The 72,089-nt window shown below is 43.5% G+C and overlaps 2 protein-coding genes across 2 annotated transcripts in view; both read left to right on the plus strand.

Moving 5' to 3' along the window:
* The first annotated feature begins 16,464 nt into the window (after positions 1 to 16,464).
* Positions 16,465 to 57,451, plus strand: xpnpep2 (X-prolyl aminopeptidase (aminopeptidase P) 2, membrane-bound). Its single transcript, XM_064974064.1, has 21 exons — positions 16,465 to 16,668; positions 17,200 to 17,261; positions 17,831 to 17,941; positions 18,086 to 18,149; positions 21,745 to 21,849; positions 37,137 to 37,223; positions 37,440 to 37,583; positions 40,121 to 40,222; positions 40,323 to 40,404; positions 40,504 to 40,708; positions 40,905 to 40,994; positions 42,654 to 42,763; positions 42,890 to 42,967; positions 43,072 to 43,143; positions 43,323 to 43,383; positions 43,705 to 43,774; positions 44,268 to 44,372; positions 44,608 to 44,667; positions 44,828 to 44,904; positions 50,795 to 50,884; positions 56,885 to 57,451. Exons 1-21 carry the CDS (start codon positions 16,560 to 16,562, stop codon positions 57,083 to 57,085), a joined length of 2,085 nt encoding a protein of 694 aa, XP_064830136.1. The 5' UTR covers positions 16,465 to 16,559; the 3' UTR covers positions 57,086 to 57,451.
* Positions 57,452 to 61,900: 4,449 nt separating this feature from the next.
* The window catches only part of sash3 (SAM and SH3 domain containing 3), a 14,808-nt gene continuing 4,619 nt past the window's right edge, over positions 61,901 to 72,089 (plus strand). The window contains exons 1-5 of the mRNA XM_064974065.1: positions 61,901 to 62,091; positions 65,680 to 65,769; positions 69,114 to 69,251; positions 70,787 to 70,925; positions 71,016 to 71,173. Of these exons, the coding sequence (XP_064830137.1) occupies positions 62,023 to 62,091; positions 65,680 to 65,769; positions 69,114 to 69,251; positions 70,787 to 70,925; positions 71,016 to 71,173 (594 nt within the window). The 5' untranslated portion in view covers positions 61,901 to 62,022. The remainder of the gene's footprint in view (positions 62,092 to 65,679; positions 65,770 to 69,113; positions 69,252 to 70,786; positions 70,926 to 71,015; positions 71,174 to 72,089) is intronic.

The following is a 72,089-nucleotide window of genomic DNA, read 5'->3' on the forward strand; positions in this document are numbered from 1 at the left end:
AATGTGTAAACCATGTATCTGACGCTGTCTGGACAGTGAAACAGCTCCTCTCTGTCTCAGAATGTGTAGACCATGTATCTGATGCTGTCTGGACAGTGAACAAGCTCCTCTCTGTCTCAGAATGTGTAGACCATGTATCTGATGCTGACAGTTTTTCCTCTTCCTGCCCTGATTCTATTTCTGGCCAGACAGCATCAAATACATGGGCTACATATAGAGGGCCACTTTTGGCTTGCTGGGATGCTTACTCCGGTGCTTTACAGTAAGCTTCAGCAGAGAGGAAGTGGCAAAGACATGAGCATTTCTTCATTATATACAGATCTCTGGTTTCAGCCTCTTGCGAATTGGAAAGGAAGGTCGCCGGCGCACACTGCACTGTTAGGATGCTGGATTGCCCTAAAATAAATTGACGTTAAGCCAAAATGATATAATTACTTCTGTCTAAATAAAATGATTCTAAATACTTCACGAGGGAGCATGACTTGTGGTTTGTTTCAAATAAAGGTGTGGTCTAGCTGATTTAGGTGCAGCTGTCAGTGAAAATATTTGTGAAGTATTTGTGAAGATATTTGTGAAGATAATGTGTCTTGAGTATAATTGAAAATGTTGCATCAAGAAGAAGGGGAGGCGTGTGTTTGCGAAGATATGGTGCACATCCAGAATGCATGCATATGTAGGAAAGTGCGCATTTGGCAGTGTTTTATTTCTGATTGCCTTAACTCACCACTCGAATGATAGTTCCTCAATATTTAAAAAAGCTTTCCAACACTCCCGGCCTAAATAATCCCCAAGCCTCGGTGTGAAAGAGCAGAATATCACGATCTGATGATCCCATATATCCAGTGGAAACGTCATAAAAACTGCTTTCTGTCCCGAGCTCACTGGCGTAGGAAACTTTGAGGGCCCGCAATAGGCTAGTTGAGTTTGTTAGTGAAAGCTTCGGACTGGACCCTGTAATGATTTTGTAACAATGTTGAACTTCACTTGCAATAGCTCAAGTCAAGACAGATAGAAAGGAAGGTAGGACAGGCGGAGAAGAGAGATTAATGTGACTGAAAGAACCGGAATTGTCATCAGGATATTTTCTACTTTTAGTTGAGGCCTACTATGCTATCATTTCTTTCGCCGCCAATGAATCACAGTGTCTCAACGTGGCCATATGGCAGAGGCGAGTGCTCTTGCCATGGTTGAATTTTACATTTTGGATTTCATAATTTTACTTCAGATTTTTATGATTAACCACTTGACAATGATTATGAGAAACAAAAACGTTATTATTGAAATTAAAAAATGTGCATATATAAATATTCATAACTGGCATGCCGATCGGTGGCAGTGGTAGAATAAATTGTAAGCTTCTCCAAACTTGAAACTCACGAGTTAACTGTGGTCTATACTATTACACCGATTAAAAAAATATATGCACACATAGGAGGTCCTGTGAAAATGCCCGTCCAACTGATTCGTTCTGGCGTCAGATCTGTCTAAATATGCCCGCGAATTCTGAAATATTTTCGAAGGCAGGCTACTAAAAACAAATGCAACTACAGTATACAGTAGCATGCATAGGCCTAATTCAATGTAAAAGATCAACCATTCAAATGTTACATTTGACTGTACATTTTTAAACCACGATGCCTATGGGATTGCAACACTTGAAATACATATAGCCTATCTATTTGCTAGGCTACTAACTAGGCTACTCTGTCCAATTTAAATGACAGATGTACATGATCATTTCTTATATGGCTACTTCAGGAACATGAACCCATCACAGACAGAAAAGGTGAGGAATTGATTCTGCAAATAAATAGGAAAAATTCCTGTCTAATTATTTTAGGTTCTGCAATATTTTTGGGAAATTTGCGAAATGCAAACTGACAGCTGCACAAAACTAGTGACATATAATCCATAGATTATAGATTATAGATTAGCAGATTCCATTCATGTCAAGATTGGCAGCTATTGATCGTGTACTCAAGAGTTTAACAGTCAAAATGCCAGGATTAGAGGTTCCAAAACCCATCTATGGATCATACACTGTGTTTACTGTGGACTGACCAGGTGAATCCAGGTCAAAGCAACAATCCCTTAATGATGTCACTTGTTAAATCCACTTCAATCATTGTAGATGAAGTGGAGAAGGCAGGTTAAAGAAGGATTTTTAAGCCTTGAGACAATTGAGACATGGATTGTGTATGTGAGCCATTCAGTGGGTGAATGGGCAAGACAAAAGATGTAAGTGCCTTTGAATGGGGTATGCTAGTAGGTGCCAGGCGCACCGGTTTGTGTCCGGCAAGAACTGCAAGGCAGTTTTCCATGTGTATCAAGACTGGTCCACCACCCAAAGGACATCCAGCCAATTTGATACAACTGTGGGAAGCATTGGTCCAGCATCCCTGTGGAACGCTTTCAACACCTTGTAGAGTCCATGCCCCAACGAATTGAGGCTGTTCTGAGGGCAAAAGGGGGTGCAACTCAATTTTAGGAAGGTGTTCCTAATGTTTTATACACTCAGTGTATGTCTATGGCCACAACACAACAAGCTGTTCCACAGATAGAAGAAGGAGCAATATAAGGGAAAACAGTGCTTGTTCATTGATAAGCACACCGAAGACAGCATTTATGATAAGTAATAAAATCAAGACGACACTTCTAAAACCTATTTCACACCACAGCCTGAAGAGTTCAGCGTACGACTAGCCACGTGCGATATGCACACACAGTGACAAGCCTGCCAGAGTTAATGGCAGGCGGACGAGCAATATCCTCCCTCATAGTACGGATTAAGCCTGACCTGGAATATGAAGCTCATTGAAGGTGGCTAGCTTTATAAACTTCTGAGTAGCTTGCTTCGCAGTATACAACTCAGATCTCAACCCATTTGTACACTTATGGGATATTCTGGAGCGGGGCCCCTGATAGCATTTTCCACCACCATCAACAAAACACCAACTGATGGAATTTCTCGTGGAATAATGGTGTCACATGCCTACAATAGTTCCAGACACTTGTATAATCTATGTCAAGGTGAAGGCTTGGGCGGTATTAAGTTCGTCATACCGACATTGTGCCATCCCAGGATATTTGGTAATACCGGCACTGAACAAAAGGGATGCTATTTTCAATCCGAAGGTTAGCAATACTAACAAGTACATGTAAAATCACATAGAGAATGCTAGTTAAATGCTAACGAGCGCATGCAAACATTTTATACATTATTTTTGTATTTGTATTTTGTATTAAGGATCCCCATTTGCTACAAATAAAATTATTCCCGGGGTCCAAATGAGATTAAGGATATTACATCACAAAATAATAAAAAATAAAACAGAACATCATACAACAAATTATTACACCCCTTCTCTACCACTACAATACAATACAAAATGTATAATACCACAATGCAAAAAATATAACAACCTTACAATGTACATGTGTGTAGAGTGCGATTGTTAGCGTTTGTGTGCATATGGGTGTGCCTTTGTGTCTCTTCACAGTCTGTTGTTTTATCTGTTTTTTAAATCTGATTTCACTGCTTGCTTGACTTACTTGATGTGGAATAGAGTTCAATGTAGTCATGGCTCTAATGTAGTACTGTGGGTTTCCGAAGGTCTATTCTGGACTTGGGGACTGAAGAGACCCCTTGTGGGGTATGCATGAGTGTCTGAGCTGTGTGCTAGTTGTTTAAAACAGAGAGCTCAGTGCTTTCAAAATGCCAATACTTCTCACAAAGACCAGTAATGATGCAGTCAATCTCTACTTTTAACCAGGAGAGATTGACCATCATTTTATTGATGATAGCTCTCCATATACATTTAAGGGTCAGGCGTGCTGCTCTGTTCTGAGCCAACTGTCATTTGCCTATGTCCCTTTTTGTGGCACTTGACCATATAACTGGGCAGCAGCCCAGGTGTGATTAAACTAGGTTCTGTAGGACTTGTTTTGCTACCAAATGGGATAGGCTCATCAGTCATTTTATCTGGGCTGGCAAGTCACCTACACTCAAAAATATTGGGTTTCAACAAAGGTTCTTCTGAGATCCTCAAAGTTAAGCCTATTGGCACTGAAAATTGCCCCCAAAAGTTTCTTCCAAGAACCCCATAGGAGACTGTCTTTCACTCTTCATAGAAGCCACTCCTCCTTTCAGTCGCATGTCGCACCCTACTCTACACGTCAGTCCAATGCATGTGCATAGCTTGCCAGCTGAATAGCAAGCTGCTCTAGCCATTGGTGAAGTAACTAAACAACTTCAGTGGTTTTAAAAGTAACAGAATGGAACAATGTAAACTGTTACTTTTTGGGGGGTTTGAACCGGCTCAGAACTTTATATAGCTGGTTGGTAACAGTGGAACGGAACCAAAAACATTTATGGTACTGTTCAGAATGAAACAATTGGAGAGAAAAAAATGGCTTCCAACCACTGGTTTGGACCATGACAGTTTATAATCCAGGATCTCCTCATCTCTCTCAATTTCCACATTATTCATTAAAATATTTAGTTAAGGTTTAGGGTTTAGTGAATGATTTGTCCCAAATACAATGCTTTTCATTTTTGAAATATTTAGGACTGGCTTATAACTTGCCACCCATTCTAAAACTGACTGCAGCTCATTGTTAAGTGTTGCAGTGATTTCGTATTCTGTGGTAGCTGGTGTATAATGTAGAGTCACGAGCATACATGGACACACAGGCTTAACTCAGTGCCAGTGGCAGGTCATTAGTAAAAAATAAAAATAAAAGTAAAGGGCCTAGACAGCTGTCCTGGGGTATGCCCGACTACCTGGATTATGTTGGAGAAGACACCCTCTGTGTAAAGAATAGGCTCTGTGTTCTGTTAGACATGCAACTCTCAATCCAAGATATTGCAGAGGATGTAAAGCCATAACACAGACTATGGTCTGCTGCTTTTTGTCTCTAACATCAATTATTTGCAGAGCAGACATCCATGCTCATAAAGTTATAGAAGTAACTCACAAATAATACTCACTGTTTGCTGCACACCCCAAAAAATTATTTTTTCAGCTGTTACCAAAATGAGCTCAATTGTAAGAAATTCACCACACAAACCAAATGCATAAAGAAAATGTAACACCTTTAGGACAGTTAACTTAATAGTTTAAGATATCTAGCTGGCAAACATTTAGTTGAGAATTCCATACTATAACCTCATCACCTGGGGGCCAATTAAAATCATATATGAAAAGCTCACCCTTGAATAGACTACTAGCTATTAGTATGAATGTTAGACAAAATGTTCACATTTTCGCATATAATCTCAGCAAAAAAAGAAATGTCCTCTCACTGTCAACTGTGTTTATTGTCAGCAAACTTAACATGTGTAAATATTTGTATGAACATAACAAGATTCAACAACTGAGACATAAACTGATCAAGTTCCACAGACATGCTACTAACAGAAATTGAATAATGTGTACCTGAACAAAGGGAGGTCAAAATCAAAGGAACAGTCAGTATCTGGTATGGCCACCAGCTGCATTAAGTACTGCAGTCCATCTCCTCCTCATGGACTGCACCAGATTTGCCAGTTCTTGCTGTGAGATATTACCCCACTCTTCCACCAAGGCACCTTCAATATGCTCTAGTCGGCTGGCCCGCTACATATTCGTCGCAAGACCCACTGGCTCCAGGTCATCTACAAGGCCATGCTAGGTAAAGCTCCGCCTTATCTCAGTTCACTGGTCACGATGGCAACACCCATCCGTAGCACGCACCCCAGCAGGTGTATCTCACTGATCATCCCTAAAGCCAACACCTCATTCGGCCGCCTTTCGTTCCAGTACTCTGCTGCCTGTGACTGGAACGAATTGCAAAATCGCTGAAGTTGGAGACCTTTATCTCCTCACCAACTTCAAACATCAGCTATCTGAGCAGCTAACCGATCACTGCAGCTGTACATAATCTATTGGTAAATAGCCCACCCATTTTCACCTACCTCATCCCCACAGTTTTTATTTATTTACTTTTCTGCTCTTTTGCACACCAATATCTCTACCTGTACATGATCATCTGATCATTTATCACTCCAGTGTTAATCTGCAATATTGTAATTATTCGCCTACCTCCTCATGCCTTTTGCACACATTGTATATAGACTCCCCCTTTTTTTTCTACTGTGTTATTGACTTGTTAATTGTTTACTCCATGTCTAACTCTGTGTTGTCTGTTCACACTGCTATGCTTTATCTTGGCCAGGTCGCAGTTGTAAATGAGAACTTGTTCTCAACTAGCCTACCTGGTTAAATAAAGGTGAAATAAAATAAAATAAATAAAATATGAGAGTGGTCCGCCCTCAATAGACCGCATTCTCTCCAACAAGGGTGTAGTGAGCCAGTCTGTTTTGATTTCAGTTTAGGTGTTTTGAAGAAACGTATAACATTCTTCCAACAGAATTCTCTCCATGACCTTGAGTTGGTGGAGCTTTGTTGAGTCTCTAATATGTTCAACCATGTTTCATCAGTTATTTCAATGTTAAGTTCCTCCTCACATTTCTTTTTAATGTAGTTTGTAGAATGTTTCTTTGAAGATTGAATACCCAAGTAGAGATTATGAAATTGTTTTTTTGTTACTCCCCAAGTTGTATGCGTTAGTGAATAATTGGATTCATTTTGGAAGTGCTCGAGGGTCAGTCACTTTTATCTCTCTTAAAAAATAGTGACGTACTTGTAGGTATCTGTAAATATCTTGTTTATCCAAGCCATGTTTTTTACTTAGGTCCTGGAAGTTATCTAGGTTCCCATTTCTTATAATTGTACTGAATGATGTGGTGCCTTTCTGTGTCCATTGTTTAAATCTGCTGTCCTGAGATGCAGGGATGAAGAGTGTCACTATTTCTATATTTTTTAATCTTTAATTCTGCATTGTTGGAAAAGGATCCCTAATTAAGCATTTCACTGTTAGTCAACACCTGCTTTTTACGAAGCATGTGATAAATACAATTTCATTTGAAACGGATAGGCAAAGATATAGTTTTTTGTCTTAAACTCGTCCCTTTTCCAAGACCCTGTCTTTCAAAGATAATTCGTATAAATCAAAATAACTTCAAAGATCTTCATTGTAAAGGGTTTAAACACTGTTTCTCATGCTTGTTCAATGAACCATAAACAATCAATGAACATTCACCTGTGGAACGGTCGTTAAGACACTAACAGCATACAGACGGTAGGCAATTAAGGTCACAGTTATGAAAACTTAGGACCCTAAAGGAGGCATGAGGACTGCAGTGCCAGGGCAATAAATTGCACTGTCCGTACTGTGAAAAGCGTAAGACAGCGCTACAGGGAGACAGGACGGACAGCTGATCGTCCTTGCAGTGGCAGTCCACGTGTAACAACACCTGCGTAGGATCAGTGCATTCGAACATCACACCTGTGGGACAGGTACAGGATGGCAACAACAACTGCCTGAGTTACATCGGGAATGCACAATTCCTCCATCAGTGCTCAGACTGGCCGAATAGGCTGAGAGGGCTGGACTGAGGACTTGTAGGTCTGCTGTAAGGCAGGTCCTCACCAGACATCACCGGCAACAACGTCGCCTATGGGCACAAACCCACCGTCGCTGGATCAAACAGGACTGGCAAAAAGAGCTCTTCACTGACGAGTCACAGTTTTGTCTCACCAGGAGTGATGGTAGGATTCACGTTTATCGTCGAAGGAATGAGCGTTACCCTGAGGCCTGTTGTGGGATTGATTTGGAGGTGGAGGGTCCGTCATGGTCTGGTGCGGTGTGTCACAGCATCATCGGACTGAGGTGGTGGCAGCATCATGGTTTGGGCCTGCTTTTCTTCAGCAGGGACAGGGAAGATGGTTGAAACTGAAAACTGCTGTTCACAAATGCTCTCCATCCAACCTCACTGAGCTCGAGCTGTTTTGCAAGGAGGAATGGGAAAAAATTTCAGTCTCTCGATGTGCAAAACTGATAGAGACATACCCCAAGCGACTTACAGCTGTAATCGCAGCAAAAGTGGCGCTACAAAGTAAATAACTTAAGGGGGCTGAATAATTTTGCACGCCCAATTTTTCAGTTTTTGATTTGTTAAAAAAGTTTGAAATATCCAAAAAATGTCGTTCCACTTCATGATTGTGTCCCACTTGTCGTTGACTCTTCACAAAAAAATACAGTTTTATATCTTTATGCTTGAAGCCTGAAATGTGGCAAAAGGTCGCAAAGTTCAAGGGGGCCGAATACTTTCGCAAGGCACTGTACGTGTAGTGACTGGGAGTATGCTCAACTATTATTACAGATACTTGTATGTGTGGGGGTACAGAGATGAGGTAGTCATTCAAAAATCATGTTCAACACTATTATAGTACAGTTTTTAATGCACACAGTATTATGTGACTTGTTTAACAAATGTTTACTCAAACTTATTTTAGGCTTGCCATAACAAAGAGGTTGAATACAATTTGTAAGTCGCTCTGGATAAGAGCGTCTGCTAAATGACTTAAATGTAAATGTAATACTTATTTCAGCTTACATTTTTAAAATTAGTTTGTATACATTTCTAAAAACATAATTCCACTTCAAAATTATGGGGCGTTGTGTTTAGGCCAACGACACAAAATCTCAATTAAATCCATTTTAAATTCAGGCTGTAACACCACAAAATGTGTAAAAAGTCAAGGGGTGTGAATACTTAAGTATTATTTGCAGTTGTCACTATGACAATGTACACACCCTGAAAGCACTGATTGATCTTGTGCTTACACCTTATTCAAATGTCTACAATGTGCAGTAGTATTCCGTCGATCAGTTGACTGACAGGTGTACGCTCTTATGGAAAAGTGTTTGTTCAAGTCCATCTATGTCAACATTTGTAATTATTTGATGAAGAATGATTTCCAGGATATAATCACTGCCACCTGTTGAGGTTAGCATAGGGCTAACATGTGCCATGGTACCTGATGGGACGAGCTACAATTTAGTGTTTTGTCACCTGCAAGTAAATTGATGATTTTAACTGGGTGATACACATTTTGAGCCAGAGGAAATGGGTCCAGTGTGGCTCAGTTGGTAGAGCATGGCGCTTGCAACACCAGCGATGTGGGTTTTATTCCCACGAGCGATTGGTATGAAAGTGTATTCATTCACTACTGAAAGTCACTTTGAATAAGAGCGTCTGGTAACTGTTTACAGTTAAAAGTTTGCAAGTATGGCCCCCTGGTGTGTTCTGTAGTGAGTTACTCACAAGGCACCGGTCTCTCATGTTTCATAATGTGACAGGTGAAATAAAGAATGCAATCTGCAGGTATTTCCTTAAAAAGTAGCTACAAGCATTCACATTTCTAAAAAACGTCATATAAATAGTTCCAAAGGTATTAACGGTAATGAAAACCATCCTGTGGCTATTTTCAAATATCCCCGGTATACAGTATACATGGTATGCCTACCAAGCTGTTCTTGCTCGTGGTGGTCCAACTTCCTATTAAGGCGCTTCATGTTGACGTTTCCTTTATTTTTTGGCATTACTTGGCAGTATTTTACTGTAGTTGCCAACTTGCAATACAATATTTCAACAGCTAGCAGATGTGGTATGCATGTTCTGCAGGGAGGTGAACACATTCTCATGTCTACTTCATGTCTAGAAATGCCAACTTTTGATTGAAAACTGGCACGCACATTTTGGGGTATATTTTGTAGGTTCGCACAGTTTATAAATCAGGCCCCTGCACACTGACTATGGTAAATTTGGTTTGACTTTTGATTTCCCTATGGGGCTAGTTAGGGACCATCAGTAAATCACGCAAAGTACATGGGACAATATAAAACAAATGAATTAGCTTCAAATTTAAATAAAATTAAAACCTCAAACCAACTATAAATTGCAGAAATTCATATAGCTAGCCTAGGCTATTTCCAGATACAAGATCTGGTTAGACTGTTTCAAGTGATCTAGAAGGGTGAGTGGCTGTAACTGCGTAATGTTTTGGCAGAGTGAATGTACAAATGCTTCCCACGTACAAACACACACAAAAAAGAGACACCCACATCAAAGCACGCTTCCAAGACCTGAATCTCATTCTCAGTTGCACTTCCTAATGAGTTTGATTGAAACCCAGGCTAAATCAGTAAGTCCAGCCCCCCTTTAAGACAATACATATATCGTAAGACCTTACTTTGAAGGCCAAGTTTTCACATTACACTAGCTTGCAAATATGTTTAAACCCTATAGGAATCCAGCAAGTGGGATATCTGTTAGAACTTTTATTCACCCACAGCCTGAATTCAGAATGACTGCTAGGGCAAGAAAGATTACTAAATGAGACTACCACCGTCTAAACTGGAACAACAATTTCAGCAATGGGTGCAATAAATCCAACTAACAGATTAGATTAGTTTAGAAAAAATGTATGTTATTTATCTTTGTGTAGCCTAAGATTCATTAATTAATCAAAGCACAAAATAATGAAACCAACAGTTCAAAAAAATCAAACTGCAAAGGGCATGCTGGGAAAGATGATAATGATTGGTGTGGTTTTTGCCAGCTAGACCATGCTGGTCAGACCAGCTTGACCAGCTAGAAAAGCATGGACCAGATTGGTCACCAGCATACCAGCTTCACCAACATACCAGCATGAGCTGGTCACCAGCACCACAATCTTGACCAGCTAGTCGGCCAACATAAACAGGTAGATGATGCTGGTCAGACCAGCTTGACCAGCTAGAACATAATAGTTGGACAACAATACAATAACAGTCAAAAGTTTGGGCACACCAACTCATGCAAGAGTATTTCTTTATTTTTACTATTTTCTACATTGTAGAATAATAGTGAAAACATAAACTATGAAATAACACATATGGAATCATGTAGTAACCAAAAAGTGTTAAACAAATATATTTTAGATTTTAGATTCTTCAAAGTAGCTACCATTTGTCTTGACAGATTTGCACACTTTTGACATTCTCTCAACCAGCTTCATGACGAATGATTTCCTAACAGTCTTGAAGGAGTTCCCACATATGCTGAGCACTTGTTAGCTGCTTATCCTTCACTCTGTGGTCCAACTCATCCCAAACCATCTCAATTGGGTTGAGGTTGGTTGATTGAGGAGCCCAGGTCATCTGATGCAGCACCATGACTCTCCTTCTTGGTCAAATAGCTCTTACACAGCCTGGATGTGTGTTTTGGGTTTTGGGTTGAAAAACAAATGATAATCCCACTAAGCACTAACCAGATGGGATGGTGTATCGCTGCTGAATGCTGTGGTAGCCATGCTGGTTAAGTGTGCCTTGAATTCTAAATAAATCACAGACAGTGTCACCAGCAAAGTAACCCCAAACCTCCTCCTCCATGCTTCACGGTGGGAACCACACATACGAAGATCATCCATTCACCTCCTCTGCGTCTCACAAAGACACGGCGGATGGAACCACAAATCTCAAATTTGGACTCACCAGACCAAAGGACAGATTTCCACTGGTCTAATGTCCATTGCTCATGTTTCTTGGCCCAAGCACATCTCTTCTTCTTATTGGTGGTCTTTAGTAGTGCTTTACTTGCAGGAATTTGACCATGAAGGCCTGATTCATGCAGTCTCCTCTGAACAGTTGATGTTGAGATGTTTCTGTTACTTAAACTCTGTGAAGCATTTATTTGGGCTGCAATCTGAGGAGCAGTGAACTCTAATGAACTTATCCTCTGCAGCAGAGGTAATTCTGGTTCTTCCTTTCCTGTGGCGGTACTGTATGCGATACAGTAGCTCAGAAGAGGAGTTTTATTGCCTCTATATCTCTGTATTCTCTCTCTCTCTCTCTCTCTCTCTCTCTCTCTCTCTCTCTCTCTCTGTATTTCTCTCTCTGTATCTACTGTCTTTCTCTTACTGACGCACACAAACACACACACACACACCACTCTTTCCCTCTACCCATGTTAAATACTATATTTCAGAGATTTACAATGGTCGTTGATTCCTGTAGGTCAGTAAGAGAAGCAGAGGCGCTCCATGGCGTCTACCGTCTGTGGCTCTGTCTCGGATATATATTAACACATGGTCATATTTGAAATATCAATCCCGCAGAGATAGAGGATTTTTCTTTTTCTACCACAACAACAATTACGTCCCAACATCTCTATACCAAGACAGTGGGTATTGGTTAGGACACCCAGGGTGGAGGACTGTGGAGAGACTAAGGTCCAGGGTTAAACAACTCAATTTCTGTCCCTTCAGCCTTCCTGCATCCCCTTATGACCCTCCATGCCTCCTACATCTAGACTCTAGGCCTGTCTCCTCGTTTATAGCTAGTGTTGACAGCTACAAGCAGCGATATGATCGCAGCATGGTTGACGATTACAGATTTTACTGTCCCGTTTGGTTTTCAGTGACAGTTTCCTTTAGGCTGAGCTGGTTTCAGTGGCGTTAGAATGAAATTGGGTCCCTGGCATTGCTGGCAAGTGACCATGCTGGGTCTTACAGTGCACTAGGTTCCTGTGCCTCTCAGTCCCTTGCCCTCCCCTGTGCCTACACTAGCTAGCTATTCCAGCTCACACACTTAACACGGGGAGACGTTGCCAGGGCTACCATTTATTAATAGCAGGTAGGTAGGTTGATAGGTGGGTTGATAGGTAGCACCCCCTTCTGTTTTGATAGGTAGAGGCAGGTAAGTAGGCAGGTTAATAGGTAGCACTCCCTACTTTTTTTTGGGTAGAGGCTGGTCATTTCAACCTGTATCATAGTTTACATGAGTCAAACAGCTGAGGCAGAGCTGACCGGTTGATGTTTGTGGAAATGCATTTTGCCCTCATTACCATTACACTTTTTACTCCCTTTGCGTTAAATACAAATTCAATACAGCAAATGTAATAATGCAAGTAGGATGAAACCTGTTATGCTTGCTGTGTTTCTTTCCATGTGTGAAATAAGTATGGTGCAAATGTGCCCCCCTCTGGTCAGGTAATGGAATGGCTATAGGCATAACACAAATACTGCCATACATGTCTTATTCAATTGCTTATGGCTGATTATCACTGCAGGTAATAAGTTGGGAGAAGGTTTGTCTACATTACCATGTCTTTGTATGTTTGACCTTTTTGGCTTGTAGTAGGCCCTAAAAATGCTAAATCAAATGGCTACCCAGGCTATTTGTATTGACCCCCCCCCCCCGACACCGGTGCCCGCGCACATTGACTCTGTTCCGGTACCCACTGTATATAGCCCAGCTATTGTTATTTACTGCTGTTCTTTAATTATTTGTTATTCTTATCTCTTTCTTTTTCTTAAAACGTTTTTTTTTCTTCTTAAAACTGCATTATTGGTCAAAGGCATGTAAGTGAGCATTTCACTGTATACCTGTTGTATTCGGCACATGTGACAAATAAAATGTAATTTGATTTGAACACCTCAAAACAAGACATGGTATCAATAACAAAACACAACAAGAGCCACATACGATTGGAAGGAGCCACATACGATTCTCCACTTGCCAGCTTCTTGTCATACAGAATCATGTCATGCACACTTTCCGGCCATATCGATGCATGCACATTTGTTGTTTCGAACAGCAATGATGGTGACAAACACACACATACACACACACACTCACACAGGCCCTGAGTGTAGTCTGCTCTATTCAGATGGAAATACAAGGCTCCATATTCTCTCTTTATTGACGAAGAGCCATTCTCTGAGTTGTGCTCTTATTAAGCCATAAAGTCTTACAACAGGTGGCTCCAATAGCCCTGTCTGAGAGCAATCAGATGTGTTATCAGTTCATGGAAACTGCTGGACACGTCACAGCACACATTATATAGCCATATTGGCTATTCACTGTAATACACTGCAAATAAAGACAGCCCAGGCGCCAATTATAGAAAAGCATGCCGACATAACATTAAATAGGCTATAAAGTTGCATTTGTCATAACTTCACGAAGTAACAAGAAAAAAACGTTACGTGATTTAGGTCTGCATGATACACTTACAGAGCAAATGTGCCCCCTTCTGGTAACCTCCTGGATGACTTGTGTGTTGATACACTTGTCATTAGCAAATATGTATATATATATATACTGTATACACACACACACACACACACACACACACACACACACACACACACACACACACACACACACACACACACACACACACACACACACACACACACACACACAGGCATTTATATATATTTATATACACTGGAATTGTAGATTTGCAGTAGGTGAATGTGCAAAGTAGAAATACTGGGGTGCAAGGGAGCAAAATAAATAAATAAATACAGTAGGGGATGAGGTAATTGTTTGGGCTATTTATAGATGGGCTATGTACAGGTCCAGTGATCTGTGAGCTGTTCTGACAGCTAGTTCTTAAAGCTGGTGAGGGAGATAAGTGTTTCCAGTTTCAGAGATTTTTGTACTTTGTTCCAGTCATTGGCAACAGAGAACTGGAAGGAAAGGCTGCCAAAGGAGGAATTGGCCCTGGGGGTGACCAGTGAAATACACCTGCTGGAGCGCGTACTACGGGTGGGTGCTGCTATGGTGACCAGCGAGCTGAGATAAGGCAGGACTTTACCTAGCAGGGTCTTGTAGATGACCTGGAGGCAGTGGGTTTGGCGACGAGTATGAAGCTAGGGCCAGCCAACGAGAGTGTACAGGTCGCAGTGGTGGGTAGTATATGGAGCTTTGGTGACAAAACGGATGGCACTGTGATAGACTGCATCCAATTTGTTGAGTACAGACCGTATACCACAGGTATGACAAAGCATTTATTTGTACTGCTCTAATTACGTTGGTAACCAGTATATAAAATAGCAATAAGGCACCTCTGGGGTTTGTGGTGTATAGGCAATATACCACTGCTAAAGACTGTATCCAGGCACTCCACGTTGCGTCGTGCTTAAGAACAGACCCTTGGGCCTTATTGCTTAGATATATCACATTGTTTTCATCACAAATTGCATGATGCTATTGTGGGCAGGTTGATGTCTGCCTATGTTATTGTGTGTTTAACAGTTGAGCAATGGTAAAACTTCTGTGTTCTCTGTGTGTTTGTATTGGCCAGTAAGGATCTTGGCTCCTGAGTGGCACAGTGGTCTAAGACACTGCAACTCAGTGCAAGAGGTGTCACTGCAGTACCTGTTTTGAATCCAGGGTGCATCACATCCGGCCGGGATTGAGAGTCCAATAGGCAGGCTCACAATTGGCCAAGCATTGTCCGGTTTTGGCCGGGGTAGGCTGTCATTGTAAATAAGAATTTGTTCTTAACTGATTTGTCTAGTTAAGTAAAGGTTAAATAAATAAAACATATTAAAATCTTCCAGAGTACACAACAGATGTTGGCCATTGGCCAAACATTAACAGCTGCGTTTCATATCTCCGCCTCCCTGCTCTGATAGAGGCTATTTTGATCAAAGGCTAAAGTGCAGCTGATCTTCACAAGTTCTTTTTAACCTAACGGTGTTCCATTAGCTACCTCACCCACAGTGTAGACCTAGTCACTCAAAGTGGACCGTAGATTCGTGGTTCTCCAGGGTTATGTTCACCAGGCACCAAATGGAAGCAAGCGGCTGCATCAAGGCATACTATCTTAACGTGCCCAATAACAAGAAACTCTCGTTGATGTTGTGCTACTGTTTGCTATGGTGTGTACTAATGAATACACCCCTGATTTCCATAACATCAACAGCAGATCTTCCTTGTCGGCTTTCGAGGTGCCACTGTTGCTAAGCAGTAATTGGCCGGGGAGCTGAGGAGTCTCCTGAATGGTTCTGTTCAGGCGATGGAATGGAACACAGTGTAATAGAGACTCCTCTACTCTTTCCTATGCCCTCTGCTCACATCATAGTAGACACAAAGAGGTTGTATAAATCGAACACTGACTAGTAGTCTTTGTTTTCCACTGAGACCTAGGAGGAATTACCTGAAGTGGTCTTGTATCTGTCAATCTGCACCCATACTGCAGAGAGACGGACACACACATACACACTCATTATATTCTATGCACCTTAGACCATGTTTTTCATTGCATGTGTTGGCCGTGTACTGGAGGCTGGAGTGAAAACAAGATAAAAATGTCTGGGTGTGTGAGAGGCATACATCCAGGAGCTCTGTGCAGGATGACCACAGTGCTGCACTATTATATGCAGCAAGGCTTGGGTATCTCGTGCAGAACAGACCTCTATTACAAAATAGATTTTTATTTCAAAAAAACCACCTGTATTACATAGAACCTGTGTTATCAGGTTCTTGGATTAATGATGTTATTTCTAACCAGGAAATACAAATAAAAGGGCATCCTGAAGGGAATATTGTTTTATATGCCTCGGACTGCTAAGAGAGAAGGGCAACAAGCAGTGGAGCTGAGCGGCAACGGCAAAATGACACACTGGTTTTTATGGCATGGAGCAAAGAGAATTTATGGAATGGAGAAAAGAGATCCATACCTCAGCCAAAGTTCCACCCTTTAAGCTGTTGTGGTTGATCTCTGTCAGAAGAGGGGATAGTGCATGGTGTATCGTACAGACAGAGGGAGGAGAGAGACGTGGCAACACACTCACTGACACACCCACACACGCACCTGTCTCACATACAGTACATTCATGCAGGCATTGCCGTCACTCTCTCTGTGGAATCGCTGGTGGCAGACAGTTTGTGCCAAGATGCCCTTTTCTGACTGGCTCCTGGTTGGCACTCTTCTGGCACTTGGAGGTAAAAGTTTAGTTCTAACTTCCTGTGATGATTGATGTAGGATTTCTGTGCGAAATGCAAGAGACTCTTGGTTGATATAGGGTACATTATAATTTGCCATCTGCTGTTGGTTTCATGCCTGTTGGATAATTCATTGGAATATCTTTGAATGTAATTTGCCTGAGAATGAATCTAATGAGAATGACACTCTTATCAATGATTATGCACTCTGGCATGTTGTTGAGAAGTCAATCTTTTGATTGCTTCTATTTTCTTGATTGAGAGAGCTATTGTGTTGCACTGGGATTTTATGAAAGGTATTATTATACACAATTTGTCTGACTGCTCTCTTCTTTCTCTACTTGCAAGAGATTCTATAATTTGTCATTTTCTTACCATTGCATTTAGTCCTCATTTGCCCCTGGCTGCCCAGACTGTAATGTCTGATTAAAATCAGTAACTGAACAACAACATTGATCTAGAAACGCGCTTACACAGCACTTTAATTGTCACTTTCCAAGGTCTCTTCCTCATTAGTTTTTCCCATTTCAGGAACCTGGAATGTCATTCGAGCAGACGGTGGGTCTGAGAGGAACTGCTCAGCAATCCCTCCGGTATGATTATCTAGCCCAGATTTAGTGCTGTTATACCATGTGTCCTTGTATACCACGTCCCTTCTGGGGACTCAAATAAATGTGTAGTGAATGAGTGTCAGATCAGTCAATATGTAATCAGGTCAGACACATAGTATGCAGCCCTGTTTTTACAAATCTAAGTTTCACTCATTGGCATAATTAGCCTCCACCCATATTTAAAAAGAGACTCAGAGCAGGCGTTCTGGTTAGAATCAGGTCCTCCCTGATTTGATGAATTCTTATTTATTATTAAAAAAAATGAAAAACTGATACTAGATCAGCACATCTATTCTGAAACGCTTTATGAATATGGGCCAAGGAATATACACTAAATATTACTCAATTCCACTGTTGTTTTACTTCACTCATTCAGTCTGGACAAATATTGGGGAACTTGAGTTTTGGATTCCAGGAAACTCTCTATTTTGAGAAATCCACCCATCGTGACTCTGACTATCACGTGAATCATGCATTCATGTCAGTAGGCGATTCACACAGATTTGAAGGTTGGAATTCAGCCCTCTGACTCTCTCTACTGTTTGTTCCAGTACCTGCCCTCCACCGTGGTCAACACTACCCTACGGCTGCAGGCCTTGAGGGAGGCTATGAGTTCTGTCAATGTCTCTGCCTATATCATCCCAGGGACAGACGCTCACCTGGTAGGAGTGTGTGTATGTACGCATATGTGTGCGCATGGTGACTTTTTTTTGTGTGTGTGTGTGTGCGTGCGTGCGTGCGTGCGTGTGCGTGTGTGTGTGTGTATGTGTTGTGTGTGGTGCTGACAACATGTGTATCTCCTACAGAGTGAGTACATCGCCCCACGTGATGCACGGATGGCTTTTATGACGGGTTTCACAGGCTCTGCAGGTAGATCTCCTAGATGTCCTTTCCTCCCTTCCTTTTCAACCCTTCCGCTCCTAATTCTCCTCCCCTCAGTTCTAAACTACCACACTCCCTTCCTCTCCTCCTGTCTCAATTTCAGTCCTTCCCATTCATCTCACCGTTCTACTTCTCAGTTCATTTCTCACCCCCCTTCTCCTCTTCCCTCCTCCTCCTTATCCTCTCCTACCTCCTAGTCCCACAATCATTTCACTCCCACCCTCCTCTCCTGATACCCTCTGTTCCACTCCTCCATCTTCACTGCTTCTCCTTCCCACATCCATCAGCTCCCTGCCCCCTCCCCCACCCTCTCAGAGCCATCGATGAGTGACAAATGAGCTGTGAATCAGGGAGCTTCCAAAGACCGATCAGCCTGGTCTCATAGACTAGACGTAACATAGTAAACTCAAACACTGAAATTAGTTTGAGATGTTACATTTGGTATGGTTACATAAGACAGGAGGTTACGTAAGGCAAAAAATTAAAGGAGGGTGGTATAACGTGAACATCTAGAAACCCAAAGGTTGTCTGTTCAAATCTCATCAAGAACAACTTGAACAATTGCATATTAGCTAACCCTTTCCCTGACCTCAACCCATTAACCTAACTCCTAACCTTAACCCCTAGCCTAGCCAACATTAGCAACCTAGCTAATGTTAGCTTTAGCCATCAAGCAAACATCAGCAACGACAACTTGGAATTCGTAACATATCATATGTATTGCAAATTCGTAACATATTGTACAAATTGCAATTCATAACATATCATACAAATTATAACTTGTAAAATATCAAATGAAATGGATGATGGAAATCCACAAATGAATACATACCATACTAAATGGAGGGAGACAGATTTAGGTACGCTACGTTAAGTCTACCCTTGAGTCCAGGTTGGACAGATTGATGGGGAGATCTATTCCTGGACTATTGCACCGACATAAACGGATGATCAATGCCATTTCTGTACTAGAGCTCAGGCAGATGAATAGATCATTCCAAGCACAGTTAAAATTTCTCCCCTGTGAATGAGAAAAGGTATTTTATAGTATTTTCTATTTTATATCCGACAGATGTTCTGATTAGTCTGAGTCTGGCAGATTGCGATATACAGTGGGGCAAAAAAGTATTTAGTCAGCCACCAATTGTGCAAGTTCTCCCACTTAAAAAGATGAGAGAGGCCTGTAATTTTCATCATGGGTACACTTCAACTATCACAGACAAAATGAGGGAAAAAAATCCAGAAAATCACATTGTAGGATTTTTTTTTAAATATTTTTTTTAAATGAATTTATTTGCAAATTATGGCTGACTAAATACTTTTTTGCCCCACTGTATAAACAGAGGTCAACACCAGTATTACAAAGCTGTTATGATTGTGTTATGAAAATGCTTTGAATAATTTGGTACATTTTGTGATCATTTGTACTGTTGTACGTCCCTCTGGTATGTACTTGTCATATACAGTGCCTTCGGAAAGTATTTAGACCCCTTGACTTTTTCCACATTTCGGTACGTTACAGCCTTATTCTAGAACTGATTCAATCGTTTTTTTCCCCTCATCAAATTACAAACAACACCCCATAATGACAAAGCTAAAACAGTAAAAAAAAAGCTTTAAAAAAACTGAAATATTAGATTTACATAAGTAATCAGACCCTTTACTCAGTACTTTGTTGAAGCACCTTTGATAGTTGATTGCAGCATTGAGTCTTCTTAGGTATGCCACTACAAGCTTGGCACACCTATATTTGGGTAGTTTATCACATTCTTCTCTGCAGATCCTCTCTAGCTCTGTCAGGTTGGATGGGGGAGTGTAGCTGCACAGCTATTTTCAGTTCTCTCCAAAGATATTCGATCAGGGTTCAAGTACGGGCCCTGGCTGGGCCACTCAAGGACATTCAGAAACTTGTCCCGAAACCACTCCTGCGTTGTCTTGGCTGTGTGCTTAGGGTCGTGGTCCTGTTGGAAGGGGAAGCTTCGCCCCAGTCTGATGTCCTGAGTGCTCTGGTGCAGGTTTTCATCAAGGATCTCTCTGTACTTTGCTCCGTTCATCTTGGCCTCGAACCTGACTAGTGTCCCAGTCCCTGCCACTGCAAAAAATTCCCACAGCATAATGCTGCCACCACCATAATTCACCGTAGGGATGGTGCCAGGTTTCCTCCAGACGTGACGCTTGGCATTCATGGAAAATAGTTCAATCTTGGTTTCATCAGACCAGAGAATCTTGTTTCTCATGGTCTGAGAGTCTTTGGGTGCCTTTTGCCAAACTCCAAGCCTGCTGTCATGTGCCTTTCACTGAGGAGTGTCTTCCGTCTGGCCACTCTACCATAAAGGCCTGATTGGTGGAGTGCTGCAGAGATTATTGTCCTTCTGGAAGGTTCTCCTGTCTCCACAGAGGAACTCTGGAGCTCTGTCAGACTGACCATCGGGTTCTTGGTCACCTCCCAAGGCCCTTCTCCCCCGATTGCTCAATTTGTCCGGGCGGCTAGCTCTAGGAGGAGAGTGGTAGAGTGGTGGTTTCAAACTTCTTCCATTTAAGAATGATGGAGGCCACTGTGTTCTTGGGGACCTTCAATGCTGCAGAAATGTTTTAGTATCCTTCCCCAGATTTGTGCCTTGACATAATCCTGTCTCGGAGCTCTACAGACAATTCCTTCGACCTCGTGGCTTGGTTTTTGCTCTGACATGCACTGTCAACTGTGGGACCTTATATAGACAGGTGTGTGCCTTTCCAAATCATATCCAATCAACTGAATCACCAGTCAAGTTGTAGAAACATCTCAAGGATGACAAATGGAAACAGGATGCACCTGAGCTCAATTTCGAGGTTCATAGCAAAGGGTCTGAATACTTATGTAAATACTGTAAGCTATTCTGTTTTTGAGGATTTAATCAATTTGAAAACTTTTCTAAAATAGGGAGTGTTGATAGGGACTTGGAGATTAGTCAAGATTCAGGGAAAGTTGAACGTATCAAAGTACAGAGAGATCCTTGATCCAGAGCATTCAGGACCTCAGACTGGTGCAAAGGTTCACTTTCCAACAGGACAATGACAATAAGCACATAGCCAAGACAATGCAGAAGTGGCTTCGGGACAGGTCTCTGAATGTCCTTGAGTGGCCCAGCCAGGGGACAGAGCTTGAGAGGATCTGCAGAGAAGAATGGGAGAAACTCCCCAAATACAGGTGTGCCAAGCTTGTAGCGTCAAATCCAATAAGACTCGAGGCTGTAATCGCTGCCAAAGGTGCTTCAACAAGGTACTGAGTAAAGGGTCTGAATACTTATGTAAATGTGATATTTCAGTTTGTTTTTTTATACATTTGCAAACATTTCTGAAAACCTGTTTTCGCTTTGTCATTATGGGGTATTGTGTAGATGGTTAAGAAAAAAATTATATTTCATCCATTTTAGAACAAGGCTGTAACTTAACAAAATGTTGAAAAAGTCAAGGGGTCTCAATACTTTGCGAATGCACTGTAAGTTGCCTAAGCATAAAAGAGTACCATAACTCTGACATGGCCACACATCATTGAAACTGAACACAACCCTCCATGATGTGTAATGTAACCCACCTTCCCCAGGCACAGCAGTGGTGACACTGAACAAGGCGGTCCTCTGGACAGACAGTCGCTACTGGGTCCAGGCTGAACGCCAAATGGACTGCAATTGGGAGCTGGAGAGAGATGGTAAGATGATTTGATGTGATTCATTAACCGATGCCAATGGAGACAGCTCGTCTTACTGGGGTCCGACACATAACCAAACAATACATTACAGACAAACGTCTTTACAATTTACATACGTTTAAAAACATGAACATGTCCATTGTGTGTGTCGTTTGTGTGCATGAGACTGCAAAAAGAAGAGACTAGAGCTGCAGACTCTGTTGACTAGACTAGAGCTGCAGACTGTGTTGACTAGACTAGAGCTGCAGACTGTGTTGACTAGACTAGAGCTGCGGACTGTGTTGACTAGACTAGAGCTGCAGACTGTGTTGACTAGACTAGAGCTGCAGAATCTCTTGACTAGACTAGAGCTGCAGAATCTGTTGACTAGACTAGAGCTGCAGACTGTGTTGACTAGACTAGAGCTGCAGACTGTGTTGACTAGACTAGAGCTGAGGACTGTGTTGACTAGACTAGAGCTGCAGACTGTGTTGACTAGACTAGAGCTGCAGAATCTCTTGACTAGACTAGAGCTGCAGAATCTGTTGACTAGACTAGAGCTGCAGACTGTGTTGACTAGACTAGAGCTGCAGACTGTGTTGACTAGACTAGAGCTGAGGACTGTGTTGACTAGACTAGAGCTGCAGACTGTGTTGACTAGACTAGAGCTGCAGAATCTGTTGACTAGACTAGAGCTGCGGACTGTGTTGACTAGACTAGAGCTGCAGACTGTGTTGACTAGACTAGAGCTACAGACTGTGTTGACTAGACGAGAGCTGCGGACTGTGTTGACTAGACTAGAGCTGCGGACTGTGTTGACTAGACTCGAGCTGCAGAATCTGTTGACTAGACTAGAGATGTGGACTGTGTTGACTAGACTAGAGCTGCAGACTGTGTTGACGAGACTAGAGCTGCAGACTGTGTTGACTAGACGGGAGCTGCGGACTGTGTTGACTAGACTAGAGCTACAGACTGTGTTGACTAGACGAGAGCTGTGGACTGTGTTGACTAGACTAGAGCTGCAGACTGTGTTGACGAGACTAGAGCTGCAGACTGTGTTGACTAGAAGGGAGCTGCGGACTGTGTTGACTAGACTAGAGCTGCGGACTGTGTTGACTAGACTAGAGCTGCAGACTCTGTTGACTAGATAGAGCTGCAGACTGTGTTGACTAGACTAGAGCTGCAGAATCTGTTGACTAGACTAGAGCTGCAGACTGTGTTGACTAGACCAGAGCTGCGGGCTGTGTTGACTAGACTAGAGCTGCAGACTCTGATGACTAGACTAGAGCTGCAGACTGTGTTGACTAGACTAGAGCTGCAGAATCAGTTGACTAGACTAGAGCTCCAGACTGTGTTGACTAGACCAGAGCTGCAGACTGTGTTGACTAGACTAGAGCTGCAGACTGTGTTGACTAGACTAGAGCTGCAGACTGTGTTGACTAGACTAGAGCTGCGGACTGTGTTGACTAGACTAGACTGCTGACTAGACTGTGTTGACTAGACTAGAGCTGCACTGACTAGACTAGAGCTGCGGACTGACTAGACTAGAGCTGCAGACTGTGTTGACTAGACTAGAGCTGCAGACTGTGTTGACTAGACTAGAGCTGCAGACTGTGTTGACTAGACTAGAGCTGCAGACTCTGTTGACTAGACTAGAGCTGCAGACTGTGTTGACTGCGGACTGTGTTGACTAGACTAGAGCTGACTGTGTTGACTGAGCTGCAGACTCTGTTGACTAGACTAGACTAGAGACTAGAGCTGCAGACTGTGTTGACTAGACTAGAGCTGCGGACTGTGTTGACTAGTCTAGAGCTGCGGACTGTGTTGACTAGACTAGAGCTGCAGACTCTGTTGACTAGACTAGAGCTGCAGACTGTGTTGACTAGACTAGAGCTGCAGACTGTGTTGACTAGACTAGAGCTGCAGACTGTGTTGACTAGACTAGAGCTGCAGACTGTGTTGACTAGACTAGAGCTGCAGACTGTGTTGACTAGACTAGAGCTGCAGCTGCGGACTGTGTTGACTGTGTTGACTAGACTAGAGCTGCAGACTGTGTTGACTAGACTAGAGCTGCAGACTGTGTTGACTAGACTAGAGCTGCAGACTGTGTTGACTAGACTAGAGCTGCGGACTGTGTTGACTAGACTAGAGCTGCTGACTGTGTTGACTAGACTAGAGCTGAGGACTGTGTTGACTAGACTAGAGCTGCAGACTGTGACTTGACTAGACTAGACTGTGTTGACTAGACTAGAGCTGCAGAGACTAGACTGTGTTGACTAGACTAGAGCTGCAGACTGTGTTGACTAGACTAGAGCTGCACTGACTGTGTTGACTAGACTAGAGCTGCAGACTGTGTTGACTAGACTAGAGCTGCAGACTGTGTTGACTAGACTAGAGCTGCAGACTGTGTTGACTAGACTAGAGCTGCAGACTGTGTTGACTAGACTAGAGCTGCAGACTGTGTTGACTAGACTAGAGCTGCAGACTGCAGACTGTTGACTAGACTAGAGCTGCAGACTGTGTTGACTAGACTAGAGCTGCAGACTGTGTTGACTAGACTAGAGCTGCAGACTGTGTTGACTAGACTAGAGAGCTGCAGACTCTGTTGAATAGACTAGAGCTGCAGAATCTGTTGACTAGACTAGAGCTGCAGAATCTGTTGACTAGACTAGAGCTGCAGACTGTGTTGACTAGACCAGAGCTGCGGGCTGTGTTGACTAGACTAGAGCTGCAGACTCTGATGACTAGACTAGAGCTGCAGACTGTGTTGACTAGACTAGAGCTGCAGAATCAGTTGACTAGACTAGAGCTCCAGACTGTGTTGACTAGACCAGAGCTGCAGACTGTGTTGACTAGACTAGAGCTGCAGACTGTGTTGGCTAGACTAGAGCTGCAGACTGTGACTAGAGCTGACTAGACTAGAGCTGCAGACTGTGTTGACTAGACTAGAGCTGCAGACTGTGTTGACTAGACTAGAGCTGCAGACTGTGTTGACTAGACTAGAGCTGCAGACTGTGTTGACTAGACTAGAGCTGCGGACTGTGTTGACTAGACTAGAGCTGCAGACTGTGTTGACTAGACTAGAGCTGCGGACTGTGTTGACTAGACTAGAGCTGCAGACTGTGTTGGCTAGACTAGAGCTGCACACTTAATTGGCTAGACTAGAGCTGCAGACTGTGTTGGCTAGACTAGAGCTGCGGACTGTGTTGACTAGACTAGAGCTGCAGACTGTGTTGACTAGACTAGAGCTGCGGACTGTGTTGACTAGACTAGAGCTGCAGACTCTGTTGACTAGACTAGAGCTGCAGACTGTGTTGACTAGACTAGAGCTGCGGACTGTGTTGACTAGACTAGAGCTGCGGACTGTGTTGACTAGACTAGAGCTGCGGACTGTGTTGACTAGACTAGAGCTGCAGACTGTGTTGACTAGACTAGAGCTGCAGACTGTGTTGGCTAGACTAGAGCTGCACACTTAATTGGCTAGACTAGAGCTGCAGACTGTGTTGACTAGACTAGAGCTGCAGACTGTGTTGACTAGACTAGAGCTGCGGACTGTGTTGACAAGAGTAGAGCTGCAGACTCGGTTGACTAGACTAGAGCTGCAGACTGTGTTGACTAGACTAGAGCTGCAGACTGTGTTGGCTAGACTAGAGCTGCACACTTAATTTGGCTAGACTAGAGCTGCGGACTGTGTTGACTAGACTAGAGCTGCGGACTGTGTTGACTAGACTAGAGCTGCGGACTGTGTTGACTAGACTAGAGCTGCAGACTCTGTTGACTAGACTAGAGCTGCAGACTGTGTTGACTAGACTAGAGCTGCAGACTGTGTTGACTAGACTAGAGCTGCGGACTGTGTTGACTAGACTAGAGCTGCGGACTGTGTTGACTAGACTAGAGCTGCAGACTGTGTTGACTAGACTAGAGCTGCAGACTGTGTTGACTAGACTAGAGCTGCAGAATCTGTTGACTAGACTAGAGCTGCAGACTGTGTTGACTAGACTAGAGCTGCAGACTGTGTTGACTAGACTAGAGCTGAGGACTGTGTTGACTAGACTAGAGCTGCGGACTGTGTTGACTAGACTAGAGCTGCAGACTGTGTTGACTAGACTAGAGCTGCAGACTGTGTTGACTAGACTAGAGCTGCAGACTGTGTTGACTAGACTAGAGCTGCAGACTGTGTTGACTAGACTAGACTAGAGCTAGAGCTGCAGAATCTGTTGACTAGACTAGAGCTGACTGTGTTGAGACTGTGTGTGACTAGACTAGAGCTGCAGACTGTGTTGACTAGACTAGAGCTGCAGACTGTGTTGACTAGACTAGAGCTAGAGAGCTGCAGACTGTGTTGACTAGACTAGAGCTGCACTGTGTTGACTAGACTAGAGCTGCAGACTGTGTTGACTAGACTAGAGCTGCAGACTGTGTTGACTAGACTAGAGCTGCAGACTGTGTTGACTAGACTAGAGCTGACTAGAGCTGCACTGTGTTGACTAGACTAGAGCTGCAGACTGTGTTGACTAGACTAGAGCTGCAGACTGTGTTGACTAGACTAGAGCTGCAGACTGTGTTGACTAGACTAGAGCTGCAGACTGTGTTGACTAGACTAGAGCTGCAGACTGTGTTGACTAGACTAGAGCTGCAGACTGTGTTGACTAGACTAGAGCTGCAGACTGTGTTGACTAGACTAGAGCTGCAGACTGTGTTGACTAGACTGAGCTGCAGACTGTGTTGACTAGACTAGAGCTGCAGACTGTGTTGACTAGACTAGAGCTGCAGACTGTGAGCTGCAGACTGTGTTGACTAGACTAGAGCTGCAGACTGTGTTGAGAGCTGCAGACTAGAGCTGCAGACTGTGTTGACTAGACTAGAGCTGCAGACTGTGTTGACTAGACTAGAGCTGCAGACTGTGTTGACTAGACTGCAGACTGTGTTGACTAGACTAGAGCTGCAGACTGTGTTGACTAGACTAGAGCTGCAGACTGTGTTGACTAGACTAGAGCTGCAGACTGTGTTGACTAGACTAGAGCTAGACTAGAGCTGTGTGTGACTAGACTAGAGCTGCGGACTGTGTTGACTAGAGAGCTGCAGACTGTGTTGACTAGACTAGAGCTGCAGACTGTGTTGACTAGACTAGAGCTGCAGACTGTGTTGACTAGACTAGAGCTGCGGACTGTGTTGACTAGACTAGAGCTGCAGACTCTGTTGACTAGACTAGAGCTGCAGACTGTGTTGACTAGAGCTAGACTGCTTGACTAGACTAGAGCTGCAGACTGTGTTGACTAGACTAGAGCTGCAGACTGTGTTGACTAGACTAGAGCTGCAGACTGTGTTGAGAGAGCTGCAGACTGTGTTGACTAGACTAGAGCTGCAGACTGTGTTGACTAGACTAGAGCTGCGGACTGTGTTGACTAGACTAGAGCTGCAGACTGTGTTGACTAGACTAGAGCTGCGGACTGTGTTGACTAGACTAGAGCTGCAGACTGTGTTGACTAGACAAGAGCTGCAGAATCTGTTGACTAGACTAGAGCTCCAGACTCTGTTGACTAGACTAGAGCTGCAGACTAGACTAGAGACTAGCAGAGCTGCAGACTGTTGACTAGACTAGAGCTGCAGACTGTGTTGACTAGACTAGAGCTGCAGACTGTGTTGACTAGACTAGAGCTGCAGACTGTGTTGACTAGACTAGAGCTAGACTAGACTAGAGCTGCAGACTGTGTTGACTAGACTAGAGCTGCAGACTGTGTTGACTAGACTAGAGCTGCTAGACTGTGTTGACTAGACTAGAGCTGCAGACTGTGTTGACTAGACTAGAGCTGCAGACTGTGTTGAGAGCTAGACTGTGTTGACTAGACTAGAGCTGCGGACTGTGTTGACTAGACTAGAGCTGCGGACTGTGTTGACTAGACTAGACTGTGTTGACTAGACTAGAGCTGCAGACTGTGTTGACTAGACTAGAGCTGCAGGACTGTGTTGACTAGACTAGAGCTGCAGACTGTGTTGACTAGACTAGAGCTGCAGACTGTGTTGACTAGACTAGAGCTGCAGACTGTGTTGACTAGACTAGAGCTGCAGACTGTGTTGACTAGACTAGAGCTGCAGACTGTGTTGACTAGACTAGAGCTGCAGACTGCTGACTAGAGCTGCAGACTAGACTAGAGCTGCAGACTGTGTTGACTAGACTAGAGCTGCAGACTGTGTTGACTAGACTAGAGCTGCAGACTGTGTTGACTAGACTAGAGCTGCGGACTGTGTTGACTAGACTAGAGCTGCAGACTGTGTTGACTAGACTAGAGCTGCAGACTGACTAGAGCTGCAGACTTGACTAGACTAGAGCTGCAGACTGTGTTGACTAGACTAGAGCTGCAGACTGTGTTGACTAGACTAGAGCTGCTAGACTGTGAGCTGCGGACTGTGTGTGACTAGAGCTTGACTAGACTAGAGCTGCAGACTGTGTTGACTAGACTAGAGCTAGACAGACTGTGTGTTGACTAGACTAGAGCTGCAGACTGTGTTGACTAGACTGAGCTGCAGACTGTGTTGACTACTAGACTGCAGACTGTGTTGACTAGACTGTGTGTGACTAGACTAGAGCTGCAGACTGTGTTGACTAGACTAGAGCTGCAGACTGTGTTGACTAGACTAGAGCTGCAGACTGCTAGACTAGAGCTGCGGACTGTGTTGACTAGACTAGACTGCGGAGAGCTGCAGACTGTGTTGACTAGAGCTGCAGAGCTGACTAGACTGCAGACTGTTTGACTAGACTAGAGCTGCAGACTGTGTTGACTAGACTAGAGCTGCAGACTGTGTTGACTAGACTAGAGCTGCGGACTGTGTTGACTAGACTAGAGCTGCAGACTGTGTTGACTAGACTAGAGCTGCAGACTGTGTTGACTAGAGCTGCAGAGCTGACTAGACTAGAGCTGCAGACTGTGTTGACTAGACTAGAGCTGCAGACTGTGTTGACTAGACTAGAGCTGCAGACTGTGTTGACTAGACTAGAGCTGCAGGACTGTGTTGACTGACTAGAGCTGCAGACTGTGTTGACTAGACTAGAGCTGCAGACTGTGTTGACTAGACTAGAGCTGCAGACTGTGTTGACTAGACTAGAGCTGCAGACTGTGTTGACTAGACTAGAGCTGCAGACTGTGTTGACTAGACTAGAGCTGACTGTGTTGACTAGACTAGAGCTGCAGACTGTGTTGACTAGACTAGAGCTGCAGACTGTGTTGACTAGACTAGAGCTGCAGACTGTGTTGACTAGACTAGAGCTGCAGACTGTGTTGACTAGACTAGAGCTGCAGACTGTGTTGACTAGACTAGAGCTGCAGACTGTGTTGACTAGACTAGAGCTGCAGACTGTGTTGACTAGACTAGAGCTGCAGACTGTGTTGACTAGACTAGAGCTGCAGAATAGAGCTGTTGACTAGACTAGAGCTGCAGACTGTGTTGACTAGACTGCAGAGCTAGCTGCGGACTGACTGAGCTGCAGACTGTGTTGACTAGACTAGAGCTGCACTGACTAGACTGAGCTTGACTAGACTAGAGCTGCAGACTGTGTTGACTGCAGACTAGAGCTGCAGACTGTGTTGACTAGACTAGAGCTGCAGACTAGACTAGAGCTTGTTGACTAGACTAGAGCTGCAGACTGTGTTGACTAGACTAGAGCTGCAGACTGTGTTGACTAGACTAGAGCTGCAGACTGTGTTGACTAGACTAGAGCTGCAGACTGTGTTGACTAGACTAGAGCTGCAGGACTGTGTTGACTAGACTAGAGCTGCAGACTGTGTTGACTAGACTAGAGCTGCAGACTGTGTTGACTAGACTAGAGCTGCAGACTGTGTTGACTAGACTAGAGCTGCAGAATCTCTTGACTAGACTAGAGACTAGAGCTGCAGACTGTGTTGACTAGACTAGAGCTGCAGACTGTGTTGACTAGACTAGAGCTGCAGACTGTGTTGACTAGACTAGAGCTGCAGACTGTGTTGACTAGACTAGAGCTGCAGACTGTGTTGACTAGACTAGAGCTGCAGACTGTGTTGACTAGACTAGAGCTGCGGACTGTGTTGACTAGACTAGAGCTGCGGACTGTGTTGACTAGACTAGAGCTGCAGACTAGACTAGAGCTGCAGACTGTTGACTAGACTAGAGCTGCAGACTGTGTTGACTAGACTAGAGCTGCAGACTGTGTTGGCTAGACTAGAGCTGCACACTGTAATTGGCTAGACTAGAGCTGCAGACTGTGTTGACTAGACTAGAGCTGCGGACTGTGTTGACTAGACTAGAGCTGCGGACTGTGTTGACTAGACTAGAGCTGCAGACTGGTTGACTAGACTAGAGCTGCAGACTGTGTTGACTAGACTAGAGCTGCAGACTGTGTTGACTAGACTAGAGCTGCAGACTGTGTTGACTAGACTAGAGCTGCAGACTGGACTAGACTAGAGCTGCGGACTGTGCTGCAGACTGACTAGAGCTGCAGACTGTGTTGACTAGACTAGAGCTGCGGACTGTGTTGACTAGACTAGAGCTGCAGGACTGTGTTGACTAGACTAGAGCTGCAGACTGTGTTGACTAGACTAGAGCTGCAGACTGTGTTGACTAGACTAGAGCTGCAGACTGTGTTGACTAGACTAGAGCTGCAGACTGTGTTGACTAGACTAGAGCTGCAGACTGTGTTGACTGTGTTGACTAGACTAGAGCTGCAGACTGTGTTGACTAGACTAGAGCTGCAGACTGTGTTGACTATACTAGAGCTGCAGACTGTGTTGACTAGACTAGAGCTGCAGACTGTGTGTGACTAGACTAGAGCTGCGGACTAGACTAGAGCTGCAGACTCTGTTGACTAGACTAGAGCTGCAGACTGTGTTGACTAGACTAGAGCTGCAGACTGTGTTGACTAGACTAGAGCTGCAGACTGTGTTGACTAGACTAGAGCTGCAGAATCTCTTGACTAGACTAGAGCTGCAGAATCTGTTGACTAGACTAGAGCTGCAGACTGTGTTGACTAGACTAGAGCTGCAGACTGTGTTGACTAGACTAGAGCTGAGGACTGTGTTGACTAGACTAGAGCTGCAGACTGTGTTGACTAGACTAGAGCTGCAGAATCTGTTGACTAGACTAGAGCTGCGGACTGTGTTGACTAGACTAGAGCTGCAGACTGTGTTGACTAGACTAGAGCTGCGGACTGTGTTGACTAGACTAGAGCTGCAGACTGTGTTGACTAGACTGCAGAGTTGACTGACAGAGCTGACTGTTGACTAGACTAGAGCTGCAGACTAGACTAGAGCTGCAGACTGTGACTAGACTAGAGCTGCAGACTGTGTTGACTAGACTAGAGCTGCAGACTGTGTTGACTAGACTAGAGCTGCAGACTGTGTTGACTAGACTAGAGCTGCAGACTGTGTTGACTAGACTAGACTGTGTTGACTAGACTAGAGCTGCGGACTGTGTTGACTAGACTAGAGCTGCGGACTGTGTTGACTAGACTAGAGCTGCGGACTGTGTTGACTAGACTAGAGCTGCAGACTCTGTTGACTAGACTAGTGCTGCAGACTCTGTTGACCAGACTAGAGCTGTGGACTGTGTTGACTAGACTAGAGCTGCAGACTGTGTTGACTAGACAAGAGCTGCAGACTGTGTTGACTCGACTAGAGCTGCGGACTGTTGACTAGACTAGAGCTGCGGACTGTGTTGACTAGACTAGAGCTGCAGACTGTGTTGGCTAGACTAGAGCTGCACACTTAATTGCAGACTCTGCAGACTGTGACTAGACTAGAGCTGCAGACTGTGTTGACTAGACTAGAGCTGCTGTGTTGACAAGAATGCAGACTGTTGACTAGACTAGAGCTGCAGACTGTGTTGACTAGACTAGAGCTGCAGACTGTGTTGAGACTAGAGCTGCACACTTAATTGGCTAGACTAGAGCTGAGACTAGAGCTGCGGACTGTGTTGACTAGACTAGAGCTGCGGACTGTGTTGACTAGACTAGAGCTGCAGACTCTGTTGACTAGACTAGAGCTGCAGACTGTGTTGACTAGACTAGAGCTGCAGACTGTGTTGACTAGACTAGAGAATCTGCTAGACTAGAGCTGTGTGACTAGAGCTGCAGACTGTGTTGACTAGACGGAGCTGAGGACCGTGTTGACTAGACTAGAGCTGCAGACTGTGTTGACTAGACTAGAGCTGCAGACTGTGTTGACTAGACTAGAGCTGCAGACTGTGTTGACTAGACTAGAGCTGCAGACTGCTAGACTAGAGCTGCAGAATCTGACTAGACTAGAGCTGCAGAATCTGTTGACTAGACTAGAGCTGCAGACTGTGTTGACTAGACTAGAGCTGCAGACTGTGTTGACTAGACTAGAGCTGAGGACTGTGTTGACTAGACTAGAGCTGCAGACTGTGTTGACTAGACTAGAGCTGCAGAATCTGTTGACTAGACTAGAGCTGCAGACTCTGTTGACTAGACTAGAGCTGCAGACTGTGTTGACTGACTAGACTAGAGCTGCAGACTGTGTTGAGACTGTGTTGACTAGACTAGAGCTGCAGACTGTGTTGACTAGACTAGAGCTGCGGACTGTGTTGACTAGACTAGAGCTGCTGACTAGACTAGAGCTGACTGTGTTGACTAGACTAGAGCTGCAGACTGTGTTGACTAGACTAGAGCTGCAGACTGTGTTGACTAGACTAGAGCTGCAGACTGTGTTGACTGACTACCAGACTAGAGCTGCGGACTGTGTTGACTAGACTAGAGCTGCAGACTGTGTTGACTAGACTAGAGCTGCAGACTGTGTTGACTAGACTAGAGCTGCAGACTGTGTTGACTAGACTAGAGCTGCAGACTGACTGTTGACTAGACTAGAGCTGCAGACTCTGATGACTAGACTAGAGCTGCAGACTGTGTTGACTAGACTAGAGCTGCAGACTGTGTTGACTAGACTAGAGCTGCAGACTGTGTTGACTAGACTAGAGACTGTGTTGACAGACTGAGCTGTTGACTAGACTAGAGCTGCAGACTGTGACTAGACTGACTAGACTAGAGCTGCAGAATCTGTTGACTAGACTGTTGACTAGACTAGAGCTGCAGACTCTGATGACTAGACTAGAGCTGCAGACTGTGTTGACTAGACTAGAGCTGCAGAATCTGTTGACTAGACTAGAGCTCCAGACTCTGTTGACTAGACCAGAGCTGCGGACTGTGTTGACTAGACTAGAGCTGCAGACTCTGTGACTAGACTGAGCTGCAGACTGACTAGACTAGAGCTGCAGACTGTGTTGACTAGACTAGAGCTGCAGACTCTGTTGACTAGACTAGAGCTGCTGGACTGACTAGACTAGAGCTGACTGTGTTGACTAGACTAGAGCTGCAGACTGTGTGACTAGACTAGAGCTGACTAGAGCTGCACTGTGTTGACTAGACTAGAGCTGCAGACTGTGTTGACTAGACTAGAGCTGCAGACTGTGTTGACTAGACTAGAGCTGCAGACTGTGTTGACTAGACTAGAGCTGCAGACTGTGACTGTGTTGACTAGACTAGAGCTGCAGACTGTGTTGACTAGACTAGAGCTGCAGACTGTGTTGACTAGACTAGAGCTGCAGACTCTGACTGACTAGACTAGAGCTAGACTAGAGCTGCAGACTGTGTTGACTAGACTAGAGCTGCAGACTCTGTTGACTAGACTAGAGCTGCAGACTGTGTTGACTAGACTAGAGCTGCAGACTGTGTTGACTAGACTAGAGCTGACAGACTGTGTTGACTAGACTAGAGCTGCAGACTGTGTTGACTAGACTAGAGCTGCAGAATGTGTTGACTAGACTAGAGCTGCAGACTGTGTTGACTAGACTAGAGCTGCAGACTGTGTTGACTAGACTAGAGCTGCAGACTGTGTTGACTAGACTAGAGCTGCAGACTGTGTTGACTAGACTAGAGCTGCAGACTGTGTTGACTAGACTAGAGCTGCTGCAGAGAGCTGCAGACTGTTGACTAGACTAGAGCTGCAGACTGTGACTACTAGAGCTGCAGAGCTGACTGCAGGACTGTGTTGACTAGACTAGAGCTGCGGACTGTGTTGACTGTTGACTAGAGCTGCAGACTGTGTTGACTAGACTAGAGCTGCAGACTGTTTGACTAGACTAGAGCTGCAGACTGTGTTGACTAGACTGTGTTGACTAGAGCTGCAGACTGTGTTGACTAGACTAGAGCTGCAGACTGTGTTGACTAGACTAGAGCTGCAGACGGTGTTGACTAGACTAGAGCTGCAGACTCTGATGACTAGACTAGAGCTGCAGACTGTTTTGACTAGACTAGAGCTGCAGAATCTGTTGACTAGACTAGAGCTCCAGACTCTGTTGACTAGACCAGAGCTGCGGACTGTGTTGACTAGACTAGAGCTGCAGACTCTGATGACTAGACTAGAGCTGCAGACTGTGTTGACTAGACTAGAGCTGCAGAATCTGTTGACTAGACTAGAGCTCCAGACTCTGTTGACTAGACCAGAGCTGCGGACTGTGTTGACTAGACTAGAGCAGCAGACTGTGTTGGCTAGACTAGAGCTGCAGACTGTGTTGACTAGACTAGAGCTGCGGACTGTGTTGACTAGACTAGAGCTGCGGACTGTGTTGACTAGACTAGAGCTGCGGACTGTGTTGACTAGACTAGAGCTGCAGACTCTGTTGACTAGACTAGAGCTGCAGACTCTGTTGACTAGACTAGAGCTGCAGACTGTGTTGACTAGACGAGAGCTGCAGAATCTGTTGACTAGACTAGAGCTGCGGACTGTGTTGACTAGACTAGAGCTGCAGACTGTGTTGAGTAGACTAGAGCTGCGGACTGTGTTGACTAGACTAGAGCTGCAGACTGTGTTGACTAGACTAGAGCTGCAGAATGTGTTTACTAGACGAGAGCTGCAGACTGTGTTGACTAGACTAGAGCTGCAGAATCTGTTGACTAGACTAGAGCTGCGGACTGTGTTGACTAGAGCTGCAGAATGTGTTGACTAGACTAGAGCTGCAGACTGTGTTGACTAGACTAGAGCTGCAGACTGTGTTGACTCGACGAGAGCTGCGGACTGTTGACTAGACTAGAGCTGCGGACTGTGTTGACTAGACTAGAGCTGAGGACTGTGTTGACTAGACTAGAGCTGCAGACTGTTTTGACTAGACTTGAGCTGCAGACTGTGTTGACTAGCCTAGAGCTGCAGACTGTGTTGACTAGACTAGAGCTGCAGACTGTGTTGACTAGACTAGAGCTGCAGACGGTGTTGACTAGACTAGAGCTGCAGACTGTGTTCCTGCGGTGGCCCGTTCCTGTAGGTTCATGCTCTACAACATCCGCAGAGTACGACCCTGCCTCACACAGGAAGCGGCGCAGGTCCTAATCCAGGCACTTGTCATCTCCCGTCTGGATTACTGCAACTCGCTGTTGGCTGGGCTCCCTGCCTGTGCCATTAAACCCCTACAACTCATCCAGAACGCCGCAGTCCGTCTGGTGTTCAACCTTCCCAAGTTCTCTCACGTCACCCCGCTCCTCCGCTCTCTCCACTGGCTTCCAGTTGAAGCTCGCATCCGCTACAAGACCATGGTGCTTGCCTACGGAGCTGTGAGGGGAACGGCACCGCAGTACCTCCAGGCTCTGATCAGGCCCTACACCCAAACAAGGGCACTGCGTTCATCCACCTCTGGCCTGCTCGCCCCCTACCACTGAGGAAGTACAGTTCCCGCTCAGCCCAGTCAAAACTGTTCGCTGCTCTGGCCCCCAATGGTGGAACAAACTCCCTCACGACGCCAGGACAGCGGAGTCAATCACCACCTTCCGGAGACACCTGAAACCCCACCTCTTCAAGGAATACCTAGGATAGGATAAAGCAATCCTTCTCACCACCCCCCTTAAATGATTTAGATGCACTATTGTAAAGTGGCTGTTCCACTGATGTCAGAAGGTGAATTCACCAATTTGTAAGTCGCTCTGGATAAGAGCGTCTGCTAAATGACTTAAATGTAAATGTAAATGTGTTGCTTTCCTGTCTGCCTGATCCTCTCATTTCAAATGCCCATCTCTATCTGATGAAACTACAAAAGGAGAAAGGAATTACAGTCACAAACACATACACAAAAAAAGTGCACAGTGATGCAAGCCATCAATGAATCAATCAAATTAATTTTATGAAGCCCTTTTTATATCACCAGCAGCACAACGTTTCTTTTACAGACACTGTACCCAGCCTACAACCCCAAAGAGCAAGCGATGCAGATGCAGAAGCACAGTGTCTAGGAAAAACTCACTAGGACGCAATAACCTAGGAGAAACCTAGAAACCTTGTCTTCTTCTGGCTGTACCAGGTGGAGATTTATGGGTACATGCTGTAAGGCCAGATCTTTTTTTCAAAGCGTTCAAACGTTCATAGATGACCAGCTGGGTCAAATAATAACCATGGTGGCTGTAGGGGTGCAACAATTCAACACCTCGGGAGTCAATGTTAATTGGCTTTTCATAAACAAGCATTCAAAGTTTCAAAATGAAAGGTGCGGAGGGGGGTTAGCAGGAAGCAGAAGCAGGTAGCAGGTCAGCAGGTCTGGGATAAGGTAGCACAAGCACACCCGGTGTATTGTCAAATATAAGTTTGAACAAAAACATAAATTCAACATGTAAAATGCTGGTCCCTGTGTTTCATGACCTGAAATAAAAGATCCCAGAAATGTTCCATGCATACAAAAAGCTTATTTCTCTCAAATGTCGTGCACAATGTTTTGGGGAGCATTATATCCTTTGTCAAGGTAATCCATCAACCTGAAAGGTGTGGCATATCATACACATATCATACACAAAATAAAAATACACTCTAAAATGTGCAGTTTTGTCACAACACAATGTTTTGTCACAACACAGATGTCTCAAGTTGTGAGGGAACCAGAGCTGTTGCCAGATAATTTAACATGAATTTCTCTACCATAAGTCACCTCCAATGTTGTTGGAGGGGGAAAAACTAATTATGATTGGTTGCGCCCCTGCCCAGTCATGCAAAATCCATAGAGTATGGCCTAATGAACTTATTTCAATTGACTGTTTCCTTATATGAACTGTAACTCAGCAACAAATTTGAAATTGTTGCATGTTGTGTTCTTTTTTGTTCAGTGTATTATTATAATAGAGCTATGATAGAGGTAACCTTAAACAAACACATTGTCAAGGCTACCAAATGTCAAACATTAATTTATGTAATCTGAACAAATGAAACTGTCTCGGCAAGAAAGATGACTGTTGTGACAATGTTTACTCAAGCAAATGTTTGGTCTGTCCCATTGTTGCTTCTGCTCCACAGTGTCCATCAGCAGTATAGCTGACTGGCTGATTCGGGAGGTTTCGGACACTGATAACATCGGCTTTGACCCCTTCCTCTTCTCTATCCGTAAGGCAGTCCATAAAGATCCATGTCATACTTGACAGACTATGGCACTTTAGTTTTAGCAAATAAGTATTCATGTACTATCAAATATATGGCACTATATATGCCACTTAGCAGATGCTTTGATCCAAAGTACAGTAAATGCATACAGTATATGCTGTGTATGCGATCCCTGCAGGATGTACCACTGTATAATGGTTGTCTTTTCCAACCCCATAGAAACCTATGAGTCCTACAGCTACAACCTAGTTCCAGCCAAGCTCATGCTGAAGTCCATCCCTGACAACCTGGTGGACAGAGTGTGGACAGACAGACCCCTCATCCCTCCTGATAACCTCACCTGCCTGCCCGACAGAGTCGTAGGTGTGTGTGTGCCACTGTCTATCCGTGTGTGTGTGTGTGAGTGTGTGAGTGTGATGAGTGTGTGAGTGAGCGAGTAAGTTACTGTGCAGTTCCCTTATCTGTGGGCTGATGAATAGATAAATACCGGCAAACAGTGCAGAAAGCCACAGGCTCACGAACTGTCATAAACATCCCCTTTAACTGCTTATGGCTGGTAATCATTGCCGATTATTACTCTGTGGAAGGGGCGGAAATGAATGGGGTTGTTTCCATTAGTCTTGTCTCTGTGTGTTTCCCCTGATAATAAACTCTTATAGTCAGTACCTGACTTGGTTCAGAGCTGTCCTGAATGTGTACCAGCAAATCTAATTGTTGGGGAATTGGGTACCAGCTCCTCTATTTCAAAGTAACCTATCCCTGTTCCAGATTCACATACTGAAGCAAAACATGTTGATCAAATTGGAATGAAGACAAGATATTCATTGAGTAGGAGAGTGGGCATTCATTTACTGATTCCCACTCTGTTCTACTTTATTTGACGCTAGTCTGTGGGTCTGAGAGTGACAGTAGGCTGTCCTGGGTGTGCAGGCTTTTGTTTAAGCCCTGGTCTAACCACATTGTAGGCTAAACATCATCAGCTCAACGGGACCTTGATAAGCAGACGTGAGTGTTTCGGGGCTGTAATCATAAGCCAAGCCTGCACACCCAGGTGCTCTCCCGATGGAGGATTGACCACATGTTGCATCATGTGACTAACTGTGCAGTTCTATGTGGGGGGGCTAAGTGCCTTTATCAAGGGAACAATGCCAGGAGGTGGTAAGTCTACACTGGATCAGACACAGCAGCTTCCCCATGTCAATAATGCTTACTTTTGCATGTAGGCTATGATAATAGTCATGGAAATTTGGTTAAAATGGCGAAGTCATGGAAAATGTGTTTAAACCATTAACAGTGACTAATCAGAGAGCTTTATAGCATAATGTCATCTGTGAATTTTGGTAATCATAGTCTAATGGACCGACTTGGAAAAAGACAGCTCCTGCACTTATTCCATCCCAAGTCATGCACTGCTGAGAGTTCTGTTTTACCTTTTTTTCTATTATCATGATTAGACAGCAGTAGTGATGTGTGAGTAAAATCACTGGGGGAAGCCAAACCAGGGGGAAAAAAGCCATATCACAACCTATGTGTTGTGGTAATTGTGTTGTTTGCTCTATAACCTGGTAGTTCATATGCCTTGCCACCGTGAAATACTGTATAGGTCTAAGGCTGAGAGAATAAGAAGACATTGGCAGAATAAATTCAACCCACACCTTGTTTCATCACTAAACTGGAGGGCAACGTCTGTCTGAAGTCCACAAAGCGTATTGCAAGTAACAGATACATGACCTACAGCATGGTCAAGCAAGTTAATGTTTCCAACATTGTTGGACCACTAAACAACTGTTGATTTAGAACCATGGAGAGTTACAAAGAAAACAGGAGCTGCCTCCACTATTCCATCACCATTTCAACTTCAACATTTCAACATCATCAAATCACGTATGCTTAGTCTAATATAGAGACAACTAAAATATACCAAAAACAATTTAGTTCAATCAACGTAAGCTAAATATGATGTGGCTGTCCATGGTTCTGATTTCTGTGGGTGTGTGCGCGTGCGTGCAAGTAGAAAAAACATGTTGACTCCCCCTACTTGTAGAGAAACGCAAATGCCACCCTCCTCTCTTTCATGTTGTCGAAACGGTCTATCACTCTGTCATACAGTACACGCTTTTATTTTTTGTTGTCCTGGGGTATCTGGCTAAAATGCTTGCTCGCTAGCCTAACTTCCTTTCATGGGCAACGTTAGCTAGCTAGCATTAGCCTTCTACATTTACATTTTAGCCATTTAGCAGACACTCGTATCCAGAGCTACATATTCAACTTCCATCCTCTCAGGCCAGGGGCACGTTATGTGAATATATGGTTGGATCAGAATCACCATTATAATCATTGGCCAGTACGGAGAATTAAAGATTAAACATGTTTGTATTTTATTAAGTAAAACCACAAGTCCAAATCCCTATCTCCATCTATTGCTAATTTAGGAAAGGGCCTATTTTAGCTAGCTAGCTAGCCAGTTTACTTTAGCTCAACGCTGATGGGCTATTCTTTTATACTTTTTTTAATCAAGGAAGCCAAAAGCTCAGTGGCTTCCCGTGCATTCAATGCTACAGGCGGCAACAACGTCATACTCTTTTTGACCAGACAGAATCAGATAGAGGACCCACAAATACAGAAAAAGAGAGGCACTATTTCACTAGCTTGGATGCTTTCCCCGGTGAGATAGATTCAGCCTCTTCAAAATTGAAGGAAAATCATAAAACACAGAGAGACGAAAGATAAAAAATATTGGTCACTTTGCTGGGGAAACCTGGCTTCCCTTGGCATCCACGAATACACTCCACTGTTAGACAGTAAGTAAATGGAGGGATCATAAAACAAAATGGCCTTTATGGTGACCCAGAGTCTGATTGTGTTTTCTCATCTGGCGCCGACACACACCCGTTTGACAGAGAGGACCTGGCAGATGAAAGTGGAACACATACGGACTCAGATGACAGACAATCCTTACAAGCCCACAGCGGTCCTGCTCTCTGCTCTTGATGAGACTGCCTGTAAGAACGCCACGCCTGGACACTCCACATTCATATCCATTAACTTAACACTTCATTACTTGAAGTCCTCATCGAAGTCTTCTTATCTGCTTTGTTCCAGGGCTGTTTAATCTGCGCGGTAGTGATGTCCCCTACAACCCCTTCTTCTACTCCTATACACTGCTGACCTTGAATGAGATCTGGTGAGTCTGAAGTCCCAGTCCGCACTGCTTTGCAGTGCTCAAACATGCCCCTTTGTGCGCCATAAAAGTTGCTCATTCATTTTTTTCACTCCCTCTCAGGTTGTTTGTACACAAAGACAGAGTGACAGAAGACTTGAAGTTATACCTGAACTCCACTTCTTTCCACCTGGCCCACTGTGTACAGTTGTTAGAATATGAACAGGTGCGGGTAATGCTGAAGAACTACATGACCACATCTGGTGTGAAGGTGTGGATTGGGACAGAGTACACCAACTATGCCCTGTACGAGCTCATCACTCCAGAGGTGAGGACAGGGGTGGGGATATTAACCTATTATTAAACTCCTCACTGGCTGGGAATGGTCCATTGAATGTGTGGTATATTTATTTATCACACTTCCCTACACTTTACTGTGGAAGAAAGTTGTTGTTGTGTCGCATTTCATGTACATGAGTAGGAACTGAGTATTAAAACCATATCGCTCTACCCCTTTGTTTCAGGAGAAGTTACTGACCAGTGCCTACTCTCCGGTGCTGACCACTAAAGCGGTGAAGGACAGGACAGAGCAGCGGATCCTGAGAGATGCTCATGTATGTGACACACACTATTCAAAATCCTATTTTTCCTAACCCTAACCCTTAACCCAAAACCTTAACCACAAATCCTAAACCTAACCCTAAACCTAACCCTAAAATAGCATTTTAACAAATTCAAGACATGAAAAAGTCCTGACTTTTCAAAAATATTCTTGTTTTCCTACCTTGTCAGGACGTTATGGTCCTGATAAGGAAGAAGAAGAACAGACAGACAGACAGACAGACAGAGCTGGAGACTCAATACTCCCTATTCCTTCTCTTTACTGAGTTGTGCTCTTATTAAGCCATAAAGACTTACAACAGCGACGCTGGTGGCTCCAATAGCTCTTCAGATGTGTTATCAGTTCATCTTGACAAGCAATACTTTTCCATATTGGGATTGTTATATTGGAGGCAAGATTGCATACATTAGCATTAGTGCTTTCAATACCCTTCATGGTATATCCTGTCCAAGATTCTGTCTTCTATCCATCACCATTAAAGTCAGCTTTTATGATTGGCACCAATAAAGCCCTTAAATGTATGGTTCTTATACGGGTGTGTTATAATAAATTCCTCCATTCCTGCCGTCATGGCTGTCAGCTAATGGGGATCCAGATAAAGATCCAGATATGAGCGCGGCAGTAAGATATGACAGACTGTTGTCATGGCATTCACATTTAATATGGGCCAAAATGTCAATGTGGTTGGATGAATTATGACTCTGGATGGACGTTGTCCTTTGAATCAGCTTACACACCCTAACCTCAACCCTTACACACCCTCACCTAAAACATTACACACCCTAACCTCAACCATTACACACCCTAACCTCAACCATTACACACCCTAACCTCAACCATTACACACCCTAACCTCAACCCTTACACACCCTTACCTAAAACATTACACACCCTAACCTCAACCACTACAAACCCTAACCTCAACATTACACACACTAACCTCAACCATTACACACCCTAACCTCAACCATTACACACCCTAACCTCAAACATTACACACCCTAACCTCAACCATTACACATCCTAACCTCAACCATTACACACCCTAACCTCAACCATTACACACCCTAATCTCAACCATTACACACCCTAACCTCAACCCTTACACACCCTTACCTAAAACATTACACACCCTAACCTCAACCACTACAAACCCTAACCTCAACATTACACACACTAACCTCAACCATTACACACCCTAACCTCAACCATTACACACCCTAACCTCAAACATTACACACCCTAACCTCAAACATTACACACCCTAACCTCAAACATTACACACCCTAACCTCAACCATTACACACCCTAACCTCAACCATTACACACCCTAACTTAAACCATTACAAATCCTAACCTCCACCAGCTTGAAAATCCTAACCTCAACCACTGTGGGAAAAAACGGAATGCTGATCTGAGATCAGGGGCCGTATGTATCAAATATCTCAGATTAGGAGTTCTGACTTAGGATCAGTATTATCTTTTAGATCACAATTAATAAGATTACATGAATCTGATCCTAGATCAGCAGTCCTACTTTGAGACTCTTGAAACATGCAGCCCCAGAGTTCAAGGGTAACGTCATCCTACTTCTCAGTTGTAATAAGAGAATACCTTGTGTGGTCTGATTGTCCTCCCTTGCTCTCCGTAGGTGAGGGATGCCGTAGCAGTCATACAGCTACTGATGTGGCTGGAAAAAGTTGTACCAGAGGGGAAAGAGACAGAGATGACAGCAGCATATTATGTCAATGAGTGTCGCAGGTGGGGAGAAGACACACACACACACACACACACACACACACACACACACATGCATGTATGCACACAAACGCAAGCACTTAAGCACACACACACTTAATCGCTAACACTATCTTTGACACTTGACAGCAAGCAGAAGGACAGCAGGGGGCCGAGCTTTGAAACCATATCTGCCAGTGGGCCCAATGCTGCTCTGGCCCACTATAGGTATCTAGAGCGTTCCTTTTCCACCTTGTCTCCTAATGGTTTTTGCTTAGTATCTGCCTCACAGTACCACTAACTATTGTTTTGTCACAAACATTGTATTATAGCCCTTCTAATGCAACTAGCAGAAAGCTTACTGTTGATGAGATGTACCTGGTGGACTCTGGTGGCCAGTATCTGTGAGTAGAGAAGCTTATTCACTATAGCTGAGAATGTAGTTATCACCATAGAATTACAAATAACACATTAGATTAGTAATTTAATACAATCTCCATGGTAAATATTTGCAGTTTATTCTTCAGTTATTATCCACATTGATTCAAATGTGAGCCATGACTTGTTCTTCTTGTGATCATAGAGATGGTACCACTGACATCACACGAACTGTTCACTGGGGGATCCCCACCGACATGCAGAAGGTACAGGTGGCCCTATGGGGCTAAGTAGCTTTATATATACCAGGGATGGACAACTTTGATAGGGGTGGGGGACACAAAAAATCTGAACTCGAGGGGCCGGAGTGGCTTGAGGGTCTGCGTACCCACATCCATACCCGCAGTCTGAGCCGGCCCTAGCCTTTTGGGGGCCCAAGTGAAATTGTGTTACCTCCGTCAAATGAATATGTAGATATATACCTTTATACCTGATATATAACTTTATGTCGCCTATAGTTCTTTCATATGTCTATTCTCATCATTTCAAACCAATTCTCTGATCTATACCGTTCTCTCACTCCAAAGGAGGCCTTCACTCGTGTGCTCATGGGAAATATTGAAATCTCTCGGACCATCTTCCCCTCGGGGACAAAAGGTGAGTGCAATGCAGTGTACTGCACAGAAGCAGATGCTCATTCACGTCACACTGTCAGAGGCTACTACTGGTGGATATGTAAAAGCACACGTGCAATGTCCTATACAACCACAAGAGGGAACTCTTTTTTTCACTAGTCCATGAGCAAGGTGATTTTGTGCTTATTTTACACAAAGTACATTGTGTCTGTTTGAGGCCCTGTTTGAAGAATAGTTTGAAAATACGTCTTTCCTTCTTTGAGATCGCTGATCTGACTGAAAGGTATATTACAAGCATTTCGCTGCACCCGCAATAACATCTGCTAAACACGTGAATGTGACCAATACAATTTGATTTGATGAGGGAATCTTTACTTTCACGCTTGTGTTAAATCAGTGATTACTTCAAGAGAGGAAGGAAAATACATGTTTTAAAGCCAACAAGAAATGGTTGTAAAGGTTTGGAGGTAGTTTGACACCAGGACGGACACGTTAATGCTTTTGTTTATCAACAGGTGTAAACATGGAGATGCTGGGGCGCAGGGCATTGTGGGAAGTGGGCCTGAACTACGGCCACGGGACGGGTCACGGCGTGGGAAACTACTTTGGTGTCCATGAATGTACAATTGCTTTACTTATTGTTAATTTTAAATCTTTAGTATCGTTTTATGATACTGATATTCAGAGTTGTTTTAATTTCATTGTAGCACTATTTTCTCTTTTTTATTTTTTTTATTCTCAATGCTAAAAAAAATACTTGAATCCACTATTGAAAATAACGGAAGGAAATTAATGTAGCTGGTACAGTATGTAACCATAAATTTTGGGATTTGACTCATCTCAATTCCGTCACAGGGCCTGTTGGCTTTCAGGGCAATAACATTCCATTCCGGGAAGGCATGTTCACGTCTATAGGTAAGATCTCACCAAGTCAAATTTGTGTCCTTATCTTCAATTAACATCTTGAGGTTTGTCACAAGGTTCATTTAGATTTTTTAGCTGCCTTTTTATATTCTTGAATGAATATGAAGAGAATGGAGACCTTTATTTCATGAGCAGGTTGTATCTCTTCCAGAACCAGGATATTACAAGGAAAATGACTTTGGGATCCGTATTGAAGACGTTGTCGTCATCGTGCCAGCTCACACAAAGGTAGATAAACTATTGAACTACAGCGTTATTATTTAACATGTGGAAATATCAGATAAGTGTGGGTAAATATGAATAACATTTAACAATGATGGGGAAGTATTAAAGCTGTGGAAAGATTCTAGCTATCCATAATATGACGTCAATTGTCAGATGTAAAATGGCTGACAACTACGGTGCATTTGCAAAGTTTTCAAACCCCTTGACTTTCTCCAAATTTGGTAAAGTTACAGCCTAAAATGGATTACATTTAAAAAAATCCTAATCAATCTACACACAATACTCCATAATGACAAAGCGAAAGCATTTTTTTTGCACATTTATTAAAAATTAAAAACAGAAATACCTTATTTACATAAGTATTCAGACCCTTTGCTATGAGACTCGAAATTGAGCTCAGTTGCATCCTGTTTCCATTTATCATCCTTGAGATGTTTCTATGACTTTATTGGAGTCCACTTGTGGTAAATTTAATTGATTGCACATGATTTGGAAAGGCACACACCTGTCTATATAAGGTCCCACAGTTGACAGTGCATGTCAGAACAAAAACTAAGCCACGAGGTCGAAGGAATTGTTCGTAGAGCTCCGAGACAGGATTATGTCAAGGCACAAATCTGGGGAAGGATACTAAAACATTTCTGCAGCATTGAAGGTCCCCAAGAACACAGTGGCCTCCATCATTCATAAATAGAAGAAGTTTGGAATCACCAAGACACTTCCTAGAGCTGGCCGCCCGGCCAAACTGAGCAATCGGGGGAGAATGGCATTGGTCAGGAAGGTGACCAAGAACCCGATGGTCACTCTAACAGAGCTCCAGAGTTCCTCTGTGGAGATGGTCAACCATCTCTGTAGCACTCCACCAACCAGGCCTTTATGGTAGAGTGGCCAGACGGAAGCCACTCCTCAGTAAAAAGCACATGACAGCCAACTTGGAGTTAGCCAAAAGTCAACTAAAGACCATGAGACACAAGAAGCTCTGGTCTAGTGAAACCAGGATTGAACTCTTTGGCCTGAATGCCAAGCGTCACGTCTGGAGGAAACCTGGCACCATCCCTACGGTGAAGGATGGTAGTGGCAGCATCATGCTGTGGGGATGTTTTTCAGTGATAGGGACTGGGATACTAGTCAGGATCTTGGGAAAAATGAATGGAGCAAAGTACAGAGAGAGCCTTGATCTAGAGCACTCAGGACCTCAGACTGGGGCAAAGGTTCACCTTCCAACAGAAAAACGACCATAAGCACATAGCCAAGATTATGCAGATGTGGCTTCGGGACAAGTCTCTGAATGTCCTTGAGTGGCCCAGCCAGGGGACAGAGTTTGAGAGGATCAGCAGAGAAGAATGGGAGAAACTCCCCAAGTACAGGTGTGCCAAGCTTGTAGAATCAAAGCCAAGAAGAATCAACACTGTAATTGCTGCCAAAGGTGCTTCAACAAAGTACTAAGTAAAGGGTCTGAATACTTATGTAAATGTGATATTTCAGTTTTTTATTTTCTACATTTGCAACAATTTCTAACAACCTGTTTTCACTTTGTCATTATGGGGTATTGGGTGTAGATTTATGAGGAAAAAAATATATTTAATTTACATTTTACATTACATTTAAGTCATTTAGCAGACGCTCTTATCCAGAGCGACTTACAAATTGGTGAATTCAACTTCTGACATCCAGTGGAACAGCCACTTTACAATAGTGCATCTAAATCATTTAAGGGGGGGGGGGTGAGAAGGATTACTTATCCTATCCTAGGTATTCCTTGAAGAGGTGGGGTTTCAGGTGTCTCCGGAAGGTGGTGATTGACTCCGCTGTCCTGGCGTCGTGAGGGAGTTTGTTCCACCATTGGGGGGCCAGAGCAGCGAACAGTTTTGACTGGGCTGAGCGGGAACTGTACTGCCTCAGTGGTAGGGAGGCGAGCAGGCCAGAGGTGGATGAACGCAGTGCCCTTGTTTGGGTGTAGGGCCTGATCAGAGCCTGGAGGTACTGCGGTGCCGTTCCCCTCACAGCTCCGTAGGCAAGCACCATGGTCTTGTAGCGGATGCGAGCTTCAACTGGAAGCCAGTGGAGAGAGCGGAGGAGTGGGGTGACGTGAGAGAACTTGGGAAGGTTGAACACCAGACGGGCTGCGGCGTTCTGGATGAGTTGTAGGGGTTTAATGGCACAGGCAGGGAGCCCAGCCAACAGCGAGTTGCAGTAATCCAGACGGGAGATGACAAGTGCCTGGATTAGGACCTGCGCCGCTTCCTGTGTGAGGCAGGGGCGTACTCTGCGGATGTTGTAGAGCATGAACCTACAGGAACGGGCCACCGCCATGATGTTGGTTGAGAACGACAGGGTGTTGTCCAGGATCACGCCAAGGTTCTTAGCGCTCTGGGAGGAGGACACAATGGAGTTGTCAACCGTGATGGCGAGATCATGGAACGGGCAGTCCTTCCCCGGGAGGAAGAGCAGCTCCGTCTTGCCGAGGTTCAGCTTGAGGTGGTGATCCGTCATCCACACTGATATGTCTGCCAGACATGCAGAGATGCGATTCGCCACCTGGTCATCAGAAGGGGGAAAGGAGAAGATTAATTGTGTGTCGTCTGCATAGCAATGATAGGAGAGACCATGTGAGGTTATGACAGAGCCAAGTGACTTGGTGTATAGCGAGAATAGGAGAGGGCCTAGAACAGAGCCCTGGGGGACACCAGTGGTGAGAGCGCGTGGCGAGGAGACAGATTCTCGCCACGCCACCTGGTAGGAGCGACCTGTCAGGTAGGACGCAATCCAAGCGTGGGCCGCACCGGAGATGCCCAACTCGGAGAGGGTGGAGAGGAGGATCTGATGGTTCACAGTATTGAAGGCAGCCGATAGGTCTAGAAGGATGAGAGCAGAGGAGAGAGAGTTAGCTTTAGCAGTGCGGAGCGCCTCCGTGATACAGAGAAGAGCAGTCTCAGTTGAATGACTAGTCTTGAAACCTGACTGATTTGGATCAAGAAGGTCATTCTGAGAGAGATAGCGGGAGAGCTGGCCAAGGACGGCACATTCAAGAGTTTTGGAGAGAAAAGAAAGAAGGGATACTGGTCTGTAGTTGTTGACATCGGAGGGATCGAGTGTAGGTTTTTTCAGAAGGGGTGCAACTCTCGCTCTCTTGAAGACGGAAGGGACGTAGCCAGCGGTCAGGGATGAGTTGATGAGCGAGGTGAGGTAAGGGAGAAGGTCTCCGGAAATGGTCTGGAGAAGAGAGGAGGGGATAGGGTCAAGCGGGCAGGTTGTTGGGCGGCCGGCCGTCACAAGAAGCGAGATTTCATCTGGAGAGAGAGGGGAGAAAGAGGTCAGAGCACAGGGTAGGGCAGTGTGAGCAGAACCAGCGGTGTCGTTTGACTTAGCAAACGAGGATCGGATGTCGTCGACCTTCTTTTCAAAATGGTTGACGAAGTAAAAAAAAGTGGCTTTAGCAGCAGAGACAGAGGAGGAAAATGTAGAGAGGAGGGAGTGAAAGGATGCCAGGTCCGCAGGGAGGCGAGTTTTCCTCCATTTCCGCTCGGCTGCCCGGAGCTCTGTTCTGTGAGCTCGCAATGAGTCGTCGAGCCACGGAGCGGGAGGGGAGGACCGAGCCGGCCTGGAGGATAGGGGACATAGAGAGTCAAAGGATGCAGAAAGGGAAGAGAGGAGGGTTGAGGAGGCAGAATCAGGAGATAGGTTGGAGAAGGTATGAGCAGAGGGAAGAGATGATAGGATGGAAGAGGAGAGAGTAGCGGGGGAGAGAGAGCGAAGGTTGGGACGGCGCGATACCATCCGAGTAGGGGCAGTGTGGGAAGTGTTGGATGAGAGCGAGAGGGAAAAGGATACAAGGTAGTGGTCGGAGACTTGGAGGGGAGTTGCAATGAGGTTAGTGGAAGAACAGCATCTAGTAAAGATGAGGTCGAGCGTATTGCCTGCCTTGTGAGTAGGGGGAAGGTGAGAGGGTGAGGTCAAAAGAGGAGAGGAGTGGAAAGAAGGAGGCAGAGAGGAATGAGTCAAAGGTAGACGTGGGGAGGTTAAAGTCGCCCAGGACTGTGAGAGGTGAGCCGTCCTCAGGAAAGGAGCTTATCAAGGCATCAAGCTCATTGATGAACTCTCCGAGGGAACCTGGAGGGCGATAAATGATAAGGATGTTAAGCTTGAAAGGGCTGGTAACTGTGACAGCATGGAATTCAAAGGAGGCGATAGACAGATGGGTAAGGGGAGAAAGAGAGAATGACCACTTGGGAGAGATGAGGATCCCGGTGCCACCACCCCGCTGACCAGAAGCTCTCGGGGTGTGCGAGAACACGTGGGCGGACGAAGAGAGAGCAGTAGGAGTAGCAGTGTTATCTGTGGTGATCCATGTTTCCGTCAGTGCCAAGAAGTCGAGGGACTGGAGGGAGGCATAGGCTGAGATGAACTCTGCCTTGTTGGCCGCAGATCGGCAGTTCCAGAGGCTACCGGAGACCTGGAACTCCACGTGGGTCATGCGCGCTGGGACCACCAGATTAGGGTGGCCGCGGCCACGCGGTGTGGAGCGTTTGTATGGTCTGTGCAGAGAGGAGAGAACAGGGATAGATAGACACATAGTTGACAGGCTACAGAAGAGGCTACGCTAATGCAAAGGAGATTGGAATGACAAGTGGACTACACGTCTCGAATGTTCAGAAAGTTAAGCTTACGTAGCAAGAATCTTATTGACTAAAATGATTGAAATGATACAGTACTGCTGGAGTAGGCTAGCTGGCAGTGGCTGCGTTGTTGACTTTGTAGGCTAGCTGGCAGTGGCTGCGATGTTGACACTACACTAATGAAGTCGTTCCGTCGAGTGTAATAGTTTCTACAGTGCTGCTATTCGGGGGCTAGCTGGCTAGCTAGCAGTGTTGATTGCGTTACGTTACGTTAAAAGAACGACAATAGCTGGCTAGCTAACCTAGAAAATCGCTCTAGACTACACAATTGTCTTAGATACAAAGACGGCTATGTAGCTAGCTAGCTACGATCAAACAAATCAAACCGTTGTACTGTATTGAAGTGAAATGAAAATGTGATACTACCTGTGGAGCGAAGCGGAAGTTAGTTGAAGTTCTATTCGGTAGAGGTTGGCTAGCTGTTGGCTAGCTAGCTAGCAGCATCTCCTACGTTAAGGACGACAAATAGCTGGCTAGCTAACCTCGGTAAATTAAGATAATCACTCTAAGTCTACACACTCAGATAGCAGTGTAGACTACGTTAGGACGACGAAATACGATAATTACGCAATTATCTTTGATACAAAGACGGCTATGTAGCTAGCTAAGTTGAAATTGCTAAGATTAGACAAATCAAACCGTACTATAATGAAATGTAATGAAAAATGTAATGAAAAGTTATACTACCTGCGGACCGAAGTGTAGATGCGACCGCTCGCTCCAACCCGGAACCGGGTTGGAATAAGACTGTAAAGTATCAAAATGTGGAAAAAGTCAAGGGGTCTGAATACGTTCTGAATGCACTGTATGTGTCTCCAAATGTGTGATTTTTACATGTGAAGTATCAGAAAATCATGTGTTTCACGTGTGAAATCTGCTTCGTGAGACGTGGGTTTTCCATAAGGGATGTCAAAGGTTGTGTTCCAGGCTGACTTCATGCATTGTATCAACCAATAGTTGTGTGCCACGTCATGCAGTCTGACATCAGATTACTATATTAAATGCTGATACGTTAAACACATTTGTATTTATAAGCGATCCCCATTAGCTGTTGCCGCTACTCTTCCTGGGGTCCAAACACATTAAGGCACTTACATCACACGTGCAATAGTTGTGAGATCTGGCATGTTTCTGCAATGTAGTCCGCTAGGAATGTGTCCAAAGGCTGACAATTGTTGACTTTCTTTTTTCTTTCTTTGTGTATTTTTCTCCTGAAGTATGGCCATAATTACCTGACCTTTGAGACCGTATCATTAGTCCCGTATGACAGGAAGCTGATTGACACCACTCTCATGAGCCCTCAACAGGTAAGAAACACACAATGTGTTGACACTTAACTTGTACGCTCTGTCATGAGGCCTTACTTACTGTAATGACAGCAGATATCATAGAGTAAACACATAATCAGCACTCATGATAAAATATCCTCCCCGCCATCACAGCTAGCGTCAGCTCAATTAACAACTGAACTAAAACTGACATGATGCCCATCATTCAATTACATATTTAATGTAATTGAATTTCCTTCATTCATTTCCTTTATTATATTTGTTATTTATTATATAGAATCCCACTTTGTAAAATGACAAAAAGGGGTCAGTGGAGACTGCAACATTGGAGTTACTATGTGTGTATATCATTATTTTGACTGCATTATAGTAAGACTGAAGGTTCAAAAACATTGAACGGTTCAATTCTCTGGGACATCTACTATGATAGCATGAGGTAAATACACATTTGACTGACAGGTCGAGGTGTATTCATGCTGACAGTGTGGGTTTCCTCTGAAAATCCCCCTCATAGTTTACAGGCAGCTTCTAAGACCTGCAAGTTTTTTTTTTTGAAACCACGCATGACGTTTATCAGCAGTGAAATTACTAACTATCCGAGGTCTTAGAGAAAACAAAGCCAGCACTTTCATTTTGTACATGTAGCCTGATCTGTAATCTATTCGTGTTTATGTTCAGCCGTGCTACTTTAAAAAAAATTGTATCTTGTATGTTGGTCATTTTAGAAACAGCGCTCATATGTTATTGCAGTTTGAATGAAGTACACCTGTCGCTCAAAGTGAATCTCACACTACTTCTGTACACGCACATAGGACTACCGTAAAAGCCCAAACGAGTCACATATGACCTGCAGTACCAGTCAAAAGTTTGGACACACCTACTCATTCAAGGGTTTTTCTTTATTTGACTATTTTCTAACATTGTAGAATAATAGTGAAGACATCAAACTATGAAGCAACACATATGGAATCATGTAGTAAACAAAAAAGTGTTCTAGGCAGAGTTGCAAAGAAAAAGCGATATCTCAGACTGGCCAATAAAAAGAAAACACTGGACAGAGATATGGATTTTTCTTTGCAACTTGGCCTAAAATGCCAGTCGCCTCTTTACTGTTGGCGTTCAGACTGGTGTTTTGCGGGTACTATTTAATGAAGCTGCCAGTTGAGGACTTGTGAGGTGTCTGTTTCTCAAACTAGGGTTTTCTAATGATCAATTAGCCTTTTAAAATTATAAACTTGGATTAGCTAACACAATGTGCCATTGGAACAAAGGAGTGACAGTTGCTGATAATGGGCCTCTGTACGCCTATGTAGATATTCCATAAAAAAATCTGCCATTTCCAGCTAGTCATTTACAACATGAACAATGTATTTCTGTATTTCTGATCAATTTGATGTTATTTAAAATTTTCAAAAAATTGCTTTTCTTTCAAACACAGGGACATTTTTAAGTCACCCCAAACTTTTGAACGCTAGTGTATGTGGGAACTCTGTTGGAAAACTGTTAGAAAAGCATTCCAGGTGACTAATTCATGAAGCTGGTTGAGAGAATGCCAAGAGTGTGCAAAACTGCCATCAAAGCATAGGGTGACTACTTTGAAGAAACTAAAATATAAAATATATTTTGATTTGTTTAACACTTTTTGGTTACTACATGATTCCATATGTTTTATTTCATAGTTTTGATGTCTTCACTATTATTCTACAATGTAGAAAATAGTACAAATAAAGAAATTAGAAGGAAATTGGCCTGCCATATAGAAGGCTTTTGTCTATTTGACTTGGTCAGTCCGTGTTGGTAATCCTGACGAACACGGCTTTAAAAAAAATGTGACATACACAGTGGGGCAAAAAAAGTATTTAGTCAACCACCAATTTTGCTAGTTCACCCACTTAAAAAGATGAGAGAGGCCTGTAATTTTCATCATAGGCACACTTCAACTATAACAGACAAAATGAGGGGGAAAAAATCCAGAAAATCACATTGTAGGATTTTTTATGAATTTATTTGCAAATTATGGTGGAAAATAAGTATTTGGTCAATAACAAAAGTTTGTCAATACTTTTTTGTAAACCCTTTGTTGGCAATGACAGAGGTCAAACGTTTTCTGTAAGTCTTCACAAGATTTTCACACACTGTTGCTGGTATTTTGGCCCATTCCTCCATGCAGATCTCCTCTAGAGCAGTGATGTTTTGGGGATGTTGCTGGGCAACACAGACTTTCAACTCCCTCCAAAGAATTTCTATGGGTTGAGATCTGGAGACTGGCTAGGCCACTCCAGGACCTTGAAATGCTTCTTACGAAGCCACTCCTTCGTTGCCCGGGCGGTGTGTTTAGTATCATTGTCATGCTGAAAGACCCAGCCATGTTTCATCTTCAATGCCCTTGCTGATGGAAGGAGGTTTTCACTCAAAATCTCACGATACATGGCCCCATTCATTCTTTCCTTTACACGGATCAGTCGTCCTGGTCCCTTTGCAGAAAAACAGACCCATGCTTCACAGTAGGTATGGTGTTCTTTGGATGCAACTCAGCATTCTTTGTCCTCCAAACATGACGAGTTGAGTTTTTACCAAAAAGTTATATTTTGGTTTCATCTGACCATATGGCATTCTCCCAATCTTCTTCTGGATCATCCAAATATTCTCTAGTAAACTTCAGACAGGCCTGGACATGTACTGGCTTAAGCAGGGGGACACGTCTGGCACTGCAGGATTTGAGTTCCTGGCGGCGTAGTGCGTTACTGATGGTAGGCTTTGTTACTTTGGTCCCACCTCTCTGCAGGTCATTCACTAGGTCCCCCCATGTGGTTCTGGGATTTTTGCTCACCGTTCTTGTGATCATTTTGACCCCATGGGGTGAGATCTTGCGTGGAGCCCCAGATCGAGGGAGATTATCAGTGGTCTTGTATGTCTTCCATTTCCTAATAATTGCTCCCACAGTTGATTTCTTCAAACCAAGCTGCTTACCTATTGCAGATTCAGTCTTCCCAGTCTGGTGCAGGTCTACAATTTTGTTTCTGGTGTCCTTTGACAGCTCTTTGGTCTTGGCCATAGTGGAGCTTGGAGTGTGACTGTTTGAGGTTGTGGACAGGTGTCTTTTATACTGATAATAAGTTCAAATGGGTGCCATTAATACAGGTAACGAGTGGAGGACAGAGGAGCCTCTTAAACAATAAGTTACAGGTCTGTGAGAGCCAGAAATCTTGCTTGTTTGTAGGTGACCAAATACTTATTTTCCACCATAATTTGCAAATATATTCATTAAAAATCCTACAATGTGATTTTCTGGATTTTTTTTTTCATTTTGTCTGTCATAGTTGAAGTGTACCTATGATGAAAAGTACAGGCCTCTCTCATCGTTTTAAGTGGGAGAAATTGCACAATTGGTGGCTGACTAAATACTTTTTTGCCCCACTGTATAGGGAAGGTAATCAAGGAGGTGATGGATTCCAGGTAAGTCTGATGACGCTCAGGTGTGCGTAACGATGGTGACAGGTGTGCGCCATAACGAGCAGCCTGGTGAACTAGAAACCAGAGAGGGTGCACACGTGACACTCATGAAGCTGGTTGAGATAAGGCCAAGAGTGTGCAAAGCTGTCATCAAGACAAAGGGTGGCTACTTTGAAGAATCACAAATGTAAAATATTTTTTTATTTGTTTACCACTTCTTTTGGTTACTACATGATTCCATATGTGTTATTTCATAGTTTTGATGTCTTCACTATTATACAATGTAGGAAAGGGTAAAAAAATAAAGAAAAACCCTTGAATGAGTAGGCGTGTCCAAGCTTTTGACTGGCACTGTATACAGCAACACCTCCCCTTAAGCATTCCTGTCTCTTCTATAGGTGTTATATCCTTGTATTGCTACAGCTCTGTCATCAAATGAATTATTTAGTGAGTGTCAGGACCCAGTTACGAACCTGGGTCTCCGGAGTGAGAAACAGTCACTTAACCAACTGAGCCACAAATAGTCAGCAGAACCCAGAAGATGAGGCAGACACAGCAGTACTTAAGACGGTGTATTTAATAAAGTAAAAAGGTGAAGTCCTTCAATACAAAAATGGTAAATCCAAAAGGTGGTAGGAATAGCACAAAAAGCCTTAAGAGATACTCAAAAACAAAAACAGAATTCCACAAGAGCATCCACCGGAATCGACAAGAATACACAGAACACTAGGGCTGGGTGCTAACATACAAACACAGAGCACAGAACTGAGGGAAACTAAGGGTTTAAATACAATCAGGGAAAACGAGGCACAGGTGCAAATAATAATGGGGAACAAGGGAAAAAACATAAGGTCAAAAAGCACAATGGGGGCATCTAGTGACCAAAACCCGGAACAACCCTGGCCAAATCCTGACAGTGAGTCCTAGAATTGGCTAATATATGAATTCGATCTTATGTTAGCAAGTTATTGATTTCACTAACCTTATTTCTAAGGCTACATATATTAATATGGGCTATTTTCAGCCCTTTCCTGTGTAGCTTATCAGGGATAGACATGGAAAAGAGCAAAGATAAATATATATATATATACACACACATACATTCATTCATTGTGTGTGTATGTGTGTGTGCATGTCAGTGGCTGTAGGTGATGTTTAAGATGAGGGAGAACTATTATTTTTTATGAGCATGGCCTTATTTCTACGACAGCATATTGGATGACTGTCATTCATATTCCATTCACCCAGCTCAATGTAACATCAATAGGTTTAGGCTAATACCTGATACTCTCATTTTCCCTGTACCCATCATGAGGTTACTACAACCTAAAAAGTTTACAACGTAGGTGCATTGGTCGATAGAAACATTTTAGTAATCGAGGTGACAGACAGTGACACATTTAATACTGCTTTGCACACTCTTGCCTGCATCTATCTGATCTAGAGTGTAATCATTAGTCCAGCAGTTCTAAATTAGTTTCTAATTTCAATATTCATATTTCAAATTCAGGTATGTTTATCCCCATTTCTTTCCATTTGCTTCCATTTAAGAAACATTTTTCAATAGAATCGGTGGAATGAATACACCCCTGATCACATGCAAACACAGTTAACTTTCATAGGAGCCACATACTGTACAAACAGCGTGGACATTTGCTCATTGTAAAATTCCTTCTTGCATATACGCACTCTGGCAATACAGTTAAAAAACCAAAAGCTTACCTTGACTTGGAAGAGTTCCAGTGTTGGATAGCCATATCCATTGCAATAGCATCCCTCTTTGTTTGAGCCGGGTGTTTGAGTAGGATAAACTAGCTGGTTGCATTTGTTAGCTAAGTGAAAGTAAAACAAAAATATAATTAAATATCTCTTTTACTTCTCCTTTATTTTTAGAGAAATTAATTTGTTCAAAACTGTTCCTCTATTGTCTTTCTCTCTCTTTGAGTCAACTACTCTCCAGATTTTATGCACTGCAGTGCTAGCTAGCTGTAGCTTATGTTTTCAGTACTAGATTAATTCGAAAGATCCTTTGATTGGGTGGATGACATGTCAGTTCATGCTGCAAGAGCTCTGATAGGTTGGAGGACATCCTCCGAAAGTCGCCATAATTACTGTGTAAGTCTATGGAAGGGGGAGAGAGCCATGAACCTCCTAGGTTTTGTATTGAAGTCAATGCACCCAGAAGATGACGGAATCGAGCTGTCCTCTGGTTACACCATGGTGCTACCCTACATAGTACTGTTGAGGCCACTGCAGACCTTCATTACAAAACAGTGTGTTTTAATTCATTATTTGGGGATGTGAATATATTTAGTATAGTATATCTAAAATATTTAGTATATCTAAAAGGGATAACTTTTTTAATGTTTCAGTATTTTTATGAAATTCACTGAGACGGATGGTCCGTCCTCCTCATCCTCCTCTGAGGAGCCTTCACTCGTGCATGTGGCATGTGTGAGTGCATGTATGTGTGTCCGTGCCAGCTAACTGTGGTGTGTGGCACTGGGTTGCTGCTCATTTGTGTCTGTGCCCCAATGACACAGTCTCCATTGTTCTCCCCTTCAGCTGCAGTGGCTGGATAATTATTACCTGACCATACGTGAGCTAATGGGGGCTGAGCTGGACAGGCAGGGCCTGACAGAGGAGAAGAAATGGATGCTGAAGCACACAGTGCCTTTCCAGAGTGCCACTGCTTCTGCTGCCGTCTCCTCCCTCAGCCTGACCCTCACCGCCTTGGCCACCGCCCTCCTCCTCATCCTCCTCTGAGGAGCCTCCATCCCTCACTCCACTTCTCCCCCCATCTCTCAGTCCTTCTCTCCCTTCATCTCATCACATCTTTTATGGCTAGTATTATTATCTTAGCTGTCAGCCTATGCAGTGCCTGTGCATAGTAAATGTATTGTTGTCATTCAATGTTTGATTTCAATTCATGTTTGATTAGTACCTTTTAGTTTATTTCAATTTGTTTGTTTCATTATTTGGTGAATATGTTCAGCTGGTTTGTTTTGTCATTTTTTGATGTGTCCAACCTCTGTGTTTCGAATCAGTTTCTTAATTTGCACCCCAAAAGGGTGTCTTGGCTGTAGACAGTGTAAATTGATTTGTAATTTATTAAAAGAGGATTATTTGAAAGTTTGAGTACCATTTTGTTAACTGACCTGTTGTTCACTACTTACGTTATGTGTATAATGATTTAAATGCATATCAAGCATACTGTACTTTGTCCCTGAAGAAAAAGTTTAACCAAAACAAACTCAATATAAAACACTACATAACAAGATGGCCACGGTGACAGGGTGAGTGTTGTATTGTAATCTGTGCCTGTTAGCACTTTGTGAGGGACAGATAATTGGGGTCATCATCACATGCTGTGTTAATCAGTGTCTCTAAATGCAGCCATTGTCACTGTCTGATATGAGTCCCCCCCATTCCAACCATCTGAACAGCTCTTGAGGTTTGTCTAGCTCTACCACATGTGAAGAACTAGTGCCAGCGAGATGGGGGCTGTTGCTTGGCAACAGACCTATCAAGAGCTGCAAAGAAGGTGTGAATGTGGCTTTTACGAAGACGTCCGCCCTGCTGCATGCTTTTATTCGACTTGCATCCCTCCCGCATAGGAAAACAAGTTTTCGTAAGAAGAGAAAGATGGCTTGGCTGTGCTATATTTCCATTGTTGTTGGTTAGATGACACTGTCCATTTAACTCTATGTGTGTTTGAAATGGTTGGGTCTGTGGCTATGGCCACTGGAAAAAGAGGAAGAATGCCATTACTAATTGATGTTGAAAATATGAGCTCATTGTCTCTGTGTTTGGCAAATATTTCCCTAGAACCTGAACATAGTTCTAGTAAATGTATTATATCTTAACTTTCAGATTGTCCCTAAATGAAGTATATACTGTACACCCTCTTGGATTGCTACTGTTTATTCTTTCAATGAAACCAGTATGTCTTATGCTGAACATTTTTAATTTATGCTTTTGTCCCTCAAACGTTTGTACAAACACACAAAACCTCAAACTTGTTGCCAAACTTCGGAAACTAAACTAGGGTATCCTCTAGTCATGTCGTTTGCCAACCCTCCAAAATAATAGGCTACATTTAACACATATCTACTTCCTTTTATGTCTATTTCCGCATAGGCCTACTAATGCTTGTTTCGTCCAAAATACAAAGGTAAAATGTATACACATTTTCCTGTGGATTCTATTTCTAGTAGTTTCTTTATCATCCATTAGTTGTTTTATTGGTTGTTATGGGCTCAAAGTAAAAGTTGCCCTTGAGTTGCAGGGTCAGGGAGATGTCCCTAAACACTGAAGCAGGTATCGATATGCTCTATCCCCCTAATGGTTAAAGTTAGGATTGAGGAGCAGGGTAATCTGGTCCTAAATCAAGGACAACTTCTACCAGGCTGTGTGTTTCTGGTCGGGCAGGCTGTGTGTTTCTGGTCGGGCAGGCTGTGTGTTTCTGGTCGGGCAGGCTGTGTGTTTCTCCTGTGAGAGGGATTTACACCTGCACATCAGCTTCAGTTTCTAAATGTGTCATCTCTTGTTCGCTTTCACTTCCAGGGTTCAGGTCTGCTCTGATAGAAATACTTTGGGTATTTTTGTAAAGCTGGCTCAGTGCTCTAATTCTCAACTAGCATCTCTATCAGACACAACCTCAACTAGCACCTCTATCAGACAACCTCAACTAGCACCTCTATCAGACAACCTCAACTAGCACCTCTATCAGACAGAAATCACTATAAAAGGTGGAACTCATCTTCTTCTGGCCAGCAGTTCGTATGACTGGCATGACTAGTAACAGTGCCCAACAACAAGTGAATAGCATGTTGAAAACTCTAATGATGAGCACTCATAGCAGATAGGATGTGGAGGAGTGAATGCCAAACGGGATGGCAGCTTTCAAGCCAGGGTTGGGTTTTACTCCCGCCCAAGTACCATATTTCAGTATGTTAGGGTTAAGAGGAAGAAAACCTCCACTACTCCTTTTACATGCAAAATATGATTCATTTCTCACACTCTGGTGGATCTACCTTCTGTTTCGCAAGAGGTAAATATAGACAGAATGAGGGAGGAATGACCTTGTTTAACCCATTCATAGACACTACTGCCCGTCGGTGCCTTTTGAGTGTATTCTGGGGAGTTCTGTGAAGATCCCCGATGCTTGTTCTGAACGTTAAAACGCATCACTTGCGGTAATGTTTTGGAAACATAAGGAACGTATCTTTTATATATGTGAGAAATCATTTTCAGAAAAGAATTGGTTAAATTACTACACACCTTTAGGGAGTGAACGTTTTTTATAATAAGGGATACATGGAGATACTAAGACCTGTACGCAATTAAAATGAATGGCCCTCCCTTCAGCAAAATATATTTGACCTAAATCCACCCTGAATGCTTGAAACCAAAAAAATGACCCTCCCCTATACTCAAAAAAAAAAATATTAAAACAAAATGCATAGCAGAGAACGTGTCTACCGTTTACCATTAATTCTTGGACAGGCCAGAGTCAGTTTTCGAAACTGTTCCTGGTCCTGTGTAGTAGGCTACATGGCATTGCAGAAATGTTGTTCAGGGCTGCGGGCCAGAAGGTTGTGGGTTCACAGACCACCGTGGACAAGAGTAGGGATGGAACAATCTCTTTTGTAGTAAAAGCATTGCAAGAATCTCGCTCTCCTTTATAGTAAAATTATTACACGAATCTATCATCGTAATTGCAGGTTTGAGAAAAATGTCCTTTTATAAACATTTCATACAATTAATACCAGACAAATGATAGAAATTACAGGCTAAGAATGGACACAGATAGCCCTATCAAATCAAATGTTATTGGTCACAGACATAGTTAGCAGATGTTATTGTGGGTGTAGCAAAACGCTTGTGTTCCTATATCTAACAGTGCAGTAGTATCTAACTGCAGTAGTATCTAAAAACAATTCCCAATAATACACGCATGTAAAAGTAAAAGAATGGAATTAAGAAATATATAAATATTAGATAGAGCAATGTCAGTGGCATTGACTAAAATATAGTAGAATAGGATACAGTATATAAATATGAGTAAATCAGTGTGTAAACATTATTAAAGTGACTAGTGTTCCATGAATTTATATTTAACTAAATCAAATCAAAATCAAATCAAATTTATTTATATAGCCCTTTGTACATCAGCTGATATCTCAAAGTGCTGTACAGAAACACAGCCCAAAACCCCAAACAGCAAGCAATGCAGGTGTAGAAGCACGGTGGCTAGGAAAAACTCCCTAGAAAGGCCAAAACCTAGGAAGAACCTAGAGAGGAACCAGGCTATGTCGGCTGTCCCGGGTGGAGATTATAACAGAACATGGCCAAGATGTTCCAATGTTCATAAATGATCAGCATGGTCAAATAATAATCACAGGCAGAACAGTTGAAACTGGAGCAGCAGCACGGCCAGGTGGACTGGGGACAGCAAGGAGTCATCATGTCAGGTAGTCCTGAGGCATGGTCCTTGGGCTCAGGTACTCCGAGAGAGAGAAAGAGAGAATTAGAGAGAGCATACTTAAATTCACACAGGACACCGAATAGGACAGGAGAAGTACTCCAGATATAACAAACTGACCCTAGCCCTAGGCAAGTCAGTTAAGAAGAAATTCTTATTTATAATGACGGCCTAGGAACAGTGGGTTAAATGCCTTGTTCAGGGGCAGAACGACACATTTTTACCTTGTCAGTTCGGGTATTCGATCCACCAACCTTCTGGTTACTGGCCCAATGCTCTAATCACTAGGATACCTGCCGCTTCTGGCCATTAAAGTGGCCAGTGAGTCCAAGTCTATGTACAGTGGGGCAAAAAAGTATTTAGTCAGCCACCAATTGTGCAAGTTCTCCCACTTAAAAAGATGAGAGAGGCCTGTAATTTTCATCAACTATGGCAGACAAAATGAGGGACAAAAATCCAGAAAATCACATTGTAGGATTTTTAATGAATTTATTTGCAAATTATGGTGGAAAATAAGTATTTGGTCACCTACAAACAAGCAAGATTTCTGGCTCTCACAGACCTGTAACTTCTTTAAGAGGCTCCTCTGTCCTCCTCTCATTACCTGTATTAATGGCACCTGTTTGAACTTGTTCTCAGTATAAAACACCTGTCCACAACCTCAAACAGTCACACTCCAAACTCCACTATGGCCAAGAGCAAAGAGCTGTCAAAGGACACCAGAAACAAAATTGTAGACCTGCACCAGGCTGGGAAGACTGAATCTGCAATAGGTAAGCAGCTTGGTTTGAAGAAATCAACTGTGGGAGCAATTATTAGGAAATGGAAGACATACAGTATAAAGACATAAAGTATTGTGAACTTAAGAGATGAAATCGGCACTTTCACCAGCAACGTACGTCGAAAAAAGCCTGGTACCCAAGGTTATTAAGATAATGAAAAGGAAGAAAATAAAATACAAGTTGAGTTTCCCTTGTCAAACCTAAACCAAAGCGCCTACAGACGTTTGCTTCTCCACTTCCTGTGTGGTCACGTGTCTTCCTCGCAGTCTCTGCTCCACTCTGTCAAACAGGAAGTCACTCTTTTTTGTCTCTACTGTTTTGTCAGAGCTCTCTAGAAGTGACATCAGAGTGACAGGAGCTGCTGAAGTCTGTGTTGGTGCCCGTCTCTCCACTGTTTGACCAAAAAGAGTAGCAGGAGGAACTGTAGAGGAACAATGTTACGGCGAAAACCTTCCAACGCCTCAGAGAAGGAGCAGGTGCAGGAGAAGGTGCAGAAGAAGAAGGTGAGGAGGTCAGGGTTGTCTGTGTTTGGATGGGAGGATTGTGTCTGTGAGTCATGCTGATACAAAGTGCAAAGACAGAGGAGAAGAGCTGTCTGAACACCGCAAAAAGGGCTTTGGACTGCAATTTTCTTTCTTCTCAAAATGAGTAGTGATCAAGTGAAAAAAAAAGTTTTTTGCTAAAACGAGAGCAACACAACGTGTTCATCTTATTGATGAATGAACACATGATGAACAGTAATTTAGAGTGCTACTTTCTCCGGCTCATTCCCTTGTACAAACTCAAACACTGACGACGGTGAGAGGCACATTAGCCCATTGTCTGTATGTGCAGCCAACACGGACAGGTTTTGCTACACAGGCTTAGAAGAAACCTTTGTGGTGACCTGAAAAGAAAAGAAAAACCCCTGAAACTTGGAACTGAAATAGATGGGAGCCTTGGTTGTCAGGGTTAAAAAGACAAAGTATTGCTTCTCTTGGCACTAAACCTTAGTTCCTCTAATATTGCTGTATGATTCATTGCTATTGGCCATGGATGTAGCAGATAAATTCAGTTTGAGTCATACTTAGGCATTTTGTGGCTTCTCGCTCTAAAGCTCTACTGGCTTGGTTGGGTAACAGCTATTCTCCTATGTTTAACACCAGTGCCCTTATTTTCCATTTACATGCATATTCTACGCTTCTATCCAAGTTTCATCATTACACATCTCATCACCTCACTGCTCCTCACCACCATGACACTTCAGTGGGTTTTGATGCTAGACAAGGCAAATGATTTGCTCCTCAGCAAGATCACCTAATGGATATTAGATGATACTAATGCCTATCACGATAAACTACACAAACGCCATCTTCTCTGAGACGTTGTTCTCTCTAATTCAGTGGCATCAGGAAGAGACGACATAGACCACTATTGCCACCAAGGCTGTCTAGACACCTGCAGCAATTGGATACTGACAGTTGCCCAACATATACCCACATTCTGTGGATTTTTAGAATTATTTTTAGGATTCTTTAGGCAAGAAGGAGAGGTGGATGTGAACATAGGCCATGGTGTCATATGGAAAGTAATGGCTGCTTAGGGGAGAGTGGGGTAAGTTGAGACTCCCTTGTTTCTAGGAAATCATACACAAAATGTTTAATAATTTCATGGAGTCTGTGAAGAACAAAATGTGAAAAAGGGGTAAGCAAGTTAGGTCCAAAAAACAGTTAGAGGTTTCATGATGCTTGTTTCTAAAGCAAAGTAGATATTTTAAAATGTTTCTATACATCAGTTGGGGGTCTCTAAAAGCTTCAATATGAGGTCCTAAAGCTAGCATGAAAGTCCATCCTTGTACTGTAGCTGTGTGGGCTAATATAGTCCAAATGTTTGCCTTGGGGTAAGTTGAGCTAATAGCAAGTTGAGAAAATTGAAGTGTTTTCTTCCCAGGCACAATGCAAGGCATTATTTCTGATCCCATGAAGTAAAAAAAAGGGCCTGTACTGTGTTTTTAAAAAGTAGTAAGTGTTTGTTTGGTGTTAAGCCTGTGTTAAAAGATTCTTAAAATGAATTAAAGACTAAATGGGGCCCCCGAGTGGCGCAGCGGTCAAAGGCACTGCTTTGCAGTGCTAGAGGCGTCACTACAGACCAGGATTCAATCTCGGGCTGTATCACAACCATCCATGATCGGTAGTCCCATAGGGCGGCACACAGTTGGTCCAGCGTCGCCCGGGTTAAGGGAGGGTTTGGTCGGGGGGCTTTACTTGGCTCATCGCGCTCTAGCGACTCCTTGTGGCAGGCCGAGCGCCTGCAAACTGACCTCTGTCGTCCAGTTGAATGGCGTTTCCTCCGACACATTGGTGCGGCTGGCTTCCGGGTTAAGTGGGCAGGTGTTAAGAAGCGCGGTTTGGCTGGTAATGTTTCGGAGGACACATGACTCGACCTTCGCCTCCCAAGCCCTTTGGGGAGTTGCAGCGATGAGACAAGATCGAAATAGGGGAGAAAAAGGGGGTGTGATTGCGTTGAATGAGTGTTTGAAAACTAAATATGGTTTTGAAAAAGTAGTGGCAATATTTAATTCAGTACAGCAAATTGTAGGCGGCTTAACTTAACCTGTCCCGTGGCTCAACTTGCCCCGTATACCCAGGATAAGTTGTGCCAAGAGACCACCTTTTTTGGACTCGGTTATGTTCTCAAAACTGTAATGTTTTACATTAATTCTTATTTCCAGGGATACACAACATCCTGAAATGTTATGGAGATAGCTTTGTTAGAAAGAATACAATAATTTCCTTGACGGAGTGATGCTGAATATCAAATACACATATATTCTCAACTTACCCCACTCTGCCCTGTCGCTATAGAGAATTCCAAGTGGAAACTGTTTGACCGCATCAACGATTAATGTATTGATTCTCAGTGCAGTATCAAATTGAGACTCGATCATATGTGTAATCACAGATGGGGGATATCTTTGATTCATAGCTGAAGTGTATAATCAGAGATGAGAACAGACACAAAGGCTAATTAAGGGGTTCATTGAAATGCATTGGAGAGACTAGAGATGGAGGCATAGAGCAAATAGAAGCACCCTAGTCTAGAAAAACAGCAGACGTGACTTCAGCTTTTATCTTTGCCATATTTTGGGAACAGTATTCTATAATGTTATTGATTGCGTCTAAGCCTTGTCGATCTGGGTAAGCCGTGTCTCATGCTGCATGCTGGTATAACCTGGTTGGGATCAGCCCATTGTATTGATTTGTGACCCAGAAAAGGTACAAAATGCACTTTTTAATACAGTCACCATCTGTGCAGGCAGCTTTGGGAGCAGCAGTGTCCTTTTGACCTGTAGTCAGATATTGATCAGGATATACTGTAAGGATACATATCCCATAATATATGACTAAATATCCCATGACGACCTGCCGAGCTAGCGTCATGACTAAGCCTGATATAGATTTATTCTGTGAATCTCGACTGATAAGGACGTGATACCACGTATAGTGAAACATCAGTGTGTAAAGTACCATCTCAGGAGTGATTTCAACCAACAACAAACAAACTCTGCACACAGCTGTTTCTAATGTTCTGAGAAATGTCTATCAGGTACATTTAGTTGAATGTAGGCGCTTCATGAAATAAGAGGAATTGGTTTTGTTAAGTTCTCATTTTAATAAACTTGATGATTCAGAGTTTGTCATTACTGTAAGTGCTCAACAAGAGGCCTGAACCATAACCAGGCTTAAACCCCCAGAGTGGCCACAGTGGCATTTTGGCTCTTCTTCTCAGCTGTATCTGATAGTTTCTTCTTCCTCAAATCTAAAAATAAAATATTTAAAAGAAGTTGCCAAAATGATAGATTTTACCATGTGTTCTCTACTGTATTTTAGGTATCATGCCAAGGTTCTATCTCCTCCTGGCTCATTGTCTCTATTACAACTGTCTGTGTATTTTACTAGAAGAACTCTGAGTGCAAAAATATCTTTGACGAAATGTTGTACGTTTTTAAGACCACATGACTTGAATGTTGAGATTATATTTTTTATGACTCATGTGTATTTCTCTAGGTCTCCCCTACATTAATTATCTGTGTCCTCCCTCTGCCTCCACAGCTCACCCTGCAGAGGTCCAGCAGCTTCAAGGACTTCATGAAGCCCAAGTCCCCAGTAGTGGTGGACAAGGAGTTCAACTTGGACTACACAGTAAGTTTACAGTGAGACTGACTGGCTTTGAACCCGGGTCCACAGTCTGCTGTGTTAGCCTTCTGAGCTAAAGCCTAGGCATTAGCTTGGGAAGCAAAAGCAATTCTTCAGGCCTTTGGGGAAGGTTACTCTTCACATGAGCATGGTTCACCGAACTACCTCTATTAAAAACAAAAGCATCTGTCTTCCATTGGCAGCCATATGTATTCACATAATCCCATCACGTTACAGTTTAATAGCTAAAATGGATTGAATAAATACAGGGATGGTTTCAAATTCAATCTCTTAGTTGACTGAAATTCTAAAAGTACTTGTTCCTCGACGGAGGACATACTGGTTAACGTTCAATGCAAACAACTGAGTTTCAACCATACCCACATTCACACTAAATTGTCTATTGAACACAAAGGGAAAACTGACATCAGTGTTTGAATCTATAACGATAAATGGAAGTTTGCAGTTCGTGCTTCCCAAAAATTGCAAAAAAACAAAGAACTGTCGACAACTGACACCAACAATAGCCGAGGTCTGGACTTCCTCAGTTTTACGTTGATGACAATATAATCAAACTTGACTGGATAGCATTTATTTCTCTACTGTATTTTACAAACAGTATGACTGGAAGTTAGACAGAGGTAGAAGTTTAGAAGAGGTTTTCAACAATGAGAGGAAGTTCAGAGGATGAAGCTTAGAGCTGCGGGCAAATTAAACCACATTGAGAGACAGAAGGACAGAAATACCAGAGCAGGATGTCCTCTGTGAAAGCCAGTCAAGCAGAGAACCGCTGGCTGCGGTGTCTTCCAGACAGTCTGCTGCTTCTCAGCCAGATCCCATTCACCATAACTATTCCACCTCCGGAGATGATTAAATAATGAGATATCAGCCTAAGCAATGTTCTATTGATTTTGTAGGTGCGTGCGTGCATCCATGCTTTTGTATGTGTTTCTGTATTTATTTTCAAGTTTTGCTCTTTATGTATATGATAAATCTGCTGTATGTGTTTACAGTACTTGTGGTGATGTGGTCTGTTGTGCTGAAGATGGGGTTGTAGGCTTCCATGTTCACCAAGAAGCCATACTGACACAGCACTGTAGCCCTGTGGGGAGGAGCTAGTATGACTCACTGCGCCATGCTCTGCTCTTCTCTCTCTCTCTGGGCCTTCTGCCGGTGACACACACAAACTGTCATCACAGCCAAGCCTCACTGGAAGCACTCTCCCCCACACAGCATCCCAATCACTGATTCACGTCACACACTGCAATCCGTTTGTGTGTGTGAAGCGTGTGCATGAACCACTCTAGAGCACATAATCACACAAGTTACATTGATCACTTACATTTTTGTGAATGAAATCAGTTAGGTTAGGTGTAGGGCTGTTATGGTGACCGTATTACGCCTCAGTGGTCATGAGTCATGATCACAGTCAAATTCCACGTGACTGTTTAATCATGGTAACTTGGCTTCTCTAAGCTCTGATGCTGATGGTCATAAGTAGCCTACCAAACTTGCCAACTGCCTGGTACTCAGCCCTCTATTGTTCTTCTAATCACTCTGACGTCAATGCAAATGTGATCAAAAATCTAATCAAACACTTAATGAGAGCCCATGAACTCATGTTGCGCAACATTTATATAGGCTATGCAATTGCGTGAGAAAGAGTTGAGATGCCTCTTAAAAAAATCCCATCAGCTTTCTATAGGCTAGGCCTACTATATTTACTTCTCAAGTTTACTAATATTAAGCATTTTGCTTATCTTTTACAACAGGAGTACAGCCTACCTGGGTGGCATGAAAATGAACCATGGGAAAAGAGTCCTCCATTCGCTATTTAAGTGCATAGATGACATGTATTTTTTTCAAGTATATTATGTATATTATTTAGTGAATGTGAAGACGAGATTAAATGAAGAATAATCTGATGGGTGACAATATTAACTTATCACTTATGAATGATGCTCAGCTTGTTCAGTAAGGCAAGAAACAGTGCATGCCTTTTTATTTGCCGACTATTTCAAATCATAGTCGCCCACCTCATGTAGCTTAGCCCATAGTCCTATATGTCTGGATAAGGTTTGTGTCACAACTAAAGTGACCTCTGCAGGCTGACCTCTGTCGTCCAGTGAATGGCGTTTCTTCCGACACATTGGTGCAGCTTGCTTCCGGGTTAAGTGGGCGGGTGTTAAGAAGCGCGGTTTGGCTGGTCATGTTTAGGAGGAGAAAAAGGGGAGAAAAATATATATAAATATATAATAATTAAGCAGAGCCTACCGATGTAGAGCCTAACTGGCATAGATAGGCCGCACGTGAGTTTCAAGTCCATTTTCACCATAAAACTTCACCTTTATAATAAAGCATTAGATGCATAATTGCATTTGCGGCCACTACTAACAATTGGATAGAAAAGGGGGTTAAAAAGAAATACATGTTTTGTCATGCCCGTGGTATGTGGTCTGATATACCACGGCTGTCAGCCAATCAGCATACAGGGCTCTAACATCCAGTTTATAATACGAATTGACATATCAGAGAGCCATGTGAGATAGGTGCTTTGGAGCACAACGATTGGCAGCTGAGAGAAGGGAATTCTAGTTATTATATTCAGTCCAAGAGCACAACGGCCACTTTGGCCGCAAAAGGCCAGAGTTTTTTAAGAGGGCATTACGGCCACACAAGGGGGATGCCGCCAGGAAATTCGAGGCCTGGTGAGAATATTATCAAGTGCTTGTCAAATTGTGAATGAGAGACTGATGAAGTGTGTGTAGCCTGCACAAGAAACAAAGCGAAGCTTTGCATGCAACGTTTTTCAAATCACCATTAAAGTAGCATCATGCCTTAGAATGTATTCAATTATAATCTTCATACTATAAAATATAAAATAATGCCACGAAATTCTAAACAAATCTTGTCTTCTAAATGAACTAGTGTAGCTCACAATATGGTATAGCCAGATCAGGGCCTTTTATAAAAGGGCATCTCGGAGTATGCTAATCTGTTATTCTGAAATAGACTACATTTTCTTCATGTCATGTTTCTTTAGACTTGTCTGAAATAATGAATGGATTTGTTGTGATGGTGTAGGCTACTTTAATAGGATTTATTAGACTTAAAATGTGTTCCAAAGGTCTGCATCAGTGGTTTGTGGGCTATGCTTGGAAGACAGGAGATGCTACACCTGTTTATGTTAATTACCGGCTGACATAGTTTAATGACCGCACCAGCCCTTGTTAGGTGACCCTGTGCACTTCATTTGTGTTCCACATAGATAAAAACAGCACACAACACCCACATTTTGCAAAGACAGACTTATGTGAATGTTGAAATGGTAACCAAAATGAACCTTTTAGGTGCCAGAGGATATGCCTGTGGAGGATGCATTAAAGAGTGGCAGTAAGCAGGGGAAGAAGTCGTGGCGTAAAGTCATCTCACGCACCATGACCCGCAAAACATCCAAGACGGTACAGAAGGCCCTGGCAGAGGAGGGGGTAAGTGTAGCATGATATACTACAGTGCCCATAACACTATGGTTTGGTCTGAACAAAGATGGTTCCAAAGCTTACAACGTGATGTCTGTCTTCTTACCAATACATCATCATAACTGACAGGTTGTCTAATAAAATAGCAATTAAACTCAGCAGTACCCTAAAACCCCCCCCACCAAAAAAAAATCCAAATAATAACCCAGATTTTCATTGTAAAGGGTTTACACTGTTTCCGATACTTGTTCAATGAACCATGAACAATTAATGAACATGCACCTGTGGAACGGTTGTTAAGACACTAACAGCTTACAGACGGTAGGCAATTAAGGTCAAAGTTATGAAAACTTAGGACACTAAAGAGGCCTTTCTACTGACTCTGAAAAAACACCAAAAGAAAGATGTCCAGGGTCCCTGCTTATCTGTGTGAACGTGCCTTCGGCATGCTGCAAGGAAGCATGAGGACTGCAGATGCGGCCAGGGCAATAAATTGCAATGTCCATACTGTGAGACGCCTAAGACAGTGCTACAGGGATACAAGATGGACAGCTGATAGTCCTCGCAGTGGCAGACCACATTTAACAACACCTGCACAGGATCGGTACATCTGAACATCACACCTGCTGGACAGGTACAGGATGGCAACAACAACTGCCCGAGTTACAGCAGGAACGCACAATCCCTCCATTGGTGCTCAGACTGTCCGCAATAGACAGAGAGGCTGGACTGAGGCCTTGTAGACCTGCTGTAAGGCAGGTCCTCACCAGACATCACCGTCGCTGGATCAGACAGGACTGGCAAAAAGTGCTCTTCACTGACGAGTCACAGTTGTCTCACCAGGGGTGCTGGTCGGATTCACGCTTTTTGTCGAAGGAATGAGCGTTACACCGAGTCCTGTATTCTGGAGTGGGATCGATTTGGAGGTGGAGGGTTCGTCGTGGTCTGGGGCGGTATGTTACAGCATCAACAGGCTGAACTTGTTGTCATTGCAGGCAATCTCGATGCTGTGTGTTATAGGGAAGACATCTTCCTCCCTCATGTGGTACCCTTCCTGCAGGCTCTACCTGACATGACACTCCAGCATGACAATGCCACCAGCCATACTGCTCGTTCTGTGTGTGATTTCCTGCAAGACAGGAATGTCAGTGTTCTGCCATGGCCAGCAAAGAACCCGGATCTCAATCCCATTGAGCAGGTTTCTGTACCAAATATTAAGTTCTGCTTTTCTGATGTATCAAGTACTTATGTAATGCAATAAAATGCAAATTAATTACTTAAAAATCATAATGTGATTTTTCTGGATTTTTGTTTTAGATTCCATCTCTCACAGTTGAAGTGTACCTATGATAACAATTACAGACCTCTACATGCTTTGTATGTAGGAAAATCGGCAGTGTATCAAATACTTGTTCTCCCCACTGCATGTATATACACAACACACCTTTTTTGTATAACGAATATATGTCTATCGTTAGGGCATATTTTGACCTGAAGGCTCTGTCTGTTGTATAACACCTAAATAATATCCTTTATGTATACAGGGGGAGAGTGGTGAGGAGGGCTCACTGTCTCCCACCACAGACTGGATGCCAGGCCTGATTGCAGGCAATAGGGCATCTGTGTGCTCCAATGGCTCCGAGGACACTGTCCACAGCCCCGTCTCTCGCCAGCTCTCTGGGTGTAAGTTTAGATAAGTTAAATTAAATATATCTAACCAAGCCAAGTGATTTCCAGTGATTGTCTGACTATGGGTGTTGTGTATTACAACAGGTGGGGACCGCCAGAGCCTGGACAGTGGCTACAGCCAGAGAGACAGCATGAGGTTGGAGGAGTCCAGTTCTCCCTACACAGGCCCCTTCTGTGGTCGTGCTCGTGTCCACACAGACTTCATCCCCAGCCCCTACGACATAGAGTCCCTCAAGCTCCAAGTAAGTAGCCTGGTTTAACCAGACTGACGGTCCACTTAGCCTCTTTGGGTTAGGCGTGCCGCTAGCGCCACACCTCGACAACATACGGTAAAATTGCAGTGTGAAATTCAAAATATTAAACGTTCATGAAAATACAAGTGTCTTACATTGTTTAAAAGCTTAACTTCTTGTTCATCTCGCCGCTTTGTCAGATTTCATTAAGGCTTTAAGGCGAAAGCACACCATACGATTATCTGAGGACAGCGCCCCGCATACAAACACATTAAACATTTTCCAACTAAGCAGAGGCATCACGAAAGTCAGAAATGGCGATAAAATAAAATCACTTACCTTTGAAGATGTTCGTCCTCATCAAATGGTCCTTTTGTTCAATAAAGTCCTTCTTTATATCCCAAAAAAGTAATACGTTTAGTTGGCGCGCTTGACTCAATAATCCACCGGTTTCCCTCGTTCAAAATGCATACAAATGAATCCCGAAAGTTACCAATAAACTTCGCCTAAACAAGTCAATGTTTCTAATGAATCCTCAGGTACCCTGATATGTAAAAAAATGCTAAAATTAAGACGGAGAATAGTATGTTCATTACCGGAGATAAATAACGAAGTGCGCGCCCTCACCAACGTTCCACCACAACACTACAGCCAAAATGGGAGCCACTTACAAAAACTACAAATTCTAGCTCATTTTTCAAAAAACAAGCCTGAAACTCTTTCTAAAGACTTGACATCTACTGGAAGCCCTAGGAAGTGCAATCTGGGAGGTATTCCATTCACATTCCCATAGACAGCCATTATAATGAGTGGTGAGCTCAACAACAAAAAAATCTGGATGGATTCTCCTCAGGTTTTCGCCTGCTATATAAGTCCTGTTATACACAGACTTTATGTTAATAGTTTTGGGAACATTAGTGTTTTC

Source organism: Oncorhynchus masou, chromosome 9 (genome assembly GCF_036934945.1).
Source record: "Oncorhynchus masou masou isolate Uvic2021 chromosome 9, UVic_Omas_1.1, whole genome shotgun sequence".
Lineage (NCBI taxonomy): Eukaryota > Metazoa > Chordata > Actinopteri > Salmoniformes > Salmonidae > Oncorhynchus > Oncorhynchus masou.

What these genes read in the sequence shown, in the direction of transcription:
- xpnpep2 (XM_064974064.1), top strand. Translation starts at nt 16,560, where the DNA reads ATGCAGGCATTGCCGTCACTCTCTCTGTGGAATCGCTGGTGGCAGACA. An exon ending in ACTGCTCAGCAATCCCTCCG is followed by an intron (nt 17,262 to 17,830) that starts GTATGATTATCT and finishes TGTTTGTTCCAG; the next exon opens with TACCTGCCCTCCACCGTGGT. An exon ending in TCCCCACCGACATGCAGAAG is followed by an intron (nt 43,384 to 43,704) that starts GTACAGGTGGCC and finishes CTCACTCCAAAG; the next exon opens with GAGGCCTTCACTCGTGTGCT.